At 33.4% G+C, this 72089-nt stretch overlaps 4 protein-coding genes across 6 annotated transcripts; 3 read left to right on the top strand and 1 right to left on the bottom strand.

Moving 5' to 3' along the window:
- Positions 1 to 18137: 18137 nt before the first annotated feature.
- Positions 18138 to 20682, top strand: LOC122722259. The gene is made up of 5 exons (XM_043952462.1): positions 18138 to 18391; positions 18706 to 19427; positions 19526 to 19698; positions 19831 to 20073; positions 20140 to 20682. Exons 1-5 carry the CDS (start codon positions 18138 to 18140, stop codon positions 20680 to 20682), a joined length of 1935 nt encoding a protein of 644 aa, XP_043808397.1.
- Positions 20683 to 37871: 17189 nt separating this feature from the next.
- On the top strand, positions 37872 to 43897 carry LOC110604793 (E2F transcription factor-like E2FF). Of its 3 annotated transcripts, none has more exons than XM_043952310.1 (11): positions 37872 to 38170; positions 38263 to 38330; positions 38635 to 38687; positions 38786 to 38863; positions 38944 to 38997; positions 40993 to 41074; positions 41552 to 41634; positions 41737 to 41809; positions 41892 to 41953; positions 42060 to 42459; positions 43539 to 43897. In XM_043952310.1, the coding sequence occupies exons 1-11, from the start codon at positions 38082 to 38084 to the stop codon at positions 43628 to 43630; spliced, it is 1134 nt and encodes a 377-aa protein (XP_043808245.1). In that variant the 5' UTR covers positions 37872 to 38081; the 3' UTR covers positions 43631 to 43897. The 3 variants fall into 3 exon arrangements, with proteins under 3 accessions (XP_043808245.1, XP_021598793.1, XP_021598792.1); XM_021743101.2 differs by having other exon boundaries at positions 37873 to 38170; positions 40993 to 41059; positions 41567 to 41634; XM_021743100.2 differs by having other exon boundaries at positions 37875 to 38170; positions 41567 to 41634.
- Positions 43898 to 48166: 4269 nt separating this feature from the next.
- Positions 48167 to 52161, top strand: LOC110605460. Its single transcript, XM_021744053.2, has 5 exons — positions 48167 to 48723; positions 48817 to 49069; positions 50112 to 50210; positions 50691 to 50905; positions 51970 to 52161. The coding sequence occupies exons 1-5, from the start codon at positions 48293 to 48295 to the stop codon at positions 52043 to 52045; spliced, it is 1074 nt and encodes a 357-aa protein (XP_021599745.1). The 5' UTR covers positions 48167 to 48292; the 3' UTR covers positions 52046 to 52161.
- A 1981-nt stretch (positions 52162 to 54142) lies between these two features.
- Positions 54143 to 55450, bottom strand: LOC110604756 (probable galacturonosyltransferase-like 10). Its single transcript, XM_021743046.2, has one exon. It carries the CDS (start codon positions 55311 to 55313, stop codon positions 54201 to 54203), a length of 1113 nt encoding a protein of 370 aa, XP_021598738.1. The 5' UTR covers positions 55314 to 55450; the 3' UTR covers positions 54143 to 54200.
- Positions 55451 to 72089: the final 16639 nt, after the last annotated feature.

Genomic DNA, 72089 nt, shown 5'->3' with positions numbered 1-72089 from the left:
ACAATATATTACCTTGAAATCAAAGATCAATAGAGATCCGCAAGACAAAGCAATAATATCTTAAAGCACCAAATTACATGAATATTGAAAAGCAACTAAAGATTAACCATGTAGTTCAAGTCTCTCAATCCAAAAATACAACCAAAGTTTCACCAAATCCTCAACTAGAAAAAAAGGTTTCAGCCACTCATGGCTGAAACAAAAACTAAAAATAAAGAAAGGAAGAAAAAGAGAAGATGTCACTTGCAATCCCGTAGGTGTCTCCCAGGGGGAGTGTAAAGACCATGTAGAGGCTTCTTATGTGGCTTTTTATAGTTGAAAAGTGTTGCCCTAGGTCATACTTACTGCCCAAGAGGTATTTTCTACCCAAGATGTGTCTGAAAAGGAAAGAATCGCGCTTTTCGGCTTTAGAAGGAAGGCTGCGCGAAAATGCACTGCGAAAGGAAGTTGATGCGCGCGGTTTGGTCTCAGAAAGGGAAGGAGGCGCAGATTGTGCTTCCTAAATAAGTTTAGATGCTGACCTTGCTTCCTAATTAGTGTAGAGGCTGCCCAAGGTGCTGCCCATGTGCAACTTGCTGCCCAAGTTGTTGCAAACGAGGAAAGAATCGGACTGCAAGGCTTCAGAAAGAAGTTGGCGCGCAGATTGCCTTCAGAATAGGAAAGGAGCATACCTTGTGCTTGAAAAGGAAGGAAGAGCGATCCAAGGCTGCCAATAGAGGAAGAAAAGTCGTGGCTTGATGTTCATAAGGAAATATGCACGTACCAAGGCTTTCAGAAGAGGAAGGACGCGCGGATCATGCTTCCAGAAGAGGTGGCACGCGCATGGATTGCAAAAGAGGCAGGAGAATGCAGTCATTAATGTGCAGAAGTGGAAATATATCTGTCCAGTCTTTCCTTTTTAGGTGGAGCCTTCATTTGAATTTTAAACGCTGAACGCAGAAGAGGCAAGTGTGCCTTGATGAGACCTTGCTGCCTAAATTGGAAGATTTGACTGCTGCAGTACGTGCACATCTTTGAATAAGGAAAGAAAGATCTGCGATTCGAAATTCAAATAATTTCCTGATTGAGCTTTCCTTATTTGCTTTTGTCTCTGCACTTTCCTCATTTGAAGACTTTCATTTTCTGAAAACCTGCCTTATTTGAAAACTTTCCTTTCTTAGCACATGTTCTAAATAAGGCAGGAAAGATTCTGCAGTTCGAATTTCGGACAGTTTGCTGACTGTGCTTTCTGACTCTTTCCTTATTTGGCACTTTCCATATATGAAGACTTTCCTTATTTGGAACTTTCCATATATGAAAACTTTCCTTTTCTGGAACTTTCCATATTTGGCACTTTTTGGCAGTTTTAAGAGCATTTTCTCCAGATTGTCTCTTTACACCTAATATCTGCAAAACATGGTTAAAACCACAAAATTAGGTAGAAAAGGTGTAAATAAACATCAAGATTATCATGATAAAGTGGGCTAAATTATGCTCTGTCAAATACCCCCACACCTAGCCTTTTGCTTGTCCTCAAGCAAACAAACATAGTTAAACAAACTCTCTTTGCTTTGATCCTTATTTCCACTTAAACTCTTACTCTAGACCCCTATTTTGAATCATTGCAATAAAGAATGTATGCATCAAGGTTACTTACCTCTTTCCTTGTTTCCCTTTACTTACCATGGCTAGGATTGGTTTTCCTCAAGAGAGACCATGCACATTATATATTAAGACTTTTTCTAGCTTTTGGTGTGACTTGCCCTTACCTTGAAGTACTTTATTCAGGCTTTTGCACTTTAGATCTTGCTTGGAAAGGTCACCAACCTATTTTTGATGTACTTTTAGATCTTTCAGTGGGTCACCTATCCAAGTGGCTATTTAGCCTTGTTCATAGTCTTTTGACCATTGGAACAATTTTCTCCATTTTTTTTTTGTGCTTTTGAGGGCTTTGCCTTTGCTGAATTTTCTTTCTCTCAATGATTTGGGCAAATCAACACCTATTGCTAAATCAAGTCATGTTAAGTTCATTCACACAATTTCATTTTTGTCATCTTCAATCGAGGGTCATCAGTATATTTTTCACCATTGGTAAGCTCCAAGATTCAATTCAAAAAGCAATTTCCAAACATGAATACATCTTATTGCAATTGATTCAACATAGGGTTAAAGAGTCATCACATCAATGGGGTCATGGAAAGAAAGTTCATCAACATAGCTCATCAATTTGAGTAAAGCAAATCAGAAAGAAGAAGACCATGGTTGATCAAACACAAACTGAAAGGAAAACTGAAAAGAAAATACAAACTAAAAGAAAAAACTGAAAGGAAAATGCAAACTGAAAGGAAAAATGTGTCTAAAGCAAAAAATTAAAAATTTCAGAGATCCGCACCCCCACACCTAAATCATGCATTGTCCTCAATGTATAGAAAACATAAAAGAACAAAGGAAACTGAGTACTCCCCTGGTGTGGTGTTGTATGGTGCGATCCACTTGGCAAGTTGCCTCAAGTAATTGGGGGAGGAAAAAGGGTCCCAACAGAATTAAGTGAATAGTGTAGCACGCCTTTTGATTTAGTCATAACCCATCTTATTTCTTTCATGTACTCGTGAAGTAACATGATCAGTTTCTCCTCTTTCAGATGAGGTGTGCCTCTAGCCCTTATGTTTGCTGTAATACCCGGCTAGATTCAGACATCGGAATTCCTACCATCCGGGGGAGTTCGAGGATGTCAGAGGTCTCTGGAAGGGTAAGAGAAAGTTTTCTAAAATATGTGCAAGTGTTTTAAAGGTTTAGCGTAGAAAAGGATTGAGTTTTGATGAGATATGGCCAAGGAGGCATTTTGCCATGTTCGGCCCCCTAAGGTTAAGTTCGGCCGCCTAAAGTGCCCAATGTTCGGCCCCCGAAAGTTGCATAGTTTTGCATGCGATTCGGCAGCCGAACCTGAGGCGGTTGCTCATCTATAAGTGCACCGAGTGGCAGAAAAAGGAGGAGGTTTCTTCTCTCCTTCTGATCTAGGTGAGGTCTTGATCTCCTTAAAGTATTTTCATGGTTTTTCTTCAAATCTTTTACGGTTTGAATGAGTTTTACCCTTGTTTTGAAGAGTTGTGAGCTTTAAACAAGGTTTTGGAGTTTGAAGCTTTTGAAGCTTGGTTTCTCCATATCTTTGAGTTTGGATCATCTCAGCCTTTGTTCTTCAAGAGGTAAGTGTTGATCCATGGTTCTTATGATGTTTTTATGAGTTTTGTAAAAGGAAAAGGGAGCTAGGCATGAGTTTGCATGAGATGTGCATCATAGGGTTTATGAATCCTTTATGTTTGATGTGTGTCTTGTGAGCTTGTTTGTTGGAGTTTAAAGTTATTTGAAGCTCCCTTAAGCTTGTTGAAGTGTTTATGCATGTTTTAGAAGGGTTAAATGCATGTGTTGAGGTCTGAACAGGTGATGGAGGGACTGGCAGGCGTCCTTGTGCACGAAACTGAGTTCTGGCTAAACTCAGGTTCGGCCCCCGAAAGTCCAAGTTAGGCCGCCGAACATGCCTGACTTTCGTCTCTGGAGGAGACATTCGGCCGCCGAAGGTGCTGCCGAAGGTGCCCTGTCCAGCCTTCCTTTGCTTGTTTTGCATGCATGTTTTGTGATGTTTTAGAGGGTTTTTGGAGAGATGTTCATAGTTATGTTAGAGTATGTTTGGTACCTCATTTACGTCCATCTGTGTAGGATTGGACCGAGGAATCGAGGAGGCTCCAGAGTTAGAGTTGGCCCAGAGTTAGCCAGCATTGGCTAGAGGTGAGTGGAACTAAACTGAATATTTTATTTTGAGAAATGACACGATTCTAGCATGATCCATGCATCATAAACTGCCATGTTATGTATTAGGTTGTATTACATTAGACTTCACGACGATGATGCATTGCATATACGTTGTTGTTTATGTGGATGAATGTTGGATGATCCTTAGCCCTTGACAGAGAGCAGATACAGATATATGGCATGAGATAGCCATACCAGGTCGCCCCTGGATAGTCCAGGTCGCTCCTGGTACTATGAGTGAGACAGCTGGGCTGTCAAATCAGAGTTAAGAGTAGACCAGGTGATGACATCGTCTCCCTGGCACAGTTGGTCATGTTATGATATCAGAGCAGAGATAAGAGTAGACCAGGTGATGACATCGTCTCCCTGGCACAGTTGGTCAGATTATCACATGTAGTTGAGGGCTATTGGTGACAAGTTCATCCTTGAGATGATATGTTTGTGATGTGATGCATTTCATGAAAGCATGTAATGAATGAACTGTTTTTATTGTTCCTCCTCACTGGGCTCTAGAGCTCATCCCACTCCCTTAACCCCAGTTTTGCAGGTTCTGAGATAGCTATGGGAAGTCAAAGTCAGCAAGAGTACAGAGGAAAGTTGTGCTTGAATGTATGCTGTAATAGTGTAGTGGACATGATGTAATTAAAAGATTAGTTGTAATGTAATGTATAGATATGTACTGTCGTATACTGGATAGACTTGTGATTTTCCTAGTATCATTGCTATAGTGTGATGTATGATTAATCCCCTGTACATGAATCCTGTTTTACGTTTCTTGATGAGAAATGTGTGAGTTAGGCTTAATGTATGGCTTCGAGGAGATACCAGTGGAATGTGTTACAGATTAAAAGGGTTTCATTCCCTTGATCCACAGCAGATAGTAGTCCCTGGTATAGGCCCTGAGGGCCATTTCAGATTGCTATATCTGAGTAGCAGTAGTTAAGCCTACAAAGTTTTACAGGATTGTTGAGTATCTTTGTATCATGTATGGGATTTATCAGGTACACAGAGAGTATAGTCGGCTTGCTACGGGTCCCGGCGGCCTTAAGCCGATCTGGATCCTAGTGCCAGTGATGGTTCGGACCGTTACTGAGGGGTACCGGTTTCCGGGTCGTTACAGATTGGTATCAGAGCATAGGGCCTCAAGAGTACGGTGTGTTGAGCATCTTTGCTCAAGGATTAGAGATATCCCACATCGGAAAGAGGTGTTGTCTTGTATAGGAGGGGAAGCACAATAGGTAAAATCATGTCCACTAGGATAGGATGTGGAGTCCTGTTTTGCATGCTGATGTGAAATGCCATGATGAGTTGCATGTGCATTATTGATATATTTAATATGTGCTGAGGATTCATGTGTTTTCACATGGATCATTTGATGATATTTTTGTGTGATGTTGTGCTTTTCAGAGGCAGGATGAGAGGAACTCGTCGATCTGCTAGATTGACAGGAGCTCCGCCGGAGGATGAGGACATGGATGCTCATCTCCCCGTTCTGCAAAGGGCAACATCAGATAGTATAAACAGAGAAGGTACATCAAGGGACCCTAGAAGGTCTGATGATGAGAGTAGAAGGGGAGTTGTCCAGAGTGGTATGTCAGGGTGTATGAGAGAAATAGAGGAGAATGAGCAGAGTAGAGATGGTAGCTTTGGCAGGAGTGGGTTGGGAGGAGATATGGGTGAGTCCCAAGGAGGCACTCAGGCCTCGAGATTTGTTCCACCTCAGTATCCACCCTACCAGTGGGGGGTAGAGTACCCGATGAGAGGTACATCAGAGTTTCCTAGTTATCACCCATATCCCACCTTTATGCCCTATCCTTCCTTTTATCCGCCATATCCACCGCCACATCCACAGTATACCATGTTTCCACCCTTCTTTGGTTATCCAAGTTTAGCAAACCCTACCTCAGGGAATGTTGCACCTCCTCCACCACCAGGAGAAACAGTAGCCCCAATTGTCCAAACACCCAAGCCTAGTTCACCTGGGGAAAGTATGGTGCAGATGACAGCTTATTTGAGGTTGGATGTTCCCAAATTTGAGACTGGTGATGACCCTGTTGAGTATCTTAGAATGGTTAAGCTGATAACCGATGAGTTGGGAGCTAATGAGAGTAGAGCCATACAGATGGCAGGGGTTACATTGAAATGTGAGAAGGCAAGGGAATGGTTCACCCAATATGTGGATCCGAGGGTAGAAAACTTATCCTGGGAACAGTTTGCTATAGAGTTTGCAGGATGGGCTTGTTCAGATAGCTCAAGGGAGCATAAAGAGAGTGACTGTGAGCAGCCAGGGCAGACAGAAAACATGAGTATAGAAAATGACCCAGAGACTAGTGATCGTTTTCCTTTGGGTGAAGCTGCTGCAAAGAATAAAAAGAAAGTGAGAGGCCTGAAAGGGTCAAAGAAAAGGGAGTTTTGGAATAGGGTAAAGTTTGGCATAGGTTGTCGCGAGGGTTCGAGTTCTGGTTGGGATAGTTCTAGATGTGTGAAGTGCGGTAGGAGGCACAAAGGTGTATGTCGGGCTGGGACAACAGCATGTTTCAGGTGCGGACAGGAGGGGCACATGGCACGAGAGTGTCCCATTACGGTCATGTCAGCACAGTTCCCACAGACATCCGCAGACAATATAATGCCACCAGAAGCTCCAGCCTCGGTACAGGGCAGAGGTAGAGAAAGAGGGGTAGTCCCTTCTTCAGGAGGTTCCTTCAGTGGACGTCCGTTAGTTCCGGCTCGGATTTTCACCCAGGATCAGCCAGAGACAGACACACGGAACACAGTGGTGCCAGGTAAACTCACTTTTGAGTGTTCTAATGTGTATAGAATATCAGTTGATGTGAAAATAGTAAAGTGTACTAGAGTTAGATGTTCAGAGCCAAAAGGTCAGAGATAAAGGTTTAGAGACAAGTGAGTCGCTATATGTTAGTGAGCCAGGAAAAAGCTCGAGAGCTATAGCCGTGGCTTTGAAATCCAGGTAGAGAGAGAGTGATCTCTCATCTCTGAGTGTAGACCTCAAGTAAAGAAATAAGGCAGAGAATAGCGTAAGAAAGTGTAGAGTAAGAAAAAGAATAAAAGTAAGTAAGAGAAAAGTAAGCAAAGAAAAGAGTAAATGAGATAAGATAGAGCAGAGAAAGAACAGAATAGAATAAAGGTAAAGTACGAAAGTGTAGAAGGAGATTTCAGTTTAGTCTGGGATTAGATGGCGATGAGCTCTGGTTCAGATAGTTCTGGATGCGTGAGGTGTGGGGTTTACACGAAAGTGGTCTGTTAGTATGGGACTACGGCATGTATAGATGCGAGCAGGAAGGACTCATGTTATGTGAGTGTCCTACTGCGGCCCTGATTGGCACAGTCCCAGCAGATGACTTCTAGTAGTGTAACTCAGCCTGTAGCTCTAGCCATATTTCAGGATAGTGGGTGAGGCAGGAGAAGAGAGTTCTCCTTTTCTTTGGTCGGTTCCCGAGGGAAGATTCATTAGCTTTAGCTTGGATCTTCATCCTGACTCAGTAGGAGGCTAACACATTGAACACGGTGACGTCAAATACGTTCTTTTGCGGGTGTTCAGATGTGTAGGTTATAGTGGACCCTGATGTTTCTTTCCCTGTTGTTTTGAGAGCCATAAATAGAGGAGGGGTTGATAACTTCTGGCTTAGAGTGTTCTCTTTGGGTCAGAGGGCCCAAGAGTGTGATCCATCTATGGCAGAGTCAGTCTGTCGGTTCAGTTCAGAGTTTGTTGAGAGTAGTAGATGCCGTCCAGCTGACCTTATGGTTCTAGGGGTGACTGATGATGTCAACCTAGGGCGGATTGGCTAGCTACTTGAGGTACTACCTAAGTCTGCAAAGACAAGGTAGGACAGTTCAGAGTTCAGAGGCTCGGATGGGTCAGAGTTAGTCCTTAGAGGGGGACAGTTTAGCATACCCAGCAGTTTGATATCAACCCTACAGGCTCGTGAATTCGTTAGGGAAGTTAGTCAGGAGTTTTCTTGCTCTTGTTTGAGCGCATAGCCAGGTCAGGGAACCAGCCTCAGTATTCATAGACAGGAAAAGAGAAAGAGTGTTATATGTTATCCCAGACGAGTTAGCAGGTTTACCATTAGTAACCCAGTAGAGTTTGAAAGGTAAGTGAGAATGGAGACTAGATGCATCTTCACCTTTTCCTTTGGAATGATAGCAGTTACAGACTGAAGAGCAATAGTAGGACAATATGCACTTGGTAGTAAAGGATTCTATCCGACTTAGTACTACACCCTGGAGTGTTCCAGTATCGTTGTGAGAAACGAAGGATGAAACCTTGAGATTTTGTCACAACTGTGACTAGTTGCACAAAATCACTACCAAGGACAGGTGTTCCCATGCAGAATGGAGGATCTATAGGACCAGCTAGTAGCAGCTGGTTGTTTTCCATAATAGATCTAAGAGTTGGGAACTATATGGCCAAAGTCAGTTAGAGAAAAGTCAATTTAGCAGTTGCGTAGAGGTGAGATCTTTATGATAGTGAAGAGTCTAAACCAGAGGGAAGGGGTAAAACTGCTCAGCGACTCTGAGTATACAAGACAAGATTTACTGGGTAAGACTTAGCTGCCCTCAGTCAGATGTCGCTTATCAGTTTATCCTATAGAAACAGATAGCGAGAGAGCTAGAGATAGTCTAGCCATGTTAGAAGGGATCAAAAGAGAAGAAGCCAGTATAGTAAAGAAGAATAAAGACGGGCAAGGATCAGAGTGCGCAACAAAATCGTAGAATAGTTTAGAGAAACAGAGAAGCATGCCCGATATCTACGAAATGTTGTAGATTTTCAGAGAACATGGCATAGAGGTCAAGTTCTGTAAGCTGAGTGCAATTTCAGGGCATGTCTGTTTCATTGTGATGTGTCACAATATAACATTGAAAGTAAGTAGAGAGAGAGAACGTGATAGCCAAGTCATCTAGCATTTCCGTAGAGTTATAAAGCCGAGAAGCATCAAAGAGAAAGGAAGATCCGTAGTCAGAAGTACAGGTTAGTATAACCAGAGGAGTGCGAATAAGCTGAGAAAAGGCAAAGAAAAGAAAAGTTAGTAGTCATATGAAAGAGTCAGGTCGTTTGTGTACAAGCAAGAGTGGTAAACACTCAGTGTAGACACAGCTTAAGCAGTGAAGGGTCAGCAAAGTCAGACAGTATAGCCAACCCGGGAGTTTTACTCCAGGGGTATCTGTGTCTCGTCGTAGAGACCGAAGGTAGGCTTTCTTCTTGTTTCCCTGTATGTTTCTTGTTGTTGTTTTAACATTCGAGGACGAATGTTTTTAAAGGAGGGAAGAATGTAATACCCGGCTAGATTCAGACATCGGAATTCCTACCATCCGGGGGAGTTCGAGGATGTCAGAGGTCTCTGGAAGGGTAAGAGAAAGTTTTCTAAAATATGTGCAAGTGTTTTAAAGGTTTAGCGTAGAAAAGGATTGAGTTTTGATGAGATATGGCCAAGGAGGCATTTTGCCATGTTCGGCCCCCTAAGGTTAAGTTCGGCCGCCTAAAGTGCCCAATGTTCGGCCCCCGAAAGTTGCATAGTTTTGCATGCGATTCGGCAGCCGAACCTGAGGCGGTTGCTCATCTATAAGTGCACCGAGTGGCAGAAAAAGGAGGAGGTTTCTTCTCTCCTTCTGATCTAGGTGAGGTCTTGATCTCCTTAAAGTATTTTCATGGTTTTTCTTCAAATCTTTTACGGTTTGAATGAGTTTTACCCTTGTTTTGAAGAGTTGTGAGCTTTAAACAAGGTTTTGGAGTTTGAAGCTTTTGAAGCTTGGTTTCTCCATATCTTTGAGTTTGGATCATCTCAGCCTTTGTTCTTCAAGAGGTAAGTGTTGATCCATGGTTCTTATGATGTTTTTATGAGTTTTGTAAAAGGAAAAGGGAGCTAGGCATGAGTTTGCATGAGATGTGCATCATAGGGTTTATGAATCCTTTATGTTTGATGTGTGTCTTGTGAGCTTGTTTGTTGGAGTTTAAAGTTATTTGAAGCTCCCTTAAGCTTGTTGAAGTGTTTATGCATGTTTTAGAAGGGTTAAATGCATGTGTTGAGGTCTGAACAGGTGATGGAGGGACTGGCAGGCGTCCTTGTGCACGAAACTGAGTTCTGGCTAAACTCAGGTTCGGCCCCCGAAAGTCCAAGTTAGGCCGCCGAACATGCCTGACTTTCGTCTCTGGAGGAGACATTCGGCCGCCGAAGGTGCTGCCGAAGGTGCCCTGTCCAGCCTTCCTTTGCTTGTTTTGCATGCATGTTTTGTGATGTTTTAGAGGGTTTTTGGAGAGATGTTCATAGTTATGTTAGAGTATGTTTGGTACCTCATTTACGTCCATCTGTGTAGGATTGGACCGAGGAATCGAGGAGGCTCCAGAGTTAGAGTTGGCCCAGAGTTAGCCAGCATTGGCTAGAGGTGAGTGGAACTAAACTGAATATTTTATTTTGAGAAATGACACGATTCTAGCATGATCCATGCATCATAAACTGCCATGTTATGTATTAGGTTGTATTACATTAGACTTCACGACGATGATGCATTGCATATACGTTGTTGTTTATGTGGATGAATGTTGGATGATCCTTAGCCCTTGACAGAGAGCAGATACAGATATATGGCATGAGATAGCCATACCAGGTCGCCCCTGGATAGTCCAGGTCGCTCCTGGTACTATGAGTGAGACAGCTGGGCTGTCAAATCAGAGTTAAGAGTAGACCAGGTGATGACATCGTCTCCCTGGCACAGTTGGTCATGTTATGATATCAGAGCAGAGATAAGAGTAGACCAGGTGATGACATCGTCTCCCTGGCACAGTTGGTCAGATTATCACATGTAGTTGAGGGCTATTGGTGACAAGTTCATCCTTGAGATGATATGTTTGTGATGTGATGCATTTCATGAAAGCATGTAATGAATGAACTGTTTTTATTGTTCCTCCTCACTGGGCTCTAGAGCTCATCCCACTCCCTTAACCCCAGTTTTGCAGGTTCTGAGATAGCTATGGGAAGTCAAAGTCAGCAAGAGTACAGAGGAAAGTTGTGCTTGAATGTATGCTGTAATAGTGTAGTGGACATGATGTAATTAAAAGATTAGTTGTAATGTAATGTATAGATATGTACTGTCGTATACTGGATAGACTTGTGCTTTTCCTAGTATCATTGCTATAGTGTGATGTATGATTAATCCCCTGTACATGAATCCTGTTTTACGTTTCTTGATGAGAAATGTGTGAGTTAGGCTTAATGTATGGCTTCGAGGAGATACCAGTGGAATGTGTTACAGATTAAAAGGGTTTCATTCCCTTGATCCACAGCAGATAGTAGTCCCTGGTATAGGCCCTGAGGGCCATTTCAGATTGCTATATCTGAGTAGCAGTAGTTAAGCCTACAAAGTTTTACAGGATTGTTGAGTATCTTTGTATCATGTATGGGATTTATCAGGTACACAGAGAGTATAGTCGGCTTGCTACGGGTCCCGGCGGCCTTAAGCCGATCTGGATCCTAGTGCCAGTGATGGTTCGGACCGTTACTGAGGGGTACCGGTTTCCGGGTCGTTACATTTGCATTTTTTAGCACTTCGAGCTTCAATTGATATTTCTCCATATGTAGCTGCAGTTTAGCATTGAGTTCGGGCAAAACAAATTCTACCTTATCTGGAGGCTTGGGCAAGCATAGATCTGCATGCTCCTTTGGTTTGGGTGCTTGGAATACCATTTGTTCCTTGTGAGCCTGGGCTGTTTGCATTGGAAGGCTGAAAGGAGTTTCAGATTCTTCTTTCTGCGCAGAACTTACCTGAAAGGGAGGCGGAAGACCACTGATCTGCGATTGAAGCTGAAAGGACACAACTGAAAGGCTTTCAGGTACTCCTTCTTGTGCAAGGTTGGTCTGCAATGGGAGGCTGGAAGGAGTTTCATGCGATGGAAGCTGAAGAAGTGTGACTGGAAGTGTTGCAGGACTGTCCTGCGCAAGGTTGATCTGCGCACCAAGCTGAAGTGGTGCGATCTGCTTCTGTTCATTCTGCGCATGGCTGCAGTCCACCTGTTGGATGCAACAGTCAGTTTCTTTCAGTTCTGGCTCTTTCTGGCTCTCTTTCCTGCAAGGATCATCATTTAGCATATCATTTTGATTTACATAAAAAACATCTTGGCTCATAAAATCAATGATATCTAAAGCAACAAGTTCTGTTTGATCAGTTTGATTGGACAAACTATCTTCTGGTTGGGTTTCTTCAGCAACTTGTTCTTGTACTTGCCATCTTTCATCATCAGCTTGACGCTCTTCCTCTTTTCTTACCATGTCTTCTCTCCATTTGGCGGCTACTCGATCCACTTCCTGTTGGAAATTGTGCAAAGTCTCCAACATCTTATAAAGATTAGTTCTGGTATCTTCAGGTATTGCATATCTCGGCTGTCCATAGAATCTTTCACATGCATGTACTTGTTGGAGTTGTTGTTCTTCAAAAGCTTGTTCAGCTTGGTCTATAACAAAACTTCTCATAGCAGCGATTTGTTCATAAAGTTCCACAAGGCGGAAAGGTGTACTTACTGCGTCTTGTTCTATGGTTAAATCTTTCAATAAAGATGTTAGAAAAGAAAGATCAGATCTACTTACCTCATCCATGATTCAGATGTGCGATTGAGATGTTTCAGAAGATGGTCTGCGATGACGTGCTCTCTTTTTTTTTTTTTTAAATTTGGTCCTGAAAGAAAAACAAATAAGTTAAATCAACTCCCCGGCAACGGCGCCAATTTTGACAGAGCGGTTGTCGAAGCCGGTCAAAATAAATAACCTTTTTAACTACCAACAATATTAAAACTGTAGACAGTGGTAAAAGGATCGTATCCACAGGGAATTGATACTTATTTACCTTCCTTGAGTAGACCAAATGAACAAACAGAAAATAAATAAACAATGAAAATAAATTGCGAGTAAAGTAAATAAGGGGGGTTTGAGATTGATTTGATTAAACTAATGGTGGAAACAATAAAGTAAAGCAAATAATAAAAATAAAGAGAAAACAAATAAGAGAAAAGCTCTAGTTGAAGATTCGGATTCACTTTAAGTTGATGGGATTGATCATTGACTCATATGTTCCTTTGTTGATTCAATAAATTGGCCATGGAGATTGAAGAAGCTTCTCATATCCATTATCTCTCTTTTAGGTTAAATCAATTAGGGATAGTCCTCCAATTAATTACTAATTAACAATTGCCAAAGAACGTCTTTGAGCCACAGGCCTTATACAATAGTCAATCGCATAAAGAAATAGAGAGAACCAATTCTAGTCACCCACATGCATGGAGACAACACTAGATCATGCAATTTCCTTGGTTTTTACACCAAGTGTTCTTATATTTGAGCAATCCAAGCAAATACGGACTAAGATTATTCAAACAACAATATATTACCTTGAAATCAAAGATCAATAGAGATCCGCAAGACAAAGCAATAATATCTTAAAGCACCAAATTACATGAATATTGAAAAGCAACTAAAGATTAACCATGTAGTTCAAGTCTCTCAATCCAAAAATACAACCAAAGTTTCACCAAATCCTCAACTAGAAAAAAAGGTTTCAGCCACTCATGGCTGAAACAAAAACTAAAAATAAAGAAAGGAAGAAAAAGAGAAGATGTCACTTGCAATCCCGTAGGTGTCTCCCAGGGGGAGTGTAAAGACCATGTAGAGGCTTCTTATGTGGCTTTTTATAGTTGAAAAGTGTTGCCCTAGGTCATACTTACTGCCCAAGAGGTATTTTCTGCCCAAGATGTGTCTGAAAAGGAAAGAATCGCGCTTTTCGGCTTCAGAAGGAAGGCTGCGCGAAAATGCACTGCGAAAGGAAGTTGATGCGCGCGGTTTGGTCTCAGAAAGGGAAGGAGGCGCAGATTGTGCTTCCTAAATAAGTTTAGATGCTGACCTTGCTTCCTAATTAGTGTAGAGGCTGCCCAAGGTGCTGCCCATGTGCAACTTGCTGCCCAAGTTGTTGCAAACGAGGAAAGAATCGGACTGCAAGGCTTCAGAAAGAAGTTGGCGCGCAGATTGCCTTCAGAATAGGAAAGGAGCGTACCTTGTGCTTGAAAAGGAAGGAAGAGCGATCCAAGGCTGCCAATAGAGGAAGAAAAGTCGTGGCTTGATGTTCATAAGGAAATATGCACGTACCAAGGCTTTCAGAAGAGGAAGGACGCGCGGATCATGCTTCCAGAAGAGGTGGCACGCGCATGGATTGCAAAAGAGGCAGGAGAATGCAGTCATTAATGTGCAGAAGTGGAAATATATCTGTCCAGTCTTTCCTTTTTAGGTGGAGCCTTCATTTGAATTTTAAACGCTGAACGCAGAAGAGGCAAGTGTGCCTTGATGAGACCTTGCTGCCTAAATTGGAAGATTTGACTGCTGCAGTACGTGCACATCTTTGAATAAGGAAAGAAAGATCTGCGATTCGAAATTCAAATAATTTCCTGATTGAGCTTTCCTTATTTGCTTTTGTCTCTGCACTTTCCTCATTTGAAGACTTTCATTTTCTGAAAACCTGCCTTATTTGAAAACTTTCCTTTCTTAGCACATGTTCTAAATAAGGCAGGAAAGATTCTGCAGTTCGAATTTCGGACAGTTTGCTGACTGTGCTTTCTGACTCTTTCCTTATTTGGCACTTTCCATATATGAAGACTTTCCTTATTTGGAACTTTCCATATATGAAAACTTTCCTTTTCTGGAACTTTCCATATTTGGCACTTTTTGGCAGTTTTAAGAGCATTTTCTCCAGATTGTCTCTTTACACCTAATATCTGCAAAACATGGTTAAAACCACAAAATTAGGTAAAAAAGGTGTAAATAAACATCAAGATTATCATGATAAAGTGGGCTAAATTATGCTCTGTCAATGGCACTAGCATTTTGCCTTGGATTTATCTCAGTTTGGGAAGGTAGCTTTCCTTGAGATTCAATTTTGTTCAAGGATGAAGCCATTTGCCCCATTTGTTTCTCAAGATTCTGCACAGTATTTGCCAAATTTTTCACAATCTCTTCAAGAGTTGCATTGGGATTCTGAGGTGCAGCTTGAGCTTGATTCCTTTGCTGGTAGCTTGGATATTGATTTCCCCTTGCATAACTGAAATTTGGATGGTCCCTCCAACCTGGATTATAAGTATTTGCATAAGGATCATACCTTCTTTGCCCATTGAAGCCTCCAACAGCATTGACTTGCTGGTCCTCCTCTTGAAGGGAAGGACATAGATCAGTTGGGTGGTTGTTGGCACATATTCCACATGTCTTGGGCTGCTGAATTTGCTGGACTTGCTGGGTTTGACTCACAACAAGGCTACGGACAGCATTGGTGAGTTCAGAAAGTTGGGATGATAAAGTGGAATTACTCACCTCATTTACATTCCTTGTTGGCAGCTCTTGGTCTCCAAATTGTTGAGAAGCTGCAGCCATGGAGGAAATTAAGTCCCTCATCTCTCGAGGTGATTTTTTTTCAATTGTTCCTCCACAGGCTGCGTCAATAAATTTTCTCTCTGAGGGTAGCAAACCTCCATAGAAGTACTCAATGAGAGATTGGTCAGAAATATCATGCCGAGGGCAGCTTGTGCATAATTTTTTGAACCTCTCCCACTACTCATACAAGCCTTCAGAGTGCTTTTGCTTTATACCACTTATTTCTCGACGGATGCCTATGGCTTTTGAGGTTGGAAAGAATTTTCTCAAGAATGCTCTTACCATATCAGCCCATGATGTGATGGATCCGGGTGGTAGGTAGAATAGCCATTCTTTGGCATAGTCTTCAAGGGAAAAAGGGAAGGCTCTAAGCTTGATATCGTCTTCTGGAATGCCTTGGGGTCTCATGGTTGAGCACACAACGTGGAATGCCTTCAAATGCTTGTGAGGATCTTCATTTTCTAGGCCTCTGAATTTAGGAAGGAGATGAATCAGACCTGTCCTTAGCTCGAATGGTGCTGTCAATAGGGGATATTCAATGCATAAGGGTGCTTGATCTCCTGCTGGTTCAGCTAACTCTCCAAGAGTTCTCTCCCGTGGCTGTGGTGCTTGGATGGGCACGTTTCTTGCTTGATTTTCAGCTTCTACATGTGCAGCAGGTGGTGCTGCCATTGCTGGATTTTCTGCCATGACCAGAAATTCAGTTTCTGGTAAAAATTCTGCTGTAGCAGGTGCGGTGGTGGAAGTTTCTGCTGGTGCAGAAATTTCTTCAGCAGGGGCAGTAGGTGGTCTGTGAGATGGTGTTGTTGATGAAGATGGTCTTGAGGCTTGGTTCCTCAAATTTGCTTGCTTCCTTAAGCTCTTGGCAGTTTTTTCAATCTCGGGGTCGTAAAGAAGATTGTCTTTACGGCCAGACCTGGTCATAAAGGGAAAATACGTTAATTTAAATCAAGTCCCCGGCAACGGCGCCAATTTTTGATAGGCGATTGTCGAAGCCGTCAAAAATAAACCTATTAAACAATCAACAATAAACTTGTAGATAGTGGCAATAGGGTCGAACCACAGGGAATTGACACCAATGATTTTCCTAATAATGACTAGGTCAAGTAAATAACAAGTAATTAAAAGAGGGGGGGTTTTGATTTGATGATTAAAATTAAATAGCAAAAGAAAGCAATAATTTAAATAGATGAGAATTTCAATGAGAAAGAGATTCTAGCTGAAGTGTGAGTCTAATTCAGTTTGTTCAGAATTGATCATTGATTATTAAAGACTCCTATTTGATTTCAATAAATCAGTTTTGGTTGTGGAAGACGCTTCTCACAATCCAAATTCTTCCTTAGTTCTAGTTTGATTAGGAAACGTTCGCTAATCAAACATTAATCAACAAGTTGCCAAGGAACGTCCTTGGGGCATTGTAGCATCGAACAACTGTTGACTGCGTTAAGACTTAGAAAAACCCAATTCTATCCTTGCCAACCGCGTGGTCAAGTTTAGATTATGCAACTTGATTAAATGTGTATTTGAACAACCTAAGCAATTACGGACCTAAATCATTCAAACAATATTACTTAAGCAATTTAAAAGCAATGGGCCCTTATTGATTCTAAAAGCAAAGTAATAATTATGGAAAAGATCAGTTTGCATAAATATTGAAACAAACAAGAGTTCAACAATGGAGTATTAAACCTCCCAATTCATCACAAATCTGAATATTCTCAACTTCAACTAGAAAAGGAAGAAAATTAGCCACTCATGGTGGACAAAATACACAAAGAAAAGATGAAAAGAAGAAAAGAGAATTTCTGCAGAGTTTCTGGTGCTGAGAGATGATGCTGAGTTGCTGACCAGATGATGCCTTTGCTGGTTTGGAGGCTCTCCTTTTATAGCTGAAGAATTCTATCTATCTAGGGTTTTGAAATCCCTTTTTGATTTGGTGTTTGACTCCTCTTTTGATGTTGAATTTAATTGCAATTGGAATTCCTTGGATGAGAAGCTCTTTCGTGGCTCTTGGTTTTATGTTGGTAGTGATTGGGTTGGATTTGGACATCTGAAAATTTGGATTTCTGTTTTCTGCCCAATTTCCCGCTCTGCTGTCAGTTTCTGCTGTCAAAGTGATTTGCCCGGTGATTTGACCAGTTTCTTCAAGTGATTGGGCAAATCACTGACCCAATCACTTTTCTGTGAGTCAGTCCTCTCTGCCTCTGCGAGTGATTTGCCCAGTTTCTTCGAGTGTCGTGGGCAAATCACTGCCCATATCACTTTTGCCTGTTGCCTCCAGTTTTCTGCTTCAGCTTGATCTAGGCAGATCACTGGGCAAATCACTGACCCAATCACTTTTCTGTCAATTTTCTGCACTTTTTCTCCAATTTTCCAATTTCTTCCTTTTCTGTAAAAACAAGATAAAAACCATAAATTAAACTAAAAAATGTGTAAATAAGCAATAAAAAAGATAATAAAAATGTGGCTAAATTATGCTTGATCACTAATACTCGATTTTTTCACAGTGCTGCTTCTGCTCGGAAACGGAAAAATACATTTGTTAAACTGCTGGATGACTCGAACGTGTGGCATGATAAGAATTCGGGTCTGGAGGAGGTGATGTCTGGATATTTTACGTCTCTCTTTACTTCTCATGATTGTAATTCTGAACTAGTTTTGCAGTGTGTTCCGTTATTGGTGTCACATGATCAAAATGCATCTCTTTTAGCTCCTTACAGTTGTGACGAGGTAAAATCTGCAGCTTTTTCTATGAAAATTGATAAATCTCTTGGGTTAGATGGTTTCAATCCTGGTTTTTTTCAGCATTATTGGGATATTATTGGTGGGGATGTGTCTCGTTTTTGTATTGATTGCTTGTATTCAGGGTCTCTCCCCTCGAAATTGAATGAGACTGCTTTAGTTTTAATACCTAAGAAGGGTGTCCCTGAGTGAATGAGTGATTTGCATCCTATTGCCCTCTGTAATGTGGTTTATAAGATCATGACTAAGATGATAGTTAACCGGCTTAAGTCCATCTTGCCGTCTATTGTCTCGGAAAGCCAAAGCGCTTTTATTTCTGGGCGCAGCATTCAGGACAATATAATCTTAGCTTTTGAGGCTATGCATGGATTTAATATGTTTCATCGACAGAAAGAGTTATCTGGGGCCCTTAAAATGGACATCAGTAAAGCCTATGATAGACTGGAGTAGGATTTCATTCGTGACATGCTCATCCGTATGGGGTTTGCGCAGCGATGGGTTGCTTTGGTGTTTTCTTGTATCTCCACTGTTCGTTATTGGATTCTGCATGATGGCAAGGAAATCGACCCTATCTTACCGACGAGGGGACTGAGACAAGGAGATCCCTTGTCGCCTGATTTATTCATTCTTTGTGCTGAGGGGCTATCCCACCTTTTGCAAGATAGTATAAACCGTGGCAGTCTTCATGGGTTCAGGATATCACGGGATGGCCCGCAGATCTCCCACCTTTTTTCACGGACGATAGCTTAATTTTCTTCAGAGCAAATGTTCAAGAGGCGTTGGAGCTCAAGCGTATTCTTCGCATCTATGAGAACACATCTGGACAATTGGTTAACTTTCAAAAATCATCTATTTCTTTCAACAAGTATACTCTTGTGGCTCTTCGAGATTCTATTTGTTCAGTGCTTCAGGTTGAGGAGAAGCCAGATTTGGGTAATTATTTGGGACTCCCTTCTCATGTTGGTAGTAACAAGAGGGAAGTGTTTAGTTTTGTTAAGGATCATTTGTGGAAGCGGCTGAATTCATGGAAGCATCGTGCGCTGTCCCAAGCAGGTAAAGAGGTCCTCTTGAAAACGGTCCTCCAAGCTTTGCCAAACTATGTTATGAGTTTGTTTTTACTGCCTCGGACTTTTTGTGCTGATTTGCAGCGTATGATGACCCGGTATTGGTGGAGTAAGGGTGCTGATCAAAATCGTGGTATTCACTGGCTGGGTTGGCAAAGAATGGCGAAGCACAGACTGGACGGCGGGTTAGGGTTTAAATCGCTCCATGAGTTTAACTTAGCCATGCTTGGTAAGCAGGGCTGGAACATTATTACCAGGCCTCATTCTTTAGTGGCCCGCGTTCTTAAGGCTCGTTATTTTCCGACAACATCTTTTTTTGAAGCTTCTTTGGGTCACAATCCTAGCTTTTTGTGGGTAGTATATGGGGGACTCAGAGTCTGGTTAAAGCTGGTGCTTATTGGAGAATTGGGAATGGCAGGTCAGTTTCTATTTGGTCTCACCCTTGGTTGAAAGAGGCGCCCGACTCATTGGTTTCTACTCCCCCTCCTCCGAACTGTACTCTTTCTGTTGTTGCAGATCTTATGATCGGCCATAGATGGAATGAGAGTTTAATAGCTCAGTTGTTCAATGACAGAGATAGGAGTTGTATTTTGAACATCCCTCTAAGTCTTTCTTCGCGCCCAGATGCGTGGTGCTGGAAGTTTGCGTCCAAAGGTCACTATTCTGTCAAGAGTGCTTACAGATTTCTGGTTGCTGGGTTTCGACATAGGGAAGGTAGTGAGATATGGAGTTATTTTTGAAAGACGAAGGTGCCTCCTAAAGTGCTTAATTTCTACTGGCGTGCTTTAGTTAATGTTGTTCCTTACCTCTCTTTGCTTCAGTCCAGGAGAGTTCTGATTGATTCGATGTGTCCGTTGTGTCATGAGGCTCCTGAGACTATCTTGCATATTCTTGTTCAATGTCCTTTTGCCCGCAGTTGCTGGTTGAGTTCGCCTTTGGGTTGGCCTGCATTCTCCGCTGCCTCTCTTAGGGAGTGGTTCTCTTTAGCCTTCCTTACTGCTTCTGCGGAGAATGCTTCCCTTATTCTAATGATATGTTGGGCTTTGTGGCATAACAGAAATAATGTTGTTTAGAATGCTCAGGGTCGAACTGCGAGTGGTGTGTTCTTCATGGCATTGAATTTTTTACAGCAATGGAGGGGGGCCTGTTCTGATTCTACCAGCAGCACCAATGTTGTGTCGGCTTTGACTGTCTGGTCTCCTCCACCGCAGGGTTGGATTAAGCTTAATATTGACGCCTCTTTAAACTCGAAACGAAGTTCACTAGACTTCGGTTGTGTAGTTCGAGATGCTAATGGTAGATTTATGGTGGCTAAAGCAGGCTGTTTTTGCAGTCAGATGGAGGTTAAGTGTGCTGAGACAATGGCTTTTCGAGAGGCATTGAGCTGGATTAAAGAGTGTGGATGGGATCGAGTTCTTTTCGAATCGGATGCTCAGGTTCTTGTTGTATCCATTAACAATGCTTCGTTAGATGATTTATCACCTTTTGATCTTTTGGTTCAAGATTGTAAATTGCTTCTATCCAGTTATGAAGAAGCAAGATGTGGTTTTATTCACAGGTCTGCGAATTATGTCGCTCATGTTCTAGCAACATCGGCTCATTCTGAGTCAGATCAAGGAGTTTGGGTTCATGTCCCTCCTCCTCATATAGTTTCTTTGATCGCTTTGAGTTAATGATATTTCTCTCATTTTCAAAAAAAAAAATTTAATCTTTTGTTAAAATAAACAAAAAAATTTTAAATTCCAATGGAAGAAGTGGCGGAATTAGAATTTGTACACTATTGGAATGAACTTATAATTAAACTTATAGTTAAAAAAATAAACATACATATTTTTAGTGATTATAATAAATTATTATGAAAAAATTGAATAAACAATATAAAATAAAAATGGTTTAAAATACAAAATAAATATATTACTCTGGCAGTTGAATTCAATAATTTTGCATGTTTTAAAAATGTTGTAGAATTTTTTTCTTCTTCAATTCCCCAAATATATCTCTCAATATAACATATTGTAATTCAGTTTTGATAATATTCATTATGAAAAAAGCTTTTTCAGCTGTTGTTGTTGTCACCGATAAGATCAAAATCAACTCAATAAGTCGTTAAACCAATAGGAAGGTCAAATATTTATAAGAATTTAACATCTTCATGGAAAGACTTGCAAGATCATGACAATTTGCAAACGCAGAACTTTTTCTCACATTAGCAACATATATAAACAATCGATCTTTTAGAAGTAGACGATCACAAAGAGAAATCATCAAAGTATATCTCAATAAGTCGAAAAAGTTTGCCTTAATCAAATTTGGAAAAAGAGTCTAGTGGATCAAAACAAGCAATACATTTCAATAACTCTAATTCAGTAATAAGCAAGTCAATCATAGTAATAAAAATTGTAGCATTATAATGATGATGATTATCTAACTCAACAATAAACAAGTCAATCATAGCAATAAAAATTATAGCATGATAATGATGATAAATAAGTAACCCATTGCTTCTCTGGCCTTGAACTACCCTGAACTAATATGCTATCTTCCATATTTGGCACTGAAATAGACATTTTAACACAAACTGCTAACTTTTTTAAAAAATGCATCCCACCCACTCTTCCTCAACTCCTATATATGGTCTTTCACATTCAAAATCAAGCTCATTCTATTAATAATATTTTGGTCTTTTAGCTACAAGGCTTGAGGCAAGTCATTAGTGATTCCCGAAATTTTTAACATCAAATGCAACATAAAAACAAATTCAAAACTCTTCATCTTCTTCTCTATTAAGCCTGATGTTGTGCCTCTTAGTTCTACATTAGTCTCATTATCATACACAATTTGAAGCATCTTTAATATTAATTCCCACATTATGTAAAGACAAAATAAAGTTGTATAATATAAGCCCCATCGAGTATCACCGGTTCTTGCAAGATAAGTCTCTTGATTTTTGCCACTTCCTAAAAAAATTCACCTTTCTACAATTTTTTAACAAACTTTTCATAATGGTTTTGAAGCAATGCATCTCTTCTTTTACAAGAAGCACCCATAATATTCACTATTATACTTGTATAATTGAATAAATCACTAACAACCATAATACTCTTTGCAATAGAAACAACCACTAATTGCAATTGGTGGGCAAAACAACGAACATAAAATACATAAGTATTTTCCTTCAAAATCAATATCTTGAGCCCATTAAATTGTCCTCTCATATTTGAGACTCTATCATATCTTTGTCCCATCAATTTTGAAAAAGATAAACCATGGTAGGCAAACAAACTATTCAAAGCATATTTTAATGAAATAGCTGAAGTATCATTTACATATTCAACACCCATAAATCTTTCAATAATTTATCCTTTCTTATTCACGAACCCCACAACGAAGACTATTTGCTCCTTAATTAACTTGTCTCGAGACTCATCAACGAGTATAGAAAAATAGCTATCACCAATCTTATCAATAATCACATCTGTGGTTTTTTTGCACAAACTCTCCCCGGCTTTTTCTATATAAGTGGATAAGTCATCTGATTATTCTCTCGAGCATTTTCATTAACAACACGCCCAATAGTCTTAACTTTATTTGCATACCACCTTAATAACTTTAAAAAATTTCTTCTGTTACTTGAATTAATAAATTTATCATGTCCACAAAAAGTAAGACTCTGCAACAAAAGAAATCTCACAACATGTAAAATAGTTGTCAAGTGAGTTCTATAATCAAGCTTCATCTCTTTGCTATGTGAAGAAAATATATGTGACACACTTTGCTGCTGATTTTTGAAAGCTTCACAATTTAACATTTCATTGTTGTGATTGCTATTAATTGTACCTACATGTTTATTAAAAACTCCAATTGTTTTCCTTTAATTATTGAAGTCTACTTTTATAAAGACATCACTACCATATCTATCAGTACTCTACTCATAAAAAAGATAGCAATAGAATAATAAGCTGCATCTTTTTTCAAATTAAACTTCTCAAATCATTTCAGATTAAATCTTCTTGAATCTTTTTCTTGTAATTTTCGAGGAAAGTTATGACTAACCCGTTGATATGGATCCCTTAGCAAATATTCACTTCTAACTTGATCTCTAATTCTCACATCATACTCTTCAATTAGTTTTCGAAGACCCCAATCACTAATAGTATTACTTGGATTAAACTCAAGAATGTCTTGAGTTTTCTTTTGTACTTATACAGCAATATCGGAGGTTGAACCCACATTTGATTCAAAAATTTTTTGCTTAACTTTAAAATATCTCTCCATTACTGTGAAATGCAAACTATACATATCAACAATTCACAGCTTTAAATGAACAATCCTAATATCAATATTGTTGTCCCTTGAAGCAACCCAAGAGGGGGGTGAATTGGGTTTATAAAAAATTTAAGGCAAAAGAACAAATTAGAAGGCAATAAGGAAGAAGATAATCAACACAAGAATTTATAGAGGTTCAGCTATCTCAAGCCTACGTCCTCTCCTCAAGATCCACCTTGAGAGTTCAACTCCACTATCAAATCTTCTTTGGGTGAAGATTAAAACCCTTACAATCTTAGAGCAAGCCTTTGCTCTTTACAAATCTCTTTTTCACTCAAGAGCAATTTTTTGCTCAATGCCACACTCACAACAACAGAATCTCTCAACAACCTTTACTCACTCTGAAAAGCCAACCAATTACAACTCAAAACAAACTTTCAAGAAATCAATGCTTTGGCTCAAGGTTTTGAGAGAGAGAGAATGAAAAATGCTGTAATCTCAATAAATACTTGCTTAGATGGTTGTTGTAACCTCTTCACATTAAAAGCACGTTATATTTATAGTTCTATCATAAATATGGCCGTTGGGTGTGCATTAAATGCAAATAGAGCCGTTTATGTTCAGAAATAACCGTTATATCTTTCTCAGAAAAATTCAGGTTCGGCGGCCTAAGCTAAAGTTCGGCGGCCGAACCTCTTGAGGTGAACAACATCATCCTTTAAAAATGGACTTTCGGCGGCCTAAAGTTCAAGTTCGGCGGCCAAACATGTGGAACTTTCGTCTCTGTCCCTCTCTTTAGGAAGCTGAACTTTAGGCTTCGGAGGCAGACTTAAAAGCACACTTTCGGCGGCCGAACATAGGTGACTTTTGCCTCTGTACTTCACTTTCGGAAGCCAAACATTTAGCTTAGGGAGCATCACACCTTCGGCGGCCGAAAGCCAATGTTCGGCGGCCGAACATACAGGACTTTCATCTCTGTCCCTTACTTTCGGAGGCCGAAGGTTGCATTTTAGGCTGCAAGTTGAAAACACACTTTCGGCGGCCGAAAGTCAATGTTCGGCGGCCGAACATGTGGGACTTTTGTCTCTGTCCCTGACTTTCAGAAGCCGAAAGTTGGCTTTAGGGGGCAAAAAAATATTTTATTAAATTCTTTGAAAAATCATAACTTAGGCTATAAAAATCTATTTTTCAATCCGTTTGAATTTTTGTAACCCATATTTTTAGATCTTTGATTTTGATAAAGAATAATTTCAAAATCACTTCTTTTGGAAAATATCATTTTAGTCCCCGAAAGTCAAGTACTTAAAGATTTGGCCATATCTAAAAAAAAACTTTTAGACATGAAAGAGACCTTGAGCCATCACAACTAATTAATTGAAATTCATAATGAATAAATTGACAAAACATAAACAATAAATTACTTTATGATCCCTTTCTTGTGGTATGCTTCCAAAATAGGCACTTTTCTCTTTTGAGATTGAAGCAATTTCATTCTTGTTAGTAAGGGACCTACAAGCTCAACACAAACACCTTTGAAGATAATTAGTAGCACACCAATTGTTTATTAATCATCAAAATAAGGATTAGAACATTTAAGTTCAATAATCTCCCCCTTTTTGATGATGACAAACAATTGGTAATCAATAAGATAATAACCATAAGTGTAGTGTGTGAATTTTAAAAAAAAAAATTACTCCCCTTTAATGTGCTCCCCCTGTCAAAAATACTTTATACCATATTTAAAATGTGAGAAGACACATAAGGGAGAATGAGATGCAATGGATCCTATATGAGTTCTAATAAAAAATGCATCTCAAGAAGAGCTATAATTATGCACAATAATCATGAGTCAAATAGATATCAATGTATCAACATCCATAAAACCAAAAGAGTTAAACTAATATAGCCAATATCCAAAAAATCAAATATATACATATATGATACCATTATATCATTCTCCCCCTTTTGACATCATCAAAAACAAAAAATATCACAATACCAAAAGAGGAGAAAAAAAAAAGAGCAACTATATAAACAAAGAAAAATCACTGAGGAGGCTAGGGAGGTGGCACTCCAGATGACTGCTGAAGGAAGTGCAAAATCTATCTCTGCTGCTCGATCAGGGTCTGCTGCTGGTCTGTGAGTCGTCCCACTTGCTGCTCCAACTGAGTCTGGCGCTCAAACATTTGAATCTGGCGATCAGACATCTGAGCAACCTGCAGCTCCAGATGACCCATGGCATCATACAGATCAGATGCAGTCTGTGAAGATGTACCCTGCTCGGTGGACCGCCCGGTACTAGCATCGCCTCTGGGAGCTCGCTCTGTCTCAAGATCAGCAGGAGAAGCATCATCTGACTCCTCATCAGAACCATCATGTGTTTGTGCTGCTGCTCGTGCTGCTCTGCGGGCTGCAAAATCTCTCCTAGAATTATAAAATTCATTGCCTCTCCTAGTCAGACCCATGTGGAGGAGGGTAGCCTCAGTGTAAGGGGTATACTCACTAGACAAGGGTAAGGCAGACTCGGTACCTGGGTCAACCCCTAGAGCTCGAAGAAGAAGAGTAAGATGACGATCAAAGGGGAGACAACCTCAACTCAGCCTAAGGGAGTCTGCTATAGAGTGAATCATAATATGTGGCAGGTTAAGGGCTCGACCCTCTAGCAGACAGGACACTACAAACATGTCAGAGTAGGAGAGTGCAGTCCTATGACCCGCTCTAGGGAGAATCTCATATGTGACTATGTGATGAATAACTTTAGGGAGGGTGGAGAGGTCACAGGCCTTAAGCCTAGAGGGCTCCTCACGCTCGGTGTCTCCAGAAATAATCCTAGTCTGGTGAAGGGAAGAGACCTCACCAGTGATCCACTTATGAGTGGTGGAGACAACAGCCCCAGAGTTGGAGACACCTAGATGCCGAGCAATGATGTCAGGAGTGAGGAAAACTCTCTGACCATTTACAAAACTGACCAGGTGGAGGGGAGTGTGACGGGTAAAGGTGTGTAGGTTTGCATAGAACTCCCTAACAATCCTAGGATGGGTGTCTGATGGAGTGATAAGAAGGTGCTCCCAACCTTGAACTCTGAAGGGCTGAAGGAATCTCTGAGAGCGAAAGAGCTGAACACTATTAGCATGAACTGTTCTCCCAGGATGAACAAACCTGAGAGAAAAAGGCTAAAAAGCTGGATCCTCCTCTCTAACTATAGGAAACTCAAAGGGAGGAGAGGCAGGAGGGTCTAGGGAGGGGGACCTAGGAGCCTCAGACTGTCTACTGGATTGACCTCTAAAATATGGATGTCTACGAGCAGTGAATTTTCTATCCATTTTTAAACACAGCAGCTAAAGAGGCAATGATACAGAAGAGACAAGCCCAAAAACAGAAAGCTAACTATAAGCAACATTGCCACAAAAGGAACGCGCAGTTTCGGCGGCCGAACTAAGCTTCGGGGGCCGAAACTGGACAAGTTTAGGAGGCCGAACTTAAACTTCGGCGGCCGAAATTCAACAATGTTCGGCGGCCGAATAAAAAGTTAGGCGGCCGAAAAGGAGAAAAGAAAAAGACAAAAAAAAAATTTCTCGCTTTTCATATTGCCCTTGAAATTGAAGGTTAGGGGGCCGAATGTGCCTCCGAATCTGGAATTTTTGGGCTTCCTTTTTTTTTTTAATAAAAATAAATAATTAAAACTATATCAAACAATCTGACAAACTTTCAAAGAGATAAATACATAATAAAAAAAATAAAAACACTCAACAAGCAACACCATCTAGCATTCCCAACTCCCTTTTAATGAAGTTAAATCTTTCTTCATTTAAGGGTTTTGTGAAAATATCAGCTAATTGGTTGTTTGTATCCACAAATTCAAGAACAACATCACCATTTAACACATGATCACGAATGAAATGATGTCTAATGTCAATATGCTTAGTTCTAGAATGTTGAATGGGGTTCTTGGTTAGATTGATTGCACTTGTATTATCACATTTAATAGGAATGTGATCAAGAGACACTTCAAAGTCTCTTAATTGTTGCTTAATCCAAAGGATTTGACTACAACAAAGACCCGCCGCCACATATTCGGCTTCGACGGTTGAAAGTGTAACCGAATTTTGTTTCTTGCTACACCAAGAAACAAGAGATTGTCCTAGAAGTTGACAAGTACCCGATGTACTTTTCCTATCAAGAATGCTTCCGGCAAAGTCGGCATCCGAGTAGGAACATAAACTAAAAGATGTACTTCTAGGATACCATAACCTCAAATGCAATGAACCATTTAAATATTTAAGAATGCGTTTAACGGCATGCAAATGAGACTCTTTAGGACAAGATTGAAAACGTGCACATAAGCATACGGAAAACATAATATCCGGTCTAGATGCGGTGAGATATAAAAGGCTTCCGATCATACCTCTATAGAGCTTTTCATCAATTGGCTTACCCTTTTCATCCTTGTCAAGCTTGGTATTTGTGCTCATTGGAGTTCTACTTGGCTTGCTATTCTCCATTCCAAACCTTTTGATTAGCTCCTTTGTGTACTTGGCTTGGTTGATGAAGATGTCATCCTTAGCTTGTTTGATTTTAAGCCCAAGGAAGAATTTGAGTTCTCCCATCATGCTCATCTCAAACTCACTTTTCATGACTTTTGAAAACTCTTCACACAAACACACATTAGTAGCACCAAATATGATATCATCAACATATATTTGCACTACAAGGATGTCATTTTCATGATTTTTGACAAAGAGTGTTGTATCCACTTTGCCTTTTGAAAAACCATTTTGCAAAAGAAAATTACTTAGTCTTTCATACCAAGCTCTTGGAGCTTGTTTTAAGCCATATAAAACTTTAGACAATTTAAAAACATGATTTGGAAAGTCATGATTTTCAAACCCGGAGGTTGCTCAACATAAACCTCCTCCTCAATAAAACCATTTAAAAAGGCACTTTTCACATCCATTTGAAAGAGATTAAAATTCATATATGATGCATATCCAAGCAAGATTCTAATGGCTTCTAATTTAGCTACGGGGGCAAAAGTTTCATCATAGTCTATGCCCTCCTCTTGGTTATAGCCTTTAGCTACCAACCTAGCTTTGTTTCTTATGATATTGCCATCTTCATCAAGCTTATTTCTAAACACCCATTTGGTGCCTATGGTGGGGTGATGTTTTGGTCTAGAAACTAAGGTCCAAACCTTGTTCCTTTCAAATTGGTTGAGTTCTTCTTACATAGCAAGAACCCAACTCTCATCACCAATAGCCTCATCTATAGATTTAGGTTCTATATGAGATATGAATGCAATATTATTACATACATATTTAATAGAGGATCTAGTTGTTACCCCTTGTGATGCATCACCAATTATTTGATCCTTGGGGTGATCCTTCTTGTAGGTCCAATCCTTTGGCAAGTCATGTTGGACTCCTTAACTTTGTGTAATTTGCATTTGTTGCTCTTGAAGTCCAACTTCATCTTCCTTTGCCTCTATTGAATCCTCCTTGGGTTGACTTTGATCTCCATGAGGTTGAGGATCTTTAATGGTCAACTCATCAAGGTTACCTACAAGATCATCATCACAAGATACCTCCTTTCTAGGAGCAAAGGGATTAGATTCATAAAAAACAACATGCATTGACTCTTCAACTATCAAGGTTCTTTTATTGAATACTCTATATGATTTACTAGATATAGAGTATCCTAAGAAGATACCTTCATCGGTTTTGGAGTCAAATTTACCTAGATTATCCTTGTTATTTAATATGAAGCATTTACAACCAAAAACTCTAAAATAACTAACTCTAGGTTTCCTTCCATTCCAAAGCTCATAAGGAGTCTTATTTAAGAGAGGTCTAATTAAAACTCTATTTGAAACATAACAAGCTGTATTTATGGCTTCCGCCCAAAAATAAGTAGGTAGATTATACTCTCTTAACATAGTCCTCCCCATATCTAAAAGAGTTCTATTTTTTCTTTCAACAACACTATTTTGTTGGGGAGTCCTAGGAGATGAAAAATTATGAGTGATCCCTAACTTATTACAAAAACTTCAAATTTTTCATTTTCAAATTCTCTACCATGATCACTCCTTATTGAAGAAATTTGAAAACCCTTTTCATTTTGAACTTTCTTTGTAAAACTTTTAAAAGCATCAAAACAATCATCCTTATGAGCAAGGAACACAACCCAAGTATACCTAGAGTAGTCATCAACTATAACAAAACCATAATGCATGCCACCAAGACTAGCTACTCTAGTTGGACCAAATAAATCCATATGCAAGAGTTGCAAAGGTCTAGAAGAGATTACCTTATTAATAGATTTAAAAGAGCTCTTTACTTGCTTACCCATTTGACATGCATCACACACTTTGTCCTTTTCATATTTGATCTTTGGAAGGCCATCAACTAGCTCATCTTTGCTCAAATTTTTGAGGAGATCCATGCTAGCATGAGAAAGTCTTCTATGCCAAATCCAAGAGTTATCACTAATAGACACAAAGCACTTCATATCTAGGTTAGTCATAGCTTGTAAATCAATAAGATAAATATTTTCAACTCTTTCACCAACAAACAATATTTTGTTATCCGACATTCTAGAAACAAAACATGATTTTGGTTCAAAGATAACTCTACAATCTTTATCACATAATTGACTTACACTTAATAAATTATGCTTCAAACCATCAACTAAGAGAACTTTATCAAGAATAGGAGAGTTTTCCTTACCGACTTTACCTATGCCAACAATTTTACCTTTTCCATTGTCTCCAAAAGTTACTTGTCCACTTCCGTCTTTCTTTTCAATAGAGATGAAGTGACTTGAATTTCCGGTCATGTGCCTTGAACATCCACTATCTAGATACCATTTGCTTTCAATTTTTGAGGATTTCAAGCACACCTAAAAAAAGAATTCAAACACTTTTAGGTACCCAAATGTACTTGGGTCCTTGGGGGTTAGTCATTCCACTATCCAATTTCCATATGCTACCATATCCAAGATGCAATTTTCTAATAGTGCATTTATAATTGGTATGACCAAACTTGCCACAATAGTGACAATGACCATTGAACCTTCTTATTCTAGGTCCATAGGTGAGTGAGTGTGTTTGAGTTCTCATGTGGCCATTTCTCATTTGTTTATTAAAAGCATGTGAGCAAGAGATATGATTAGAGTGGTGATTTTGTGAACTAGAAGTGTGTGTTCTATAATGATAATTTCTCTTATATGCAAATTGCCTAGGTGTGTGTCTTATATGAGTGTTGTAACTAGTGAATTTGTGTACATGTGCATTCCTTATAGACATATTACTACTAGAAACTTTAGGCATACTTCCATTAGAGCTAGATACCTTAGGTTCATTTGAGTTAGTAGCTTTAACAAAAACCGTTTTAGAAGAGTTTGCTTGAGTTGATTTATCATAGCCAATGCCATACTTGATGCTAGGAGACCTTTGAGAGTCTAATATTTCATCAAGTTTGTCCTTGCCTTTTAAAAATTTTGAAAGAGAATTTTTCAACTCAAGGATTTCATTTTTCAAATTTTTATTTTCTAGTGAGAGCTCATCTAAGGATCTTTGTAAAGAATTATTTGAGGGTAAAGGTTCCTTAGGTGAGTTCTCACTTTCCCTTTTAAAGCTAGCTAACTCACATTTCAAAATTTTATTTTTCTTATGACTCTTTTCAAGCTCATCATTCATTAATTTTAAAGCACCTACAAGTTCATCATATGAAAACTCAACAACATCATCACATAAAGTAGAGTCATCAAGTATAGTTACCTCATCGGAGCTTTCCTCTAGAGCCATGAAGCACATGTTGGCAATTTCATCCCCAACGTCCTCCTCTTCGGTATCACTCGACTCATCCCATGTTGCTTTGAAGGCCTTCTTCTTCAACTTTTTGATAGGCTTCTTCAACTTTTTGATAGGCTTCTTCAACTTGGGACAATCCACTTTGTAGTGACCCGGCTTATTGCATTCATAGCAAACGACCACTTCCTTTTTGCTTGATTCACCCTTTTCCTTTCTAAAATTCTTCCTTGGGATGAACTTTTTATTTTAGAGAAGCAACTTCCTTATCCTCCTAGTTACCAAGGCCAATTCTTCCTCACTTATCTCTTCTTCTTCCTCACTAGTATCTTCGGAGGCTACCCTTAGAGCAATTTTCTTTTTCATCTTGCTAGGTTCCTCCACTTGCTCTCTCTTTAGAGTCATCTCATAGTCAATGAGATTCCCCAAGAGTTCATCCAATTGCACTTTGCTCAAGTCTTTGGCATCCTTCAAAGAAGTTACCTTTGGTAGCCATTCTTTAGGTAGACATCTAAGGATTTTCTTCACCAACTCTTCATTTGTGAATGTCTTCCCAAGAGATTTCATCCCTCCAATGATCTCAATGAACCTATCATACATTTGGCTAATAGTTTCATCGGATTTCATTTTGAACAACTCATATTGGTAAATGAGGGATTCCGTCTTGTTTTCTTTGACTTGATTAGTTCCTTCATGAGTGACAACCAAAGCATCCCAAATTTCCTTTGCGGTAGACTTAATGCACACTTTGTTGTACTCACTTCTACTAAGAGCACAAAATAAGATGTGAATGGCTTTGTCATTTAGGGCTACCCTTCTCTTCTCTAGTTCACTCCATTCACTCTTAGGTTTTTGCTCTTGGTTTCCATCTATCACTCTTGTGGGAAAGAAGGGACCATTCTCTACAATATCCCACAAATCAACTCCTTCCGATTTGAGGAAATAATACATTCTATTTTTCCAATATAGAAAGTCATTTCCATCAAAGAAAGGTGGTCTCACAACCGATTGACCTTCTTGAGAATTGAGGGCTGCCATTTGATCTTTACTCCAAGATAATTATATCTTCAAGATAGGGAGACTTAGCTCTGATACCACTTGTTATCCCTTGAAGCAACCCAAGAGGGGGGGTGAATTGGGTTTATAAAAAATTTAAGGCAAAATAACAAATTAGAAGGCAATAAGGAAGAAGATAATCAACACAAGAATTTATAGAGGTTCAGCTATCTCAAGCCTACGTCCTCTCCTCAAGGTCCACCTTGAGAGTTCAACTCCACTATCAAATCTTCTTTGGGTGAAGATTAAAACCCTTACAATCTTAGAGCAAGCCTTTGCTCTTTACAAATCTCTTTTTCACTCAAGAGCAATTCTTTGCTCAATGCCACACTCACAACAACAGAATCTCTCAACAACCTTTACTCACTCTGAAAAGCCAACCAATTACAACTCAAAACAAACTTTCAAGAAATCAATGCTTTGGCTCAAGGTTTTGAGAGAGAGAGAATGAAAAATGCTGTAATCTTAATAAATACTTGCTTAGATGGTTGTTGTAACCTCTTCACATTAAAAGCACGTTATATTTATAGTTCTATCATAAATATAGCCGTTGGGGGTGCATTAAATGCAAATAGAGCCGTTTATGTTCAGAAATAACCGTTATATCTTTCTCAGAAAAATTCAGGTTCGGCGGCCTAAGCTAAAGTTCGGCGGCCGAACCTCTTGAGGTGAAGAACATCATCCTTTAAAAATGGACTTTCGGCGGCCTAAAGTCCAAGTTCGGTGGCCGAACTTTAGGCTTCGGAGGCAGACTTAAAAGCACACTTTCGGTGGCCGAAGGTAATGTTCGGCGGCCGAACATAGGTGACTCTTGCCTCTGTCCTTCACTTTCGGAAGCCAAACATTTAGCTTAGGGAGCATCACACTTTCGGCGGCCAAAAGCCAATGTTCGGCGGCCAAACATACAGGACTTTCATCTCTGTTCCTTACTTTCGGAGGCCGAATGTTGCACTTTAGGCTGCAAGTTAAAAACACACTTTCGGCTGCAAGTTAAAAACACACTTTCGGCGGCCGAAAGTCAATGTTTGGCGGCCGAACATGTGGGACTTTCGTCTCTGTCCCTGACTTTTGGAAGCCAAAAGTTGGCTTTAGGGGACAAAAAAATATTTCATTAAATTCTTTGAAAAATCATAACTTAGGCTATAAAAATCTATTTTTCAATCCGTTTGAATTTTTGTAACCCATATTTTTAGATCTTTGATTTTGATAAAGAATAATTTCAAAATCACTTCTTTTGGAAAATATCATTTTAGTCCCCGAAAGTCAAGTACTTAAAGATTTGGCCATATCTAAAAAAAAACTTTTAGACATGAAAGAGACCTTGAGCCATCACAACTAATTAATTGAAATTCATAATGAATAAATTGACAAAACATAAACAATAAATTACTTTATGATCCATTTCTTGTGGTATGCTTCCAAAATAGGCACTTTTCTCTTTTGAGATTGAAGCAATTTCATTCTTGTTAGTAAGGGACCTACAAGCTCAACACAAACACCTTTGAAGATAATTAGTAGCACACCAATTGTTTATTAATCATCAAAATAAGGATTAAAACATTTAAGTTCAACAAATATGAATGTATATATTATTAAAAATGACAAATTGACAAATGTCAAATGAAAATCATTAATGACAAATTAACAATGAAAAATAATGCCAAGTGAAAAGAAAGTGAGAAATAAAGCAAATGTCATAACTCATAACTTTGAATAATCTCAATATTGCAAGTTAGTTAAATCAATTAAGTACATACAACTAACTTGATAGCATTTATGTATAAATAAACAAAGTCTACCCAATTCCGTGGTACCAATAATATCTTCTTAGAAATAAATAAAAAACAAAGATCTAAAAGGAAAATTAAAGTATGGGCATCTCTAATGATCATACGGGTCTTCACAAATCTAGGTAAATCTCTAAAATCTACATTAACAAGTGAAAAAAGTGAGACTAAACAAAAAGAGTACTATGGTCAACTAAATGATATCTTTTTTATCAAAGAGTAATGTCACTCTTTTAATGTAGAAGTCAAGTTTTACGTTTTCTATTTGTTTTTATTTTGAGGTAACAACCCTCTTTTCCTGATCATGACTTTCTTTTCCTATCGGATTATGATTTTCTTTTTTCTCTCAGGTATGGAAGCTCCTTTTCTATTGGCTTAGAATGTGGATTGTCTTTTTACCTCCAGACAAATAGTATATATTTTTTTTGTTTTATTGATTTTTCAATTATCCTTTGTGCAAGTGAGCTTCAAGGTGAGATTTATCATCCTTTTTGATATTTTTGAGGTTTGCATTTACACAGACAAGAGGGTTGGTTTCATGATGAACATCTTTTGGAGTCTGTATGCTTCATTAGCATTCTAGAGGCGAGAGCTTGGACTCGATTGAGAAAGAGCAATCTTCCCTTTCTTAGGTGTATGATCATCATCTTTACCAATCTGGTAGTGTTTATGCTTTGGTTGCTTCTTTTCTCTTGGCTCTGGATTCTTCTTGAGTTCTAATAAGCTTTATGCCTAATTCAAGGAAAAGTAAAACGTTTCTGGAGGAATTCTTATCGATAACAATGGTCAAAAGTCAGAGAGGGGCTTTGTACTTTTGATTTTTGTTGTTTCGAATTGAAACACAAGTCCCAAGTTTTTTGAGTCTTTAAAATTTGTAGTATTTAGATTGGATTTCTCTTTAGGACTCTAAAGAACCCGTATTCTGAAATGTTTCTCGAGCCTTTACTATTATCTTAAATCTTTTGCCATTTAATAAATTTCATATTCAAGAAAAAAAAACATATAAATTTTCTTAAAAAATAATAACAAAAAAATACTTAAAAAAGTCATTCTTGAAATAAAAATCTTGGCCACTTAAAATGCATGGACAAATTTGTCAAAGCATGAACAAACATATGTGAGTAGTTAAAAGACAAATGGATGGATTTATAAAATAAAAATCCCGAAATAAATGGAAGAATTACTGTTCAATTGGAAAACTCACTTTTATTATGTTTATATAAATTTATTGATGCAACATCAATTATATAATTAAAAATTAAAAAAATTTGCAATTATAAATATAAGTTACATTTAAAATTAAATTAAAAATAAACATTCTTTAATTATATGTACTATAAAATTTAGTGTGCTTCCCAAAATTAAATTTTTATATTGTGAATTATTGTTTCTATGGTCATTCTAAGTTGTTGGTATTTTTTGTTGTCATATTTCACATTAAAGATTCTATTTTTTTATCTTAATTTAGCATATTTTTATCGAGTTTAATATCAAATAATTTGTAAAAAGTTTAATTTATTTATGTACAATGAATTTTATTTTAAAATTAATAAATTGAAAATTAAACAATTTTAGTTATATAAGTATATATACAAATTAACTTATAAATTATAAAAGAGTGAATTTTAAATTTTAATAATTTATATATCTATAAGTTTTATTAGTCTAAATTTAGATTTAACTCATGAATGTATATGCAATGTTTGAATTTAATTCTCTTATAATATTAATTTTAACTTATTTAAAGAAATTGTTTATAAGTTTGTTCGCGAAACTGCTTATAAACTCGAAAATAAATCGAGCTCGCAAGTTGTAACGAACCAAATACTATTAAACTTAAATTTGTCTTATTTACTAAATAAATCTAAAAATTAAATTCAAACTTCATTTATTTAGAAATTGAGTTCAACCCGATCGAATTTTTATTAAATTAAATCTCGAACAACTCATGAACAGTTTGATTGATATATACTCCTAAATATACCTAAGTAATTAGACAGATAAAAAAAGATTAAAGATCCTAAAAAAATAAAAGAATTATTATAATAAATAAAAGTAAAATGCATAATTTATTTTCTTTCATTTTCATAAAAAGTTATTTTACTCCATAATTTTAATTTTATCTTATTTACTCTTTCAACTTTTATATAATGAAATTCTTACAATTACATTGAAATTCTTATAATTGACCTGCAATATCTAGATGCATAATTAAAAGTTAAACATGTGATATATATATTCTCTCATTTTATAAAAATTAAATTAATTAAAATTTAAATATTAAATAGATAAAATAAAATAAAAAATAAAATTGAATGGATAAAATATCTTTTCATAAATAAAAAAATTATACATTTCACTGTAAATAAACATACATTAGTAATTAAAAGGCAAAAAGAAATAAATTTGTAATTTGAAGATACTCAAATAAGGAACTCACTGTTTTATGTTTATATAGATTCACTGAAGTAACATCAATTATATAATTAAAAATAAAAAAAGATTTTCAATTATAAATATGACTTACATTTAAAATTAAATTAAAATAAACATTCCTTAATTGTATGTACTATAAAATTTAATGTGCTTCTCAAATTTTTATTTTTCATATTGTAAACAAATTTTTTCCATAATCATTCTGAAATTTTTTGGTATTTTTCTATTGTCATCATTGGAACTCGAATATTTCTACATGCATGATTCCATTTTTTGATCTTGCGGATCTCAAAATTGATACCTCGCACCACTGTTTCAATTCTTCAGCTCCAACATTTTATTTAAAAAAAAAAAAATCAAAAGAAAATTCCTATTTGAAGAATCCCCGATTTTCATTTGGCTGCTTTTTTTTTTTTTTTTTTCTTTCCTTTTTCATGGTCTCTTTCAGTTTTAATGAATTAATTTCTATAACTTTAAAAACTTAACGTTTAAATTCCTCTATATCAGTATGTTCAAATTAAAAACTCTTTTATTTATTATTTTAAAAAATATTAAAGAAAAAAAATTATTTACAAATGATGATTATGTATAAAAAAATTTAATGTTATTAATAAAATTTTAAAAATTTAGAAGACGATTTTATTTTTTAAAAGAAATAGTTATTTTTGTAAAAAATAATTCAATTTTTTATATGATAAAAAAATTTTCAATTAATTAAATTTATTGAATGTTGCAAATATAAAAAAATGCATAGAATATTTTTCTAAAATAGACTTACCTAAAATGCATTGGAGCATTAAAGGAAAAAACTGTCATTATTTATATTATTTTAATGAAATGAAACTAACAATTTATTTTTTTTAAAAAATAATATACTAATTAATTGATGTATTTTTATTTCATTCATCTTTATTCTATTTATTTTTTTAGTCTCTTTCAGCTTTTTGTTAGTCAATATATTGAAAGGACGAAAAATATATTATTTCGAGGACTTGATAGATCAAGTCTTAAAAAATAAAGGGACTACATATTTTTATTGTTCATATAAAGGAAGAAAAAAGATACATTACTCTTTTTTATTTTTAAATTATATCAAAATTAATATATAAGTCACTTACATTTATTAAAATTTAATGATTTAATTATTGTATTTTGATCCGACAATTAAAAATTCCCTGTTTTTAGTTTAATAAACTTAAATATAAAAATGAACTATTGTTTTTTTAAATAGAAAAAATATATATATTAATTTTAATGCAGTATGAAAAAATGGTAGTTAGGAATATTTTCGATTATTTTTCATATAATTTACTATGTTAAAATATTTAATTAACTTAATAAAATTTGAAAATCATAAATGGATGTGTGAATTTTGATATAATTCACGTAAAAAAAAGGTAAAAAAAAGTATTTTATTTAAAAAAAAAAAAATTCCTGCAACGTAATGGAAACAAAATGCTCTGAATCAAATAGCGTTGTGTCGTGTGATAGTCAAGGACAAAGAAGTAATTTCAAACAACCGCGCCTCAGATCTCAATTTGAATTCCCGCGACCAAATACTCGGGGACATCAGATCCGAATTCGGTTTTGAATTTGCAAACCCGCCATTGAAACGCCCCTTTTTGCGGTCTCTGCGTCTCGTCTCCATTGGAAAACTGAAGAAAGATAAGGTTAAAAGGAGCTGATTTTATAGCTTTTTTGCTAGCTGACTTTTTTGAGGGAAATGTCCTCGTTTGTTTCTCGAGAATCCGATCCAAGTGGAAGACAATTTTACTGCCGCAAAGAGAAATCACTTGGAGTTTTGTGCACCAAGTAGATATATATTACTCTCTCTTTTCTGTTCAAGATCTTGTTAATGATTAATGCTTGATTCATTGATTTATTCTATTCTATTTTATTTTTAGTTTCTTGAGATTATATGATAGGAGTGATGTTGACTCAATTGGACTAGATGATGCTGCTACCAGATTAGGTATCTTGATATGATTTTGTTACTACCTTTTATTTTAAGAAATTTTTAAGTTTCCCTTTGTTTGGTTGCTGAGTAAATAGGAGAAAACGGGAAAAAAAATTTGTGGCTTTTGTAAAGCTCAAGCTATACCAATGACAAATTGTAGCCAAATGGACTAGAGATCAGGCCTTTTTTTTATTTTAATCATAATTAATTTTTTCTTTCATTTTAGAACATAGGATTTAAATAACTTCTTTAGTATGGGCATTTTCTCAGCAGCCAAATTTGTGAATTAGGGTTTCTGACTACACATTTGGGCTTGCAGGAGTTGAACGGCGCCGGATTTATGATGTGGTCAATATATTGGAGAGTATTGGGGTAAGAATAGATTTTGTTTGTACGATTTTATTTATTTATTTTTTTTAAAAATGATTTCCATGTCTTGTTTTAGTGGTAAGTTTATGGGTTATATGTAGGTTGTAGCTAGAAAACAAAAGAATCGGTACTCATGGAAAGGTTTCGACGCAATTCCTCGTGCTCTTGAGGAGCTTAAGGTATATAATTCTGCGTTGCCTCTTATATTTTTGGATATACGTGTTAGAACTGTAACCAAACATCATTTTAATTGTTGTAGGAAGAGGGTTTTAGAGAGAATTTTTGTGCTTCTGCTTCCTGCAATTCAGCAAAGGTATATCAAATAAAATTCTACCTTAGTTTTCTCAAATGCTTTTTAGTTTCAAAGTAAAATGTTGAATTGTAATATACGTTTGGAGACTTAGTGGTTCCTCATGCCATTGCTTTAGGCTACACATAGAGGTGTAAATTAGCTGAGTAAAGTTTTGAATAGCTACGCTTAGCTCCTTACATTTTTTTTAGATTCAGATTTCTTGAGTTCAAATCAAATTTTAATATTAAAGCTCAACAGCAACATCAGCTCACTTTAAATATATTGAACTTTAATTTGACTTGAGCTTGGCTTAGGCAAAACTCGTTTATTTTAGAAATTAGCCAATCCTGAACTCATTTCAAGTACAAGCTCAAATTCAGCCTTATTCATATTATTAAACTAAATTAAGATATAATTAAAACTTAATTAAAATTAAAATATGTTTTGAATTGATTTTAAAATTAGTTGATAAAAAAATTAGGTGTCCAAATAGGTTCTGAATATGGCGTGTGTCATTTTGGCACAAAGATTGGTGGTTCCTATTTATAAGAACCTATATGAAGCTAAGTCCACGTACTGTTATTCTCTTTTTTAAAAAAATTATTAATCAGGATTGTTAATTTAAATTTTCATTTCAATATAAATAATCTATCATAACAAAGACATGATAACAAAATATAATGTATAATTACTAATGAATTTTAAGGTTTGAATTTGACTAGAAATCTTACATCAAAATTTCAAAACTATGTTATTATATATGTAAATATATGAGATCAATGTAAATTTAAATCACAAAAACTCTTGTAGTTTGGTGATAGAATAGAAGTGCTTTTCACCTAATATATTAGTTCATTAATTTGTTCCTATATAATTATAATTTCATTATTTATAATAAATGGCGTAATTTTTTAGTTATATTTTATAGTATAATCAATTAATAAACATTAAACATGAATATATGCCACGTTTCACTTTATAGCTAAATATGTTTATTCAAATTCTCTCTCTATGTATATGATTTAAATATGATCTATAATCCAAGTATATATTGAAAATATAAAAAAATTATCATTTATATTTTAACTTTATTTCCCATTTAAAAAAGAACTTAATTTTCATATAAAATAATATTTAAATTATAAATAAATTAATTTTATATATCTTAATCATAAAATATTTTTAATTTTATAATAATTTTAAATAATTGTTGTTAATTTTTTTAATAAAATAATCATAAATAAAATTAATATATTTATAACATTATGACATGCAAAAATTAATATAAATGAACTTATAAATGGGCAAACTTATGAGCTTATTCAATGAGCCAACTCATAAGTAAATTTAAGAAGCCAAATCACTAATTAAACAAGCTTGTTCGTATGCTTCCAAATAAGCCTTCATGCTAACCTATAAATTAGTCGTTCTTGATGAGCCTTATACTAGTAAGTTTGAGCTCAACATATTTTTAGAAGAGCATAAAAATAAAGCTCAAGCTCCAGTTATTTATTTGAAGAGGATAAAAATAAAGCTCCAGCTCTGTTCATTTATAGCTCTAGTTACACAAGCCTACTTTGATCTTAGTAGTACTGTAGAAGATGCTTCAGATGCACTTGATTCCAAGTCAGTAGATGATAACAAGGATTCTGATTGTTTAGTTGGTAGTCTATTGGATGTTAAATGCAACTGGAAGAGCTCCTTGTCCTTTCCTTACTGGCATTAGAAGCAAGTTAAATTATGCCTGGGTAAAGTTTTTAACAAATGTTTTACTCATTTGATGGGATAGTTATGACATTCATATAGGGGATCAATTATATATCTCTGAATGTTAAGACTTGAAAAATGATATTGCAGTTTGTCTTGGTGTTGCATTTATTTTGAAAGCAAAACAAGGTGTTTCTATATCGTTTTCTTCAGGTTGTTATCAACAACACAAGAATTTTGTGATTCCTAGGTCTTTTTTGAGTCCTATTTAAGTTATTATTATTATTGTTCTTGTTGTTTTTATATTAGGTTGCCAATGAGAATGAAAATGAAGGGTCTTCTAGTTCAAAAACTGATGGTCAAGATAATTCTTCAGGTGCATCAAAATCTGGTATTAACTAATTAGTTGCTTTATTTTGACATTTGATTTTCAAAGCAATTTGCTTTTAAGTTATTGCATTCTTCTTTCCTTCACAGTTATATTATTCATCTCCATCCTCACTGTTGAATCCCAGATCGGTTGTGGAATGGGTAATGTGCCCCTTATATGGGCTATAGGCAATCCTCACCCTCGAGCTAGCTCTTGGGATGAGTTAGGTCTGACTCAAATTTAACATGGTATCAGAGTCTTCTCATCTGATGTTGGGCGCCCTATAAAATGTGCCACGCACCAGTAAAAATTCTGGGCGTGAGGGTGCGTTGAATCCCATATTCGTTGTGGAAAGGGGTAATGTGCCCCTTATATGGGCTATAGGCAATCCTCCCTCGAGCTAGTTTTTGGGATGAGTTAGGCCTTACCCAAATTTAACACTCACCATTGAAAGCCCGTAGCCATTTCATGTGCTCATATGAGCTTACTCGGTACTAGTGTTTGTTTATACAGAGAACAAAAGAGAAAAATCATTATGGCTTCTTACACAGAATTTTGTCAAGCTTTTCCTTTGCTCAAATGTAAGTGTTTTCTCCAGTCATAAAGTTGGTTATTTAGCCTTTCTTTCTTCTTCTTCTTTTTTTTTTTTCCCTTTGTGAATGATTTTTTTAACTTGTATACAGGTAGACATGATCACACTTGATAATGCAGCAGTGTCATTGTTAGGTGATGGTCACAATTCGACAGCAATGAGAAGTAATGTCTTGGCATCATCATCTTTTTGCTATACATAGATAAAGAGTAATGACTAATTATTTATACCATGTTTATGCTGCAGCAAAAGTTAGACGACTTTATGATATTGCAAATGTTTTTTCCTCCATGAATCTGATTGAAAAGGTATACAGTATATAGTCAAGAGCACCACTTAAGCTAGCACAAAAATATTACGTATAGGGTCCATTATAAATTCTAAACTTTTCTACCGTTGGTGACAAATGTGCAGACCCATCACCCTGATAGTAGGAAACCGGCCTTTAGGTGGTTGGGATGGAGAGGAAACAATGAATCTGTGACTTCTTTGGATCAGCCAAAGAAGAGGACTTTTGGGACTGAGATCACAAACTACAATACGAAGAGAAACAAAGTGGATTCTTCAATTGATTGGAACTCAAATCATCAGGAGGAAAATGTTCCGGTGGAAATTAGATGCAAGGATATGGAAAATGATTGCAATAAAAACAAATCAGATCATCATACAAAACACAGCCCAAAGTGTGTGGAGTTTGGTCCATTTACTCCTGTGGGTGTGCAAACAGCTGGTGAATCTAAAAATAAAATTGAGAGCCGGATTGAGGACTTGGAGAGACTCGCTTCTACTTATTATCCTCGGTACAACAATCGAGGTATCATTCTACATTTCATTATGAAAGTTGTTTCCAGGTTTAGCCTGGTTAACTGGCAAGCAAAGCAATAGTAACAGTTTTGTGCTTGCTAGTTAACTGGGAATCCTCATACCTTGTCCTTGTGTTTGGGAAACCGCTTTGTCTTTTCACAGCTTGCTATCCCTGATTATTTTGATTAGGGGCTTCATTTGCAAAGAAATCGTTTTTAAATATTTAAGCAGCATTTCTGCTCTTTTCCTCACCAGAAATTTGCTCCTTTTTCTATACATGACCTAAAACTACACATTTTTTTGATCTCACAATTGTTTATGTAAAGACATAATGCTATTGGTATTATTAAGGGGAGGGATGACACTAAACCAGCCAAGGACCTTTTTGAAGTGAGGCAGCATAGTCTAAACATTATATTTATGTAGATTATATTGCTTCCTTCTTAATTACTAGGATATATTTTCCTCCTTATATATATAGAAAGTCAAATATATATTTATGAAAATATCATATTATTTGACTTATAATTAGCTATTAATTATCGTTATTATAAGGAATACATCCCCAATTAGTTATTATTAAAATTGTAAGGATATATCTTCCAATTATTACCTAAAATTTAGTTTTACCATCAGAGGAAACTATAAATTAGGGTTTGGTGTTTACTGCTTAAAATGAAAAGAAATGTCCTAATTGTTGTTTTCAAGAAGTGTTGCCTCGCCTTGCGCCTTGAGATAGAGGAGGCAAGGTGCTTGCCTCGACTGTGACAAGAGGCGTAGTCTCATCCAGGTGAGGTGAGGCTGCCTTGCCTTGCGCTTTTCGGTGCCTTTAATAACACTGAATGCTACACAATCTAGGGTCTCCCTAATCTTTTGTTTTTCTTTTTACTTTTTCTTACAAATTACAAGTTTTATTGTTGCTTTTCATTTTTCAGTAACGCAACTGGTGTTTAGGATTTTCCTTCTGTTGCCTTGGATATTTATCATGTCTGAATGATAGTTGTGTATACCGCATGATACTTAATCTGCCTAGAACTATTGTGATTTGCGACAACTAATATAGGGTGTGTTTTGTCACTGGTGTGGCAGTCCTCAGTGACCTTTTTGGTCATTATGTGGAGGCTTGGAAATCATGGTATGTTGAAGTTGCTGTGAAAGAGAAGACGCAGAAAGGATCCTGATACTTTTCTCAGTTGCTTTACTCCAGATGACCAATACATAGAATCAATAAAGTCGATACATTGTCTTCATTTTTTTTTTCCTTCTTCAGTTATAGAAGTACATGGCTTTTAGATGGATGCATTATCTTGATGCACCAACTGCATAGCCTTCAACTTTGTTATCAACCTTTTTATTGTGAGCTTGAAAAGAAGAAGAGCTGGCAATTATTTGATTAATTGTGTTTTTTCTTTACTGATCCTTGACTATATATTGTAACTTTTATTGTCAATTTCCCCCCATTCGGTTATCTACCAGTTTCAGAATTATGTATAAGTTCCAGGCAATTTCCAGCGAAAAAAAAAAAAATTTCCACGGACCTTTTGCAATGCAGTTTCAATTTGTCATTGGATGTGTTTCTAGAATAGAATATGTTTCCTGATTGTAATGCAATGGCACATTTGATTCCCTGAACAATTGTGGGCTCCTATCAAATATCTGATTTATTTTGTGCTTTTAATATTTGCTCTAACATGCATTGGAACATCAAAACCAATCACATGGATCGCAAAATTAGTTGATTACTCATAAAAGTAGAAACTGTGAAGATGCTATCTCTGCCAGATGTTGCTAAATGCCAGCTTTCAAACTAGCACAATTTCTGGCCTAGGTTGCCAATGCTGTTGTGTCCACTTGCATCTGTGCCTTTCTTACTTCATAAGCATATGTTTTCTCCCCATTTCCCACCTTTATTTTATCATTTTTCTAAATTCTGAGAACTATTCAGATGGAGAAAGCTTCAGGTGACTTGATATAATAATTCATTAATTTCTGTAGTATTCAGTATTGTACTTACAGACACAAGCTGAATCCTCCAAAATTGCAACTGTAGGCTGAAATGAATGCAAGAGTCTCAAACAGATGTGGGCCTGATCGATCTGCACACCTAAGCCTAACCAGTGAAGGTCAGTTCACAAAACTCTATAGATTCTTTTCTTATCCTGCTGGATTCTCCTGGCTTAAAAGACTTCGAGTCGAGGAATCCAGGGGTCCTACCAATTACCAAGCCAGCAACACATCCATTCAATATAAAAAAAGAAAAAAATATATAAAAATTTAGATATTATTGCGGTAGATACTGTAGCAATTAGGAAAATGGGATGGAAAAAATCATAATTTTTGTGGTGATAATCTAATTGGAAGAAGTATCAGAGTCATAATCACTGCTTGGTAGTTGGTCCCCTTCAGATTTTTGGTTCTTGTATGAAATTGGATCTACCACAGTACACCTGATATCAATTATCCTTTATATATAATATTCCTAAATTAGCCTTCTTGTTTTTTGTTGGCTTTTTATATTTTTATCCTCCAAGTTGCTTAGGGAATGGAAAAAAATTATTAAATTATAGATTGCGGAAAAAATTATTAACAATTGAACCTTTTCTTTTGGCTTATTATTCAGCTCGTCATGGGCAGAATCAAATATAAAAGGGATAATTTTATATATTATATTTTGAAAATATTTAATGAGAAAGCGGTCCTAAAAGTTGAATCTCTTATGTTTTTTAATTATAAAATAAATGTTTTTTTTATAAGCCATAAAATAACTGTTTAGTTATTGGCTTAATGTAAGAAGAACTTGACCGTTCATAGTGGCTATACCAATGATTAAAAAAGCAAAAAAAAAAAAGAAGATATTTTTAAAAAATTCAATTAAATTTTTATATTTTGATTTAGTGATCAAATAAATTCGATTTAATTTTTTTAGTTAAAATTATATATTTTTTAATTTAATTCAATTTTTTAATTAAATTTATATATTTTTAAAAAATTAAATAAGTTTCTATATAAATAAAATATCTTTTGATAATAGAATTTTTTATAATAAAATGTTATTTTTGTAATTTTAAAAATTATTTAATATTTCTATATATTTTTTAAAATTTTTATGTTAATAAAATACTAAATTTTTGATATTTTAAACTATAAAAAATATATATTTTATTATTGAAAAAATAATTTTATATCAGATTATAATATAATATAATATAATATAATATAATATAATATAATATAATATAATATAATATAATATAATATAATATGCTTGATACAAATTTTAATTACCCTTAAAATTATTTGTTTATAAAAAACAATTTGCGTTTGAAATTTTTTTTAAAAAAATAAAATTTATTAACGAATTTATAATCAGAAATTTTAATAAGAATTTAAAATATAAAAAATAACTTTTTCCTTTAAAAAAATCATTTTTATTAAAATAATTTATTTTTTATTAAAAAAATATTTTTCATTCATTAAATTTTTTAAATGTTCAAATGTTATAAAACAAATAAAATCTAAATATATTAAAAAACCAATTGATTCACATCTATTCGTATTTTATCACAATATTGAACTCATTTAATTTCTGACCGATTTCTATGGCAAAGTGATAAGTTCTGATTTATAATTGAATGGAAATATTCAAATAACCTTAATATGATTACTTTTACCAATTCAAGCTAAGCCGGCTGTATATACTGTTGAGAACAAATTTCATAAAATATATTATAAGCTCGGTTTAATAAAATAATATTTAGTATTTTAATATGATTAAAATATTAATATTGAAAATACTAAATTATAAAATATAATTTTTTAACTATTAATTAATTATTTTTAAAATTTTTAATATTATTGAATATAATTTAAATCATTATCAAATTATAAATACTATATTTATTAAATTATAAAATAAACAAACGAACTTAGGTCCACCAATGTGATTTGTAAGCGTTAATTGTTTTGTTTAAAAAAAAAAAACAAATCAGACGTGGTTTAGCCGACAAAAACAAATCCAAGCAAAATACAAATAAAAATAAATTTAAAAAGCACTTTCCAATTATTGGGAGCCAGTTTCGAATCCAAATTGGACACGTTTGAATATTATTAAGATTTAATTCTTAAGCAGCAACTGTTACGCTCTCAGTTTTCAAAAAGAAAAAAAAAATTGTATGATTCTTTTTTTTTATTTTAACAGAAGGTATCATTATTGTAAATTTAATTTTTCATACAAATAAATATAATAATTAATTTATATATTTATTATACCAAAGATTTTGTTGAAGAGTCTGAATTTAAGTAAACTCTTCAATAAAAAAATGCAAAACTTTTAAATTCATTAAAAAAGTTTAAAATACCATTTTTAAATTTTAATTTTTTAAACTATTTTTTTATTTTTTATGAACATGCGAACTTATATCCCTCACTGTTGATATTTGATATCTCTTTTTATATTTTATTGTTTTACTTTGATTCGTAATTTCTAAGGAATAGAGTAGTGAAATACATAAAATTTAATATTTAAAGTATAAGGGTGAATGAGATTAGCTTAGGCTAAATATATAATTGGCTCCGAAGTTTACATAAAAAGCTAATTCATATTCTAATATTTTTATTATTAATTTTTGATACATGCTATTTTTAAAAAAATATAACTATTTAGCTTCTTATATATGAAAAATATAGTTATTTAACTTTTTGTATATGAATGTAATTTAATGTATTTTGATTTTTTTAAAAAGTAAATAGTCACTTTCTATAAATTTAAAAATTTAGATATATTTTTATAAAATTTATGAATTAAATAATTATATTTTTATAAAAGTAATATATAAAAAGTTAGCAATGAAAAGTTCAATTTTGTTAACTAATTTTTTGTTTAAATTATGTATTCAGTCAATTAACTTATATGCATAAAGTTAGTTTTTTTAAAAAATAAAATTGGATGTAAAAATAAAAGTAATATTTTATTTGGTTGGAGTTAAATTAATTAAGAAATTTTAAATTTTAAAAAAAATTAATATATTTGATTATCATTTTTTTTTAATTTTTCAAAAATTTAAAAGAAATAACGAAAAATTACTTATAGGATTTAAATTAAACAACCTCTAAAAGTAAGAGGTGATTTAATAATTTTAATATTTAAATTATATTTAATTTATTTAAATTACTTTTGATATTTTAGAAATTTATTAACTTTTTAAAAAATATTTAAAAGGGTAGTTTAATCTCTTGAAATTTTAAAATTCTTATTTTACTATTGCAGTATAACTTTAGCACACCGGACAGCTGTCTGAATTTAACGTATGGTAAGATGGCGGCGGAACCGGACCAGCTGTCTAAATTCCAATGGTTATTAAAAAAAATTATTATATCGTTTCAAAAACACAATTAAAATGTTTTATATTTTATAAAATTATTAATCAATTTATTTAATATTAAAAAATTAAAAAGTATAAATTTGTAAATTATAAAAATTAAATTGTATGAATATCAAAGACGATTTTTTTTTCAAATGAAGGATTAGTTTTATAATAAAAATATTTTTACTAATAATTTTAAAATAAAAACAAATTATTGAATTTAATTGAAATAAGTAATTTAATATAGTCTTTGATTTTAATTTTGTAGATTTGGATCTATTAGTAATTCTTTTAGAAAAAAAAATTAAACCAGCAAAAAATAAAAACGGAATTTCTGGCCAGACTTAACGCTGCGCAAAAGATCCTTCCACGTCGACAAATGCAGAGACGCACATAGTCACAAATACAGTTCCAAGAAGATAGAGAGAACAAAAGAGAGGGAGAGAGAGAGCTCTCTCTATAGCTCGACTCCTCACATACATGGCGGCCGCAGCTCGAGCTTTTACTCTTTCTCGCATCACCGATTTGTCATTGAAACATCTCACCTCGTCTCCTTCTACGACTCCGTTTTCCCGCCACAATCTCTTTGCGCGGCCTCCTCCTTCCGTTTCGTCCGCAGCCGCCGTCACTGTCAGCTGCCTCAGCAGCGGCGGTGGCGTTTCCGACGACTTTGTATCAACTCGGAAGTCTAGCTTTGACCGCGGTTTTTTGGTAATCGCTAACATGCTTAAACGAATCGAGCCTCTCGATACCTCCGTCATCTCCAAGGGAGTTTCTGATTCCGCTAAGGATTCAATGAAGCAGACTATTTCCACAATGCTAGGGTTGCTCCCATCCGATCAATTCTCTGTCATGATTAGGGTTTCAAAGCATCCTCTCGATAGCCTCCTCATCTCCGCTGTCATAACAGGGTAAATTAGTCGTTTCTTGCATAAAATTTTAGATTCTGATTTTTTATTGGTGACTTTTGATTAGGTTTTGATTTTTTGTTGGTGTAATTTTAGGTACACGCTGTGGAATGCTGAGTACAGAATATCTTTAATGAGGAATTTGGATATATCTGTGGAAAACTCGGAGAAATTGAATTCCTCAGAACAGAACGAGGAATCAATAGAGCAGAGTGAAGAGAGCGAGAGTAGAGGTGGTGAGATTGGTATTCAAGATTTAGAGATTAGTCCAAAGGTTTTTGGGGATTTGTCGCCGGAGGCTTTGAATTATATTCAGAAGTTGCAATCGGAGTTATCTAATGTGGAGCAGGTGGGATTTTTTTTCTCTTGACAATTGGTTTAGTGTTATTATGGCTACGTTTTTTTGAGGAAACTGCAGAAAATATGCAGGAAAGAATTTTGTTTTGTTCTTGATAGTTAGTATTCAACTTACGATCGAACTACTTAGCCTTAGTCGCAAATTCCTAGTAGGAGCACGGTCGTTGTTTCTATGTTGTAGATTTGTCAAGTGACTAATTTACAATTTAGTGAGTAGTGCTCAATAATGCCAAGTGTTCTTAAAATTGGTCTGATTTATTTACAGGCAGTAAAGTATAATACTTTTCTTGCTTTTAAAATGTGTCTACATGGTTGCTTCATTGTTTTCCTTCTTATGCAAAAGCATCTTCCATCCAGAAATGGAGGGAAAATGGCGAATTGGTGTGTCTAGTTTGATCTTTGACCATTCTAATTTGCATATTGACATAAGATCATTATGCTGCAAATTCAATAAAGTTTGAATTTAATTTGATGACAAAGTAATACCTACTAATTACCTTTTCAGGAGAATCAGGAATTAATCTAGTATCAACTCTAATTAAGCAAATGTTTTCTGCATTCTAGAATTTTAATAATTAATATGGATTTAAATATTATGATAGCAATTGTGGACTGGCTTCTAGACGTTTAATCTTTTGGTAAAATTTTAGAGGTTTAGAATGCTTGTGGTGCTGCTACCATGATGCAGCTGGACTTTCCTGTTGGATTTAATGAAAGTTTTGATGTTTAGGTGCAGAGGCATCAGTTTAGATGCTTGCCAAGTCTAATGTGTTGTGGCTAGCATTTTGACCAATTTTGTGCTTCTCTCATACTTTTTTAGCCTTGAACAAATATTATTATGTAAATTGTGCCAGACTTTGTGTAGTTTGTGGGGATTTGACATTTGCTGGTGCCAACTCCTTGGTGGGACAGCACAATTAATTATTTATACTTTTTGGTTTAAGATATGTCTGTTCTTACTTTGCAGGCTACCTGCATCTTAGATGATATGTTTCTTGATATTCTGACATCAGATGATTGATCTGTTGTTTCAGGAATTGGATGCCCAGAAGAAAGAAACTATGCAAATAGAATGTAACAGAGGGAGTAGAAATGATTTATTAGAATATTTGCGTTCGTTGGATTCTGAAATGGTAATGACCTGCAATTTCTTGATCAAGATCAAGCTACTTTATTTGGCATAATGCTCAACTTCACCTCTGTACTTATTGGAGTTGTTCAATTTAATCAATTTTTAACTTTTTGTCTAAATTAGTCTACAAATTGTAATTAAAGCATAATTTAGCACAAAAACTGAGCTTCTTATTTCTTGGCTAATTAAGAAATCAAGAAATTTAGTGCAGAAATTTTGCTGTGATCTTCTTATTTCTGGACTAATTAAGAAATCAAGATATCTAGTGCAGAAATTTTGCTTTTGAGGCTAAGTTAAACTTAAATTGAAACTTCTTAGACTAATTTAGACAAAAAGTTGAAAACAGACTAATTTAAACATCTCTAATGAGTGCAGGGGTGGAATTGAACATTTGGCCTACTTTATTTTGAAGCTGATGTTTGTATGTAAGCCTGTTAGCTGTTTGACACATCTTCTTTTTGTACTTAAATATATTTAATAGGTGTCAGAATTATCTCGACCATCATCTATAGAGGTGGAGGATATCATTCACCAGCTCGTTCAAAATATAGTAAGAAGATTCTTCAAAGATGATCCCACCTCCAATTTAATTGGGCATTCAATCATAGGAAATACTGAAGATCACAAAGATACTGCAGATGAATTTTGTGATACCATAAGAACTTCTCGTGATTACCTAGCGAAGCTGCTTTTCTGGTTGGTATTATGTTGATACTCTCCATAAAATTTCTGTGATTTTGTTATTTATACTCTAGTTTTGAACGTGTAGTCATGAGCTTAGGTGTGGAGCACACAGATTCATGCATTGGATACCAACAGATTTTAAGTAGGCTGATGTTTTTTCAATTTTTACCTTGCAAGGAAGAGAAAAAGAATGTATTTGATATAAATTTGAGAGCAGATAATATGTTTGGTTAATAACAGTGTTCTTAAAGGTGCTCCTGGGGCGCAAGTGCACCAGGCTGCACAAGCCTCTTGGCTTCAAGAAGTAAAAGGCGTGTGATTTTTGCGAGTTACAGCCTTGCACCAGGCACGCCTCAGGCATGCCTCAGGCACATTTCACTCATCCTCATTTCTTTTTTAATTATACCTAGTACCAATGACTCCTGGCCACATCAGCACAACACCCTCTCTCATAGGGCAGTCCAGAAATGGAAAGACTTAAAAGTTTTCAAGACATTAGTATCTTAGTAGTTTATTTTTATTTTATCTGAATTGCAAAAGTTTAATGTTTATTAGTTTCTTTAGTTTTATCTTATTTTTACTTCAGATGGATTATTGCCATTTATTTACTATTTAGACTTTGAAATGCAGTATAGTTTTTAAGACATTGATATCTATAATAGTTTTGTTTTATTTTATTTGCAAAAATATTGCTACTTGTCTATTTGAGTGTTAACTATTATATGATGTCGTTATAAAATTTATATAAACAATTGTATGAATGATATTTTTTTGTGTCTCACATCATTCAAGCAAGCGCCTTCGTCTTACTCCTAGGTCCTAGGATCCTTTGTGTCTTGTGTCTTTAATAACTGTGGTTAATTCTATGGAAGTGTACTTCCTAGATATTTATGTATACTGTCTATATCCCTAGGCATATGTTGCTATTTTATGTACACTTTACACAGATAGGTACTTCCTACTTCCTAGTCATAGATCAATATTCATTGTAGATGTTCATGTCTACCAAAAATGATAGTCCTTTCGAGTCCTTTTCGCATATTATATACTGAAATTGTTCTCTTTTCTGTTGTCAGGTGTATGTTACTAGGTCATCATTTAAGAGGCTTGGAGAACAGATTGCATCTAAGTTGTGTTGTGGGATTGTTGTAAAGAAAAGGAGGCATGTACATTCTTTTCTTTTTGTTAATCTATGTACCTATTGCTTTTTCAAATATAAACCATTTATAGTTGGATTTTTTTTTATCCCAAAAACCATTTTGTGCTTCCATCCACTTCTTACTTTTCCATGAAATCTCCAAAAGCAGTATATTCTCTCTTTCATCCATCTGAATCAAAACCTTGGCTACAGTGCTTAGATTTGCATGAATAGAATTCCCATTTTGGCATCGAACTTGTGTGAACTGTCATCTTTCTTTTACCCCCAAATCGTTAAAATAATTTTGCATTACAAGATTAAGATGGAATAAAATGAATAATCTGGTTTGGGAAATTATGTGGTTGCCGGGGCATGTTGTATTACCTCACTGTCCCAATACCATCAACGCCCTGCTGTAGTTGTTTTAGTTACAGATTCCCAAAGGCGTGAGACAACACTTTGCTAAAATTCAGCGACGCATTCAAGGAAGTGTCCCTTTGTAATTTGTGTAATGAAATGGCCAGGTTATGCAAAGAATCATCTCATTCGTGAAGCTCCTCTAAGAATCAAGAGTTTTCAGGAGCCTGGCACAGTGTAATCGTAAGCCCTAGTAACCCAGCTTGTTCTCAGACGACAATAAGCGCGTTCAGTAATCGCGTGTTTTCACGCAACCATGTTATCTTTTCTTAGACCTCTGTTCAAATATGGGACATTTACAGCTTGTTTGGATAGGTGGAAAAGGGTATGGAAAATAGTTAAGGTAAAATAACCGTGAAAAGATACTCTCTTGTTTAGTTAGAAGAGAGAAAAAAAAAAGAGTAGAAATCAAAGTAGAAATGTGAGATATCAAAGGAAATATAAAATTATTTTCCTTTCCATTATCATTTATTTTCCTCTTTATGTTTGAATAAAGAGAGAATAAAAAAGAGAAAAATAAAATCTATTTTCCTTTCCCTCCTATATTTTATCCAAACAAAATTTTAATGGCAAGGATTTATGGTCTTCAAGCCTTTTGTCCTGAGAATTCCTACCTTGAGCATTCACCAAATAAAGGAAACCATAAGAATCATTGTTTTAAGTTTGTCTGTCATTCTCAATGTGTTTATAATAATGCCTGGTTGATGATTGGATTGAAACCTGAAAGAAAAAAAAAATCACTTCTTTTATTTTTTTGTCTGAAGTAATCCTCACTTAAATTAAACGGGAGGGCAAACAAACTATGACTGTCTAGTTGCAATCAATCATCTTTGTGGCTTACTAGCTTACTTTATGAATTACAGGATTGTTTAGTCGCAATCAACATTTGGATGTAGCTTCCTAATACAGGATTTTTGTCCACAAACTTCCCCCCTACTAAATTGGTAGGACAACCTAAACACATGAATGGGTTTCAGATTACTTTCCAACTCTAACCTTTGTTTAGATTTTTTTTTTTAGTTCTCTCATTTGAAAATAAGAAAGAAAAAAAAAAAGAAATGGTGAAAAGAAGGCCATCCCCTGTCCTCTCTCTAGCTTCTAGAGAGTGTTCTTCCTTTTTTCATTTTCTGTCGAAACTATTAGACTAGCTTCCTTTTGAAGATTTCCCTCTACCGTTTACTTTTAGTTTTTTGCTTTTCATTTTTCTCAAATCAGAGGAACATTGTGAAGTACTTTTGAATTTAAGTTTTGCATAGTTATTTTATGTTTGGTTTTTCTGGGTTAAGAGGGAATGTTACTTATAATCGACACAGGTGAATAATTTTTAAGTGGATTACATTATTTGTAAAATTCTTAAATTTTAGGTAGATTCGGTATATCCTGAATTTAAAAATATTAAGTAGATATCATTTTTTTTAATAAAAAAAATTAATTCACTTATTTATATTTTGAAAGTGCTCATTATTGATAGACTGAATTTAAATAAATATTTTTTATAATATCTAGCAGCAATTAAAAAAATATATATTTTTTTCTTTGTTTATAAATTTTACAATATTTTAATTTAATTTTTTCAAATTCTCTTTCTTAACCTATCATATAATAATTATTTTCTATTTTTTAAAAAATAAGTTATATTTTTTTTATATTTCAATAATCTATTTTTGATTTTTCTCTTACCACAATTTTAGTACTTCTGAAAATTTTCAAAAATTTGAATTACTCCACCAAACAAGTATAAACAAAAATTAATCATCTTTGCCTTCTCTTTTGATGGTGGATGTGTGGATGGCTCTGGTGTTTATGAAGGTCGTAAGGTGCCCATAAATAATCAACAGGGCAAGGTTTCATATCATCAAGCCTCCTCCATGGCTTCCCTTTACCACTCCAATGCAACAAACTCACAGGTCCTGGATGCAATGACCTGCAACTTCTAACTACATTATCCCCACCAAGACCATGCTGGTTCCATCTGTGATCAATGGCTTCAACGTCTCCACCAAACACCAACAAAAATGGTGGAAGAGAACCCAACTCATAAATCCTCTTCTCTTTCTGAATTCTCATCCATTTCTCAATATCCCTTGTGTAATCACCTTCTCTCCATCTCTCCAAGTCCATCACCATCACCCCACTATTAAAATAACAAGCTCTCTTCCCTTCAAAAAGCCTGGAAATCTCAGGATCTGACCAAAACTCACTGTTGAAGTAATTGCTGAAGTTTGCGTGACAGTATTCTGGTGCCCCAATTGTTCTTGAACCAGTAAGAGGAATCCTCCATAGATTTTTAATATCATCAACAACTATTACATCTGAATCCAAATAAATCACTCGTTTAATGGAGGGATCCAGCATATCAGCTAAGTAACTCCTTGCGTAGTTCAATGGATTGTCGAGAGCTTGACGAATGGAAGTTGAGATTAGATTATTGACCAGATTCTCATTGAAGGTGTAGACCTTAAACATCAAAAATGGGAATACAGATTCTACAACCTTGCTGAGTTTGCTTGGACTAATCAGCCCTGAATCGGAGGCAATTAAATGAAAGAAAATGTTTTCTGGGCAAGAAGAATGTTTGAGAACTGAATGGATTGCAGCTACTGTGCCTCTCAAGTACTGAGGATCCAGTGTCATAGCTACATGAACAAGCGAAGGATTAGAAGGTAGCAACAAACAATTCACAGCAGCACATTCATTTCCATTTTTATACTCTGGGGCTTCAAAGAATTGCAGAGAAAAATCAAACCCATCAATCTTTCTTTCATGGAAATCAGTTTTACTGTGAAATGATCGAATTGCATTACTAGGAAAGAAGAAGAAGAAAGCAGAAATGATCACTATGGAAATGGGTATCTGAGGAAACATTAGGAATTAATCGGAGAGATGAAGCTGAGAAAATGAGACTGTTGTTGTAGAAGAGGGTATTTGAGATTTGTAGTTTTATATGGAAAGGACAGAAGAGAAAGAAAACAATTGAATTAAGGAACGCGTCTACGACGTGTGAATATGGAAGCTTCGCCTGGTTTGAACGTTTGTCTGCCGCTTGGAAGTTGGATGTTTCTTCTGCAACGCGTCTGCTTTTAATTTTCAAAAATTGAATACTCTTGAGAAATTAGGATTTATTCACTGTGCTGTGTCTAACAGGCTAAACCTGTTACTTGACCTTTCATTTTTTATTAAAAAAAATAAAAATATTTTAAAAATTAAAGAAAAAAACATTTCAAAATTTTTTAAAAAATCTCTTAATAACCTGTGGAAAGTTTATGAGAGGTTTTTTAAAAAAAATAATTGATTAAGTTTTTTATATTAAAATTATTTTAGATTTTTTTATATTTAACTGTTAATATCAATAAATTTATTAATTAATATACTTTTAGCATTTTACAAATATTTTTATATATTTTTTAAAATAAAAATTAATTAATAAATATTTTATATTATAACGTAAGTTTCCTTAACAGTCACACATAGTGTCTAATTAACATAAAATTATTAAATAATTTAATTAAATAATTTTATATTAATTATTTTATAGTAAATAGTATAGTAAATAGAGATGATCACGGGTCTAATATTTTTAATAATATAAATTTAAATAGTTAAAATAGAATTCGAAATGAATAAGGGTTTGAAAAAATATTCATTATGAATTTCGGATTGTCTTTCTATTTTATTTATTGAGTAATAATTATTTGAATTTATTTATATAAATAACTATTTTAATATAATATATATATATTTTATAATAATATTTATATTTTTTATATTTTTATTTAAAATTTAAAATTTAAATATTTTTTTAAAATATTAAATTTTTAAATAAAAATTATTAATAAAAAATATTTATTTATTAATAATTAATTAAAATATATAAAATTAAATATATTTAGAGTGTTATTTGAATTATAATAATTAAGTTTGATACACATTTAAATTAATTTTTAATTAAATTTTAAAATAAATTCAAATATTATTAATATAAATTAATTTAAAATTTAAATAATTTAATTTTTATGAATACTCTCACAGCAAACTTGGGTGGAGGAAAGTATGACAATCCCATGTTCATGGATCAGTGAATAATGTAATTATTTGAATTAATTTTTTAGAGTTAAATAAGAAATTAATATAAAAATTATTTAAATTAATTTTTGCTGAATTTTTACAATAATTTTATAATTTTGAAATAATCGCTAATATTTGTGAGTTCTTGCTGAAATTTAACTTCTATACAAAAATTTTTTAAAACACAAATATAATTAAAAAAAATATGAAAGTAATTTTTCAGGCAAAAAAACAAAGGGTTTGCTGATGATGATTGAAAACATGTGATCACATGCTATTTCAGAATTTATTTATTTATTTGAATCCTTTAGATTAATATTTTAATTGTGAATTAGTGACACGTGGACAATTGTATGGTCACATGGCCAGCTGTAATCAGTCAATAAGTTTGTTCTTCAGTTTGGGAGAAAAGGAATTTTCCACATTTTGACGATAATACTCTGATTAAATAGTTACGGAGGGAAAGCAAATTGTCAGAAGAAAATATTTTTTATTTTTTATTTTTTTTATTATGTTAATTAATAAAAATAAAATAACAATTTTTTCTTTATTTAATAAGAAAAAAATGAAAGAAAATACTATTATTTTCTTAATATTATTATTTTATCTTTTATTTTTAAATAAAATTAAAAAAATAAAGAGTATAAAAATAATTTTAAATTAAAATAATGTATTTCTTTAAATCAATTTCTTTTAGAAAATATTTTTCTCTATCAATCTAAACGATAATTAATAAATTAAATTAGTTAAATACTATTATGAACTTTTAATAATTAATCATTGTATAAAATATATAATAATTTTATATTAATAATAATTATAAATATATATATAATTATTTTAATAATTTATATTTTAATAGTATAATATTATATATATATATATAAAATCTATTTAGATATAATATAATATAAATAAAATGGTAAAAATTATTGCAAATATCATGTACGTGATTTTATTAAAATTATATGTAATATAAAATGTATCATTGAAAATATATATTAAAATTATAATATCACTATAAATTATTTAAAAATATATATAATATTAATTTAATATTAATTTTTTAATATAATTTTAATATAATTTTTAATAAAAATTTTTAATTTAAATTAAATAACGAGATAAATTAATTCGATTTTTACGCTGTCAACTTTTTTTTCATATGATTTCAATATAATTTTTCAATTAAAATTTACAAAAATCAGGATTAAATATATGATGACTTCTACTTAATTTGAATTAATCGTGGTTGATAAAGATTTTACAAATGATATTTTTGTTGGTAATAGCAATCAGTCCAGATTTAAGTTGCATATCCAAAGTTTCCAGGGTTTGAATATCCATCATTCAATTCTAATATATATATCAAATCCAATAGCAGTCTAATAAAAAAATAAATTTAATTTTTATAATTTTAAATATTCATATTAATTAATTAATTAATTATTTAATTCAATACTCTTGTAAATATATTTAATAACAGTAAATAAATTTATAATTAATATTATTTAATTATAATATTATTATAATAATATATTAAAATTAATAAAATATATTATAGTAATATATTAAATTAATAAAATATAAATATTTTATTATAATATATTAATAATTAAAAAATAAAAAAATTAAATTATGGCCATAATTTTAAAAGAATAAAATAAATAATGCCCGCCTACTTAACATAAAACACCTTTTTCAATTATCACTCGATTCAAAATAATATATTATAATAAAATATTATAAATTAATATTTATATTATATTAAATATATAATAATTTTATTCTATAATTCTGAATATTTTATTTTTATTAATTCAAACATAATAAAGAAAAATAAAATATAAGAAGTATTTTAAATTTAATTTGCAAAATGAGTTTTCAACTTAAAAAAGAGTATAAAAATAATTTTAAATTAAAATAATGTTTTCTTTAAATCAACTTTTTTAGAAAATATTTTTCTTTCCTTCAACTTTTTCCATATCAATCCAAACTAGATAATTTAATTCTTAAAATGTTGGAGTAAAGACATAATGCTCCAATTGCAAAAAATAAGGTATCTCATTTTTTAACTCTCATAATTTTTATCTATTTTATTTTTTTTATATATATTAAAAAATATATTTTTTTAATTTTTAATTATATTTATTTTAAATATATAAATTTTATTAAATATTAAAAAAATTTTAAAAATTTTTGAAAATAAAATTAAATTAAATAGAATTATGAAAAATAAAATAAATAACAATTTTAAAATAATTAAAAAATAATAAAAATTATAAAATAAAAAATTAAAATAATTAAAAAATAGCAAATAAAATAATAAATTATACATTTGACATATATAATATTAATTTAATATTAATTTTTTATACAGTTTCATTTGTTACGATTTTTAATAAAAAATCCTAATTTCAATTAAATAACCAGATAAATTGGATTCGATTTATACTATCAATTATTTTTTATATGATTTTTTAATTGAATTAAAACTTATAAACACCATCCTAGTTAAAGGGTACGATAGCTTCTACTGGATTTCAATGGGTCGTCATCATCTTTGTCGTCATCATCTTCTGAGTCCTCCAAGTTTCCAAGTTTTGAATATCCATCATCCATATCAAACATATCAAACCCATGGTTACCATCTTAATAATTACCATAAGCAGAAATATATGGGATTTACATCACTGTTATTCACTCCAACACTGTAATCAGCTATAGGAGATTGGTTGAGATTTTCATCCAGGTTCTTTCCAAGTGATAGTTGTGTGCAGTTCCCTTCTTGTGGAGGACGGGAAGCTCTTGCACCTATAAGTATTGTTCCTTTCAAAAAATCATCCACTACTACGGAATCGCATGAATCTAAAAGAATAAAATTTCTGTAAAAATCATTGGTGGCTAACTATGAAGAATGCAGATAGAAAATTCATCAATATAGGGAAGGTACAAACATAAGTCATATCAGGTATGATTCTAATTCTCCACCATCACCACTAGTATCCAAACAATCACCTTCAAGAACAACAATGTTTGCTGGTGGTTTCACAAAGTGATAAAAAAAAACATCTTTACTAGTTGAAGTATCTAAGGAATTCCTTGCTTCCACTGTCTTATAATGAACAATTTAGCTGATATTTGCATTATAGTATCACCATATAGAGTGAAGTATTTAAACCCACCAGGGACATCATTTAGGCACCAAAATTGATCATTTTCTTCATCAGAAACTACATGGGAACCACTTTGCTCTGGCTGAACTGATGTGCCCTGTTCCAAATGCATAAAATCAACAAAAGTACTACATAGTTGGCATAGTGACTCCCAATAAATGGGCAAGCTGATGTAAAAGTAAACCAAATTCAAATATTGATAAAATGATCTCGACAGCTATATCCACAAAAGTAAATCTTGTGAAATTTATTGATAAAATAAGCATAATTTGGAATGTACAGGGACATAATGCATTCTAAAATATATAACACATTATTAGTTTTACATATCAGATATAAAAGATGATAATAAATTTTTGAAAATTAAAATTCAATGTGAATTCGGCAACAATAAATTTATAAAATGATGAGCACAATGACAAAATTAAAAGTTACATATATGGACTTTCACAAATTATTCTACAATTAAATGGAAAAAAGATGTGACATCTACCTAATTGAACAAATCCTCTAAAATCTATATCTAGTAACTTTAGAGACATAAATTAACTTTTTATAAGAAAATTTACTTTATTTAATCCAATTAAAACTTAATTATAAAGAAATAATAAAAGTCGAAGGGAAAATACAAAAATCAAACCTCCTTTTAGAAAGAAGTTCCAAAGCATGCAATACCAGGTTATATAAATACTCGACCCTCCTGCTAATACACCTGAACCGATTCTTAAAGCAGTACAGCAGCTTCAAAGAATATAAAAATAATTTTAAATTAAAATAATATTTTTCTTTAAATCAATTCTTCTGGAAAATATTTTTCTTTCCTTCAACTTTTTTCTGTATCAATCCAAATTAGATAATTTAATTCTTAAAATGTTGGAGTAAAGACATAATACTCCAATTGCAAAAAGTAAGGTATCTCTTTTTTTTATATATATTAAAAAATATAATTTTTATTAATTTATTAATTTTTTTTGAATATATTAAATTTTTTAATAAAATAAAATAAAATTAAATTAAATTATAATAGGTAAATAAATAAATCAATTTAATCATGGAATAAATTAATTAAATTTATTATTTTTGATAAATTATAAATAATCGGGTGATTAAGTATAATACTTAATCACATCATAATTTTATTCTATAATTTTAAATACTAATATATAAAATATATTAATATTCAATATATTTTATTATTAATATTTAAATTAAAAATATTATTGATCTTATATAATTTCAAAAGTATAAAATTAATATTATTTATAATTATGTACAATATCATTAAATTAATATTATTTCATAATTATTTATGATAGCATAATAACAACTCAATAAAATTAATAAAATATATTATAAAAAAGTTATTATTAAAAAATATACTACGAATAAAATTATTAAATTAATATAATATAAAAATAATATATTAATTAATTTATATTATTATAATATTTTAATAATTAAAAAAAATAAAAAAATTTAAATCATAGTGTTACACCAGGGCTATTCTTAATAATAATAATAATAATAATAATAATAATAATAATAATAATAATAATAATAATCTGGCGGCAGTGATTTGGGGAATGATTTATTTATTTTTTATTTTTTTACTTATTAATATATTATAATAATATATTTATATTATATTAATCTAATAATATTATTTATATTATATTTTTATAATAATAAATATTTTTTATAATTTTAATATATTAATATTTAATAAATTTTATTATTAATATTTAAATAAAAAATTACTAGTAATATATAATTTCAAAATCTTAAAATTAATATTATGTTGCTATTAGACGTATAAAAATAATTTAATTATATAGTATACATTTATTTAGTGATAAAATTTTTTATTATTTTAATAAAATTAATACAGTAATTCTATAATTAAATAATACCAGTAATTTTATACATGTTTATTGTTATTTCATAATTCTATAAAGTACTAAGATTAATTATAAATAGTTATTATATTTTATAAAAATATTTTTAATATATAAAAATACTATAAAAATTAGTAGTATAATATTTTATATAGATAATAATAATTATTATAAATATATATATATATAATTATTTAAATAATTTATATTTTAATAGCATAATATTTTTTATATATATAATCTATTTAGATATAATATAAATAAAATGATAAAAAATATTTAAAAATTAAATATTATTGCAAATATACATGTACGTAATTTTATTAAAATTATATGTAATATAAAATATATCATTGAAAATATATATTAAAATTATAATATTACTATAAATTATTTAAAAATATATATAATATTAATTTAATATTAATTTTTTAATATCATTATAAATTTTAATAAAAATTTTAATTTAAAATTAAATAACAAAATAAATTTAATTTGATTTCTACACTATTAATTTTTTTTCTCATACGATTTCAACACAATTTTTCAATTCAATTAAAATTTACAAAAATCATATACAATCCTAATTAAACATATGGTGCCTTCGACTTAATTCAATTAATTGTGATTGATAAAAAATTTATCAAATGAAATTTTTGTTGGTGACAGAGATCTCTTTAAGGTCTCAGACCAATATTGCAAAGACCAATTTGACCAAATTACAATTATTTACTTCTGGACCATCTACTACTCAAAGACCAATTTATACTAGCAGTACTAGTATTTTAAATAGACCAATGAGTCCAATTTCAAGTGCCTTAATTATCCACCCCAGTAGCCCAAGACCAAGATCACCTAGACCAGCTTTTGCTTCCAATTTTGTTTCATTAAACAAATATAGTCCATTACAATCTCCCATTAAACCTATAACACCTTCTACCTTTAAACAAGCTATTACATTACCATCCTCTCAAAGCCCAAAAATTTCACAAGACTCGCCATCCACAGACTACAAATACAAAATCATTGAAGATCATATCATCACTATAGAACCAGAATATTGGGCTAAAAACCCAAACTTGAATGCCTATCACCTATGTGAATCTATATTTCCCAAAACACATTACTATATTCCTGATAATTTTACCAAATCTCAAAAATATTATGAGACTATTCTTGTCCACACAAATTCCATCCTTATGCAAAACAATTATGATCCAGTAATTCCCAACAAAATCAGATATTGTAAGGTCCGACTTGTTAAAGTATGGACTCTGGCAGAGTGGGGACAAGAACCCCATCAGACAAAAGAATTTATTTTGACAAATGGACAAAATGCAAAATATAATTATTATGATTATCAGCTTGCTTGGGAACGAACATTCCTTAAGCAAAATGACCAAATGTCTATTTCATTTTTCTTCTATATTTCTGATACTTTTGAATACCCAATCCCATATTGGTTCCATCACTGGTGGAACAAATTTGGCATTTCTGTAGACATTATCCCTGACCAAATACAAACCGCCCAAAAACAATTCTTTGACACAATCAACCTTCCAGACCTTGTTCATTGTTCTCCAAGATGGCTAATTTATAGTCATTATTTTCATATACCTTGGATTTTTATGATCGAATATCAGATAACAGACCAACCCTTAGACAATTTTCAAATACCTATGTTAGTTCGCAAATATAAAACCAAATGGTGGCCTAAAACTAATCTCCAAGGTTGTGGCCCAGAAGCATTAGAACCATTTTTCGCAAAATACCCACAACTGTGCAAAAGCCCAAGCTCATTTACAATAACCAAACAAGAAACATTTTTGGCCCGAAAAAGCCAAATAATGGCACAATTAGCAGCCTGCACTTCTGAACAAGAATATGAACAATTAATGGAAGAAACCAGGAGTTCGACAGCATCACCATCACCAATAGACCTGGCAGACGACAATGATGATTTTTTCACACAAGTAGAAATGTGACAAAAATAATGATGTAAGCAGTGATGTCATAGCCACCAAAGACAAAAATCTGAGCTAAGCAATGATGTCATACAGCACAAGCAACAAAAGTGGCAGACACCGACAAAAACAAAAGCACAAAGGACAAATGACTCAGCAGACAAAGTGGCCGACAAGATAAAAAGAAAAAGAAAGAAAAGACAAAAAGTAGTGACTCATTCTCCACTGATGAAAGACCGCTCAAACAAATTCAATTCCAATTTGAAGTCCGATGCAAATGAAGCGCCTATAAAAGGACAATCTCAGACCATTAGAAGGAGACGGAAAAACTCTCCAAGCTAAAAAATCTCTCTCTTCAAAATGTATTTTCATTTCCATTTCCAATGTAAGGATACCAAAGTTTACAACAACTTGGTAGTAGCAGTAATATCAAGCTTTGTATAAGTAGTACCAAGGTAGTACAGATTGTATTTTGTATTTTGTTGTCAATACAATATTATTTACCAATTGTTACTGTATAAGTCCGTGTTGACGGCAATCCTTTCTTTCTCTCTTCGATTATCACTCTGAGTTAACTCTGGGATTCCAGGTTAACAGTGCAGGAACCTAAAGACCAACTGCATATCATTTTAAGTATGCTCTGTGGTTGCAACTATGGTTGATCTTCCACATCAGAAATTACTGTTCAAAATGGAAATAGGAGTATACTATTGTACTATTTGTAACCAGTTTTATATTTTAAATTACTGTTTCGAATGTAATTGCTTTTATACTGTTAATCTTGTAAATTATTACCATGGATTAGACCTAAGTTGTATAGATTGCTTAGAGTATGTAAATGTTATATTAACCTCTTCAATAAACATTGAATAATATGGAAATTATTATTTACTTTGTTGTATTACCCGATGAATATATCATGGTGATAGACCATATGTATAGACTAAATGGTTATTATGTTTACAGAAGATATAGAAATAATGCATACCTATTGACAATCTATAGAAGTATCAATTGACAATGAGATTTATAAAATCAGCATTAGAAAATTTAAGTTTAATTGATTTAACCAATAGACAAGAAGTAATAAGTTTTAAAAATTGTTTAATTCAACAAGGCAGATTTATTAGTGATTACCATACTACAAACCATAACGAATATTGCGACTGTAGAGAAATAGAACGAACCTTAGAATTATTTAACTCTATGCTCATGTATCTTGAAATATTATTGAGTAATAATAATTTTTAAACCAAATAATAATTACCATGTATACATACGGGATTGTAATATTATTCATATGTATGTATATACAAATTTATGTTTTTACCATTATATACTGGATAGCTTTATACTTACCTGTTATCTATAATTGAATAATTGAAAAATTTTAATTTAAGTCATAAGTTAAGTCATATTAACATAAAACTTGTTTTGAAGCAAACTCCATTATTACAGATATGTGCACTTGGTATTTTATAATTTATTTTTACTTTGGTAGAATTGGCTGCTGATAGGGTTTGTTTTGTTTTATAAAAATATTTGCTTGGTATAATTCCTTGATCTATACAATTCATGTCTGCTCCTGAATCTAACATTGCTATTGTTTCAATCTTAAAATCTTTTATTGTCAAACTTATCTTGGTATACCATTTTTGGTATTTAATTCTAGTTATGTCATTGAATTTTAAGTCTTTATCATCTTCTGTACCGGTATCTTCTTCTTTTTCTTCTATTATTTTTTCTTTGTTTTTTAGGTTTTTATCTAATTCCAATTGATCACATCTATATTTTAAGTGTCTTACTTCTTTTTTCAATTGTCTAATTTCATATTGTAAGTCCATTGAAGAAATTGATGATGATATTGCTGTTACAGGTTTTTTGTATTTAAACATTCGTTCTACATTTTCAAAAGTTGTTGGTGGTTCAGGTACTTGGTTGATTTCTTCATTTATTAATTTTGACAATTTTTTGAAAAATTTTCTTTTTATGTTTGAATCTTGTATCTGATCTATTTGTTCTAGTACTTGATTATATTCGGTTAAAACATTTATTTTATTACAATTACAAATTTCTCCTTTGCAATTATGATTACTTTCTATAGTGTTATCACTATCATCAGTGGTGTCACTATTATAATTTTCTTCTTCTGATTCTGAAGAGGATATTTTTATTTGATCAATTTTTTCTAATAATTGTTCCATATTTTCTATTTTTAATTCTATACCTAATTCATGTATCTTTTTTCTGGCAGGGCATTCCTTTGCATAATGTCCTTTTTGATTACATAAGTAACAGGTTATGTTTGTTTTGTTTATGGTTCTTTTGAAATTATTATTTCTTTTATACTTTTCTTTCCTAAACTTTTTTCGTTTAAAAGGGTTTTTATATGATTGCCTATTATATGGTTTCTTTTGATAAGTATATTTTTTGTAAATTTTGTTTTGTCTAAAAGGTTGATACCTTTTATATTTTTGTTTTCTTATTGTTCCAAAACCAAATTGTTCACACCAGTTACCTAATTCTTTCTTTGATTGTCTATTTTCCAATTTTAATTTATTTTGTAATTTCATATCTCTACACAGTCTTATTCCTGTTAAATTTACACATGTTATTAGATCTCCATAAGTTAAATCATCATAAGATATATGTCCATATTTTTGTTCAATTGTTTCTTTGACTTTTGTTGAAAATAAACGTGGTAATCCTGTTAGAAATTTTTCTTTCCAATGATAAGCATTTGGGTCTGCTAAGGCATATACTCTTTTTAAGAAATTGTCTTTATACCATCTAAAATTTTCTAACTTTCTACATTTAATATTTTGTAGAATTTCACTATTTCTTTCAGTATATAAGTCTAAATCTCCTATAAAATGTGATATTATATTATACACTAAATATGTTAATGTTAATGATACTGGTTCTCCTGTTATTGGGTTAATAACTGGTTCTCCTGTTGTCGTATCTATTGTTTGTGCCGTTAATATACTGGTTTTTATTTCATCACTTAATAATTTATCCCACCAAGTACGTAGTTCTCTTGTAAATCCTAGAATTATATTTTCTGCTGCCTGTCTTTCAGTAATTCCTACCCTTTGTTTATATATATTGCCTACAATTATCATTTCTTTGGTTATTTGTATAATTTCGACTTCTGATCTGTCATCTATGTTCCATTCATATATATTTTTTGCATTGTATTGTTTTTGTTTTCTATCTAAAATTTTTAAATCATCTGGACCATTGTATTGTAATTCCTTTTGTTGGGTTACGCATTTGAGGAGTTTTTTGTTCTCCTATGATTTTTTGTATTAATTCTGACATGTCTTGTAATTCTGTCTTAGGTTTTATTGTTGTTGTATGTAGTGGATTTTTTGAAGGTGGAATGATTTTTGTAAAGGGTTTATTTGTTTGTTTTTTAGTAGGATCTATATTATATGGTTTTGGGATACTAAATCTTTGAGAGGTGTATGTTTCTTTTGGCTTAGGTGATATGGGTGATGGTGCTTTGTGTACTTCAAATAATTCTATATCATTTATTGCCTTATAATTTGTTTCTATTTTTTCTTCCATTCTGTCTAATTGTTTTCCTATGACATGGAGTGCTATATTCGTCCAATTATTTTGTAAATTAATATGTCGTATATCACTATTTCTTATATCTGTAGTATGTATAATTGGTTGTATTGCTTCATAGGCATGATCTTTTTTAAAAAATGCTTTTTCTAATGGGGGTCTTTCTGATTCATGGTATTGGTCCATTAATACATCTCCTGTATCTTCATGTACTTTATTCCATTTGTGTAATTTCTTTTCTAAGATATTTAATCTATTTTGATGCAAATATTTTAAATATGTAAAGAATGGTATGGTTTGTTGAACCTGTTCACAAAATTTAAAAAACTGTTTTTTAAGTAAGCTTTGTTGTTTTCGTGTATATTGGTTGAGAAAAGTCTCCCTTTTCCCCTGATTTTGATCTGACATATAATCGTGTTGAATTTGATCTTTATCAATGGTGAAATTATATGTTAGAGTATTGATGGAATAATCAGTGTCTTCATATGGCTGGCTAAATTGTCCTTGTCTATAAATACCTTCTTGGATTTTTATGCCTTTATGCAGATGTTGTGGTTTAGTTTGTTGATCAAAGGTTTCTTCTATAGGTTTGGTTCCGGATGGTTCTGCATGGAAGGGTGCGTGATATGGAGGAATGGTTGATTCTTCAGATATGCTACTATTTTGTTTAATTTCCAGATTTTGTGTTCTTTGTGAGGATCCTATAGAATGTCTAGCAGGTTGATAAAAATTGGTATTAATTTGTCGAAAAGAAGGAGTGCGTTTATATTTTAATTCTAATGATCCATCTTAATTTTGTATAATATAATCTATTTCTGTGTTTTCTTTAATAGGTTTATTGGGTATAGTTTTTTGTGGATACTTCCAGCATTCTGGTAGACTAATATCTTTCCATTGTAATGTCTTTGAGATAGTTATATTTGCTTTAGTATGGTCTATTTCCCAAAATATTGTTTCTCCTATGGATTTGCTATGGTTAATAGCATTAGGACATAATCCTGTATTCATTACTTTATAATTTAATCTATAAAATATTTCATAAATGTGAGATCCTTTTAACATATTGTAATTGTGGGTTAAAATGTCTAATGTAAGAATTTTCATTATATGAGGGTCTGTTAATGATATTGTAAAATTTGGAAAACAGTTGGAATAAATTGGTCCATTAGTTAGGCTAGTTTCAAATAGTCCTAATAATGAATCTTTATAATCTAAATGTCTAGCATCTCTTAGAGCAACATGTATGCTTGTATTTAATCCTTCTACTGTTAGTGGTTTAATTGCTATTTGTACTAAACCTATATGCATAAATTTATATCCTTGATTTATATATTTCAATATTGTCTTTTTACTTAACAAGCTCATTGTTTGATTGTCAGAGTATAATGGTATAACTTTTTCTTTAGTTTTTATTGCTATTAGTGATTTAATATCTAATATTCCTTTTTTGTAGATTTCATTTATGGGAGTTATTGGTGGTTTCCAATTTGTTAATTGTTGGTTATCCCAAGTACTTTCTCTAGATAGTACTGTATTATGATCTGTATTAATGTTTAAATCATTAATGAGTTCGTCCTGGTTTCTGGACCTAGAAGTTCTATTTCTTTTAAACATACTCATTTCTAAAATTTCAGGGTCTTCTCATACACTTCCTTCTCACACACCTGCAGGTCTTACTCTCTCTTTTGCCTGACTTATGGATCTAGCGAGGACACAGATTCAACCCTAATTTTTTATAGTGAGATGTCAAAATGAATAGAATAAATAGGCTCTGATACCATTTACGTTCCCAGGTATGACTTAACTTATGACTTAAATTAAAAATTTTCAATTATTCAATTATAGATAACAGGTAAGTATAAAGCTATCCAGTATATAATGGTAAAAACATAAATTTGTATATACATATAAATACATATGAATAATATTACAATCCCGTATGTATACATGGTAATTATTATTTGGTTTAAAAATTATTATTACTCAATAATATTTCAAGATACATGAGCATAGAGTTAAATAATTCTAAGGTTCGTTCTATTTCTCTACAGTCGCAATATTCGTTATGGTTTGTAGTATGGTAATCACTAATAAATCTGCCTTGTTGAATTAAACAATTTTTAAAACTTATTACTTCTTGTCTATTGGTTAAATCAATTAAACTTAAATTGTCTAATGCTGATTTTATAAATCTCATTGTCAATTGATACTTCTATAGATTGTCAATAGGTATGCATTATTTCTATATCTTCTGTAAACATAATAACCATTTAGTCTATACATATGGTCTATCACCATGATATATTCATCGGGTAATACAACAAAGTAAATAATAATTTCCATATTATTCAATGTTTATTGAAGAGGTTAATATAACATTTACATACTCTAAGCAATCTATACAACTTAGGTCTAATCCATGGTAATAATTTACAAGATTAACAGTATAAAAGCAATTACATTCGAAACTGTAACGCCCCGGAAATCCGGACCGCTACCGGCGCTAGGATCCAGATCGGCATAAGGCCGCCGGGACCCGTAGCAAGCCGAACATATACCTGTAAACCTGCTTAATCCCATACATGATCAACCATCATTCAAAAAAAAAAAAAAAAAAAAAAAATTAAAACTTTTCTTTTATACATGTGATCAATCACCAACTCAACCTGTGCATACTCTGAACATATACATAAAAGAAGTCCCTCTGTGGGATCTCATCAAAGCCTCGGAGGGCTATACATCATGTGTTGAGTTAGTTTTGCATAAACATCATATCATAAGATCATGTACTTAAAATAAACGGGATTAGCAATACATTGTAGTCAAGCACAACTCTATCCTCAATAACATAATTACACAACTGTTCAAAACTCTACATTACATTCTTATCATTGTCATGTCCACAAACTCTAACTATTACATACATATGACTTTTCTCTTCTTTGCTTCTCTATCAAACCCGTACCTGCAAACCTGGGGGTTAGGGGAGAGGGGTGAGCTAGATGCCCAGTGAGTAGAACTATATAAAAAAAGATATTTAAAACATGCTATAATGGAATGCATCATTGCACAAACATTTCACATCATGGAAGGACCGACCCAAAAATCCCTCAGCTCCATGCCCGGCCCTATTATGGGCACCACAGGACTTCGTATTGCCCGGCCCTATTATGGGCACCACAGGACTTCGTAAATCGGAGCTATTGCCCGGCCCTATTATGGGCACCACAGGACTTCGTACACAGGACTAGTGAGTCGTGCAATGTCCCTCCTCATCAACCACAATACAATAATGCAATGTAGCATATTCGTGATTCTAATGCAAACAACCTATATTATAGTCATGATGCATGAAACATGATAAAACATTCACTTTATTAATTTAAAAGGTTAAGTATAGTTCCACTCACCTCTGGCTGACTCTGTCAAACTCTCAGCAGCTGGCTCACTGCTGGGGTCCTTGGTTCCTCGGGTCCGAACCTACACAGGTGGACTCCAATGAGGGACCAATATATATAATCATAACTCTAATGTATCCCCCAAAAACCCCCTAAAATATCATGAAAACATCACAGAAAATATGCATGAAATGGCTGAACAGGACACCTTCGGCGGCACCTTCGGCGGCCGAAAGTCCTGGACAGAGACGAAACTCAGCTAGGTTCGGCGGCACCTTCGGCGGCCGAAAGTGCCAGACAGAGACGAAAGTCTCTTTTCGGGGGCACCTTCGGCAGCCGAAAGCTGCCTTCACAAGAGGGGTTCGGCGGCCGAAACTCCCTTCGGCTGCCGAACCTGGTTTCTGCCAAATGGCAGAAACTTGGTTCAAATGAACCTCCTGCCTCCCAAAGCCACAGATCATGCATATTTCTCAACCAAAACATACATACAAGTTCCTAGGGGCCTCAAACATGCATATACCCCATCTACAACACTTCATACACACACAATCAAGCTACATTGCTCAAAAACTCAACATAACCCATAAACTCAACATATGTCCTAAACATGCATTTCTACCCATAGATCTTACTTAAAACTTGTTTAAAACATAAAAAGGGTTCAAGATCGACCCTTACCTCTTGAAGAAACGAGAGGAAAGTGATCCTAGCTTGGAGATGGAGAGATTAAGCTCTTTGAACCTCCAAGCACTCAAAACTTGCTCAAAACTTGCTCAAAGCTCACAAATCTTCAAAACGAAGTTATAAACTCGTTAAAACCATGAAAGATCTAAAGGAAACACTCAAGATCGAGGGAGGAGCGGTGGAGACTCACCTTGGCCGACAATGGGAGAGAAAAAGCTCGCCCGTGCGGACCTAGGGGACCCTTTTATAGTGGCTGGCCAGGCCACGTTCGGGGGCCGAATGTGCCTCCGCATCCATGCAATGTTCGGCGGCCGAACATAAGGTTCGGCGGCCGAACCTGCACTTCCCTCTCTTAGACTTTCGGGGGCCTAACGTGCCTCCCAAAGTCCATGCATGTTCGGCGGCCGAAAGTGAGTTTCGGCGGCCGAACCTGGGTTTTCCCTTAAAGAAATTTTCATGCAAAAACTCATTTAAAATCATACTTAAAACATTAAAAACATGAAAACATTTTATAAAAACATGCTTTTACCCTTCTAGAGGTTTCCGACACCCAAATTCTACCGGACGGTAGGAATTCCGGTACCGGAGTCTAGCCGGGTATTACAGAAACAGTAATTTAAAATATAAAACTGGTTACAAATAGTACAATAGTATACTCCTATTTCCATTTTGAACAGTAATTTCTGATGTGGAAGATCAACCGTAGTTGCAACCACAGAGTTAACTCAGAGTGATAATCGAAGAGAGAAAGAAAGGATTGCCGTCAACACGGACTTATACAGTAACAATTGGTAAATAATATTGTATTGACAACAAAATACAAAATACAATCTGTACTACCTTGGTACTACTTATACAAAGCTTGATATTACTGCTACTACCA

This window comes from Manihot esculenta, chromosome 17 (genome assembly GCF_001659605.2).
Source record: "Manihot esculenta cultivar AM560-2 chromosome 17, M.esculenta_v8, whole genome shotgun sequence".
Lineage (NCBI taxonomy): Eukaryota > Viridiplantae > Streptophyta > Magnoliopsida > Malpighiales > Euphorbiaceae > Manihot > Manihot esculenta.
The sequence above is the reverse complement of the archived record's forward strand: the minus strand, read 5'-3'. Positions and strand labels throughout refer to the sequence as shown.

What these genes read in the sequence shown, in the direction of transcription:
- LOC122722259 (XM_043952462.1), top strand. Translation starts at nt 18,138, where the DNA reads ATGAGTGATTTGCATCCTATTGCCCTCTGTAATGTGGTTTATAAGATC. An exon ending in AAAGCCTATGATAGACTGGA is followed by an intron (nt 18,392 to 18,705) that starts GTAGGATTTCAT and finishes AATTTTCTTCAG; the next exon opens with AGCAAATGTTCAAGAGGCGT. An exon ending in TGTGGCATAACAGAAATAAT is followed by an intron (nt 20,074 to 20,139) that starts GTTGTTTAGAAT and finishes AATTTTTTACAG; the next exon opens with CAATGGAGGGGGGCCTGTTC.
- LOC110604793 (XM_043952310.1), top strand. Translation starts at nt 38,082, where the DNA reads ATGTCCTCGTTTGTTTCTCGAGAATCCGATCCAAGTGGAAGACAATTT. An exon ending in AGCTTTTCCTTTGCTCAAAT is followed by an intron (nt 41,635 to 41,736) that starts GTAAGTGTTTTC and finishes ACTTGTATACAG; the next exon opens with GTAGACATGATCACACTTGA. An exon ending in TCCTCGGTACAACAATCGAG is followed by an intron (nt 42,460 to 43,538) that starts GTATCATTCTAC and finishes CTGGTGTGGCAG; the next exon opens with TCCTCAGTGACCTTTTTGGT.
- LOC110605460 (XM_021744053.2), top strand. Translation starts at nt 48,293, where the DNA reads ATGGCGGCCGCAGCTCGAGCTTTTACTCTTTCTCGCATCACCGATTTG. An exon ending in AGTTATCTAATGTGGAGCAG is followed by an intron (nt 49,070 to 50,111) that starts GTGGGATTTTTT and finishes CTGTTGTTTCAG; the next exon opens with GAATTGGATGCCCAGAAGAA. An exon ending in GTTCGTTGGATTCTGAAATG is followed by an intron (nt 50,211 to 50,690) that starts GTAATGACCTGC and finishes TATATTTAATAG; the next exon opens with GTGTCAGAATTATCTCGACC.
- LOC110604756 (XM_021743046.2), bottom strand. Translation starts at nt 55,313, where the DNA reads ATGTTTCCTCAGATACCCATTTCCATAGTGATCATTTCTGCTTTCTTC.